General features: G+C 34.7%; 2 protein-coding genes and 1 pseudogene across 3 annotated transcripts; all 3 read right to left on the bottom strand.

The window, feature by feature from the left end:
* Window positions 1–26,534: 26,534 nt before the first annotated feature.
* On the bottom strand, window positions 26,535–36,502 carry LOC143632187 (lysine-specific demethylase JMJ27-like; annotated as a pseudogene). The gene is made up of 14 exons (XR_013153489.1): window positions 36,438–36,502; window positions 35,474–35,573; window positions 35,270–35,402; window positions 35,099–35,162; window positions 32,371–33,105; window positions 31,508–31,837; window positions 31,147–31,441; window positions 29,131–29,346; window positions 28,681–28,853; window positions 28,493–28,565; window positions 28,291–28,376; window positions 27,120–27,239; window positions 26,949–27,019; window positions 26,535–26,859 (listed from the first exon to the last, which is right to left on the bottom strand). The product of XR_013153489.1 is annotated as a lysine-specific demethylase JMJ27-like (transcript).
* Window positions 36,347–37,831, bottom strand: LOC143632186 (uncharacterized). The gene is made up of 2 exons (XM_077100759.1): window positions 36,808–37,831; window positions 36,347–36,557 (listed from the first exon to the last, which is right to left on the bottom strand). Exons 1-2 carry the CDS (start codon window positions 37,829–37,831, stop codon window positions 36,547–36,549), a joined length of 1,035 nt encoding a protein of 344 aa, XP_076956874.1. The 3' UTR covers window positions 36,347–36,546.
* A 10,037-nt stretch (window positions 37,832–47,868) lies between these two features.
* LOC143632185 (protein DEFECTIVE IN MERISTEM SILENCING 3-like) lies at window positions 47,869–52,767 on the bottom strand. Its single transcript, XM_077100758.1, has 8 exons — window positions 52,738–52,767; window positions 51,441–51,575; window positions 51,255–51,369; window positions 50,953–51,178; window positions 49,832–50,023; window positions 49,436–49,756; window positions 48,453–48,678; window positions 47,869–47,959 (listed from the first exon to the last, which is right to left on the bottom strand). The coding sequence occupies exons 1-8, from the start codon at window positions 52,765–52,767 to the stop codon at window positions 47,909–47,911; spliced, it is 1,296 nt and encodes a 431-aa protein (XP_076956873.1). The 3' UTR covers window positions 47,869–47,908.
* Window positions 52,768–72,089: the final 19,322 nt, after the last annotated feature.

Raw genomic sequence — 72,089 nt, 5'->3', positions numbered from 1 at the left:
TTCAAAGCCCCCTTTTTTACCATTAGCAAGAACTTGTTTCAGTTGCGTATCATAAGGAATTCAAACAACTGCTTCAAATACAGTTCGGGAAGTATCGCTTACGGAACCTCAATATCCACTGGTTTATTAACTAAATGGCAATTGGCGCATGCAATATGTTCAGTCGCTTCTCGTGGATAGGTCATTGAGGCCTCCTAAAAAGATCTACTAAATTCGTCAAGTTGTTCCAAAGAATCAAAATGGCCGGTGATTAATGGAATTCCTTGTCGGTTCTCTGTGAAATACACATTTGGCTGAGGGCTTCCAAACACATCGTAAGCTAAACCAGTGCTGACGAATAACCAACCCGCAAAGAATAGGGAAGGTATAGTAATGCTATGAATGACCTAGTAGCGAATACTGGTAATAACATCAGCAAAAGAATGTTCTTCCGTGCTTCCAGACATGCTGAGCTCCACATATTCTTGTATAGTCAAAAGGGGATCGATTCCGTAAAAGATTGGATCAGTAAATGTAAATTCACTGAAAAAAATCTTTGTGAGATCGTCAATATTGTACCGAGGGCAGTATAGCTATCCTTCTTTTGACACAACAATACACTTAGATGATCTATTTGGATTGTGTTTCATTTTTAAATTGAAGTATTTCAATAGGTCACTCGAAATTTTATTAAGTTAATTTATAAAAATCAAGAACAACAAGTATTTGTCTTTTGTCCCTGAACAGACCAAAGATTGTGTTTTATATGCAATAACAATTACGCAACAAAATGACACAATACTTCATTAAACATTATGCGTCAGCTCTTCTAGTAATTTTTGTTGATACCAACGATTGGCTTCTGTTTGTAGGAACCAAGTTGTTGTTTGTGGTCGATGTGTCAATCGGTACCGTACTGAAAACGAGTGTAAGTGTAAACCGTATACCGTATATCGTACCGGTTTTGTCAGTTCGGTATTAGCTGGTATTGTTACTGTAAGATAAATATATATTTTATATATTTATTAATATGACCATCATTATCATTTATATTATAATAGATCAAAATAGTTAATTATACTTATACCTTATTATATATTAGCTTAGTAATTGATGATGGACCATATTGCCATTATTAGCTAATGAAGGGTTTCCCCTTGGGTGTATATATAGAGAAAATAAACTAACAACAAAACCTAATAACGCACATAAGAAATTTATGTGCCTCCTCTCTCTCTCCTAAACCGGTTTCCTCTCAAGAACCCTAACACTATCCTTAATTATACATCCTAAAGGGGAACTCGACCAAGCTGACAATCATGTCGTCTACATCCTTCTCTGATGTGGTTACTAATCTCCATGTTGCAATAGGTACGCATATAATTATAGGTGTATCGTATTATCATGTTTTTTCATTACTAACATGAAGAACTAATCAACTTGTGGTATCAGAACAATGTTGATTAATCAGTTCTTCATGTTTTCTATAAATCCGAACTTAAATCGGATGACATGGATTAAATACTTGATAAACCCTAAATTTTGTTTTCGGTTTTCATCACTAAAATCGGTTTCATCTTGCAAACCGATTATAAAATTGTTTAGAATTGTTAAAAATACACATTCAATAAGCTTAAGATTTTCTACGCATTCATCACAATTTTTGAAAAATCATACGTAATTTGGTTTAGAATTTGGATTTGATATGTTTTTTTTTAATTATTGGTTAAAGTTTATCCCAAATATTTTTTGAAATCTAAATATTTAATAAAAGATACTTTCAAAAATTAAACATATCTTGGATAGCAATAAATCTCTTAACATTCAAATTAATCCCTATCAGGTCCATAGTTTACGAGTTAAAATAGTTTATGGGTTATCCTAAATTTGTTATTTAAACTTACAGATAAAATTACCCAAATTTTGATGAAAAATCTTATTAGTTGTTGAAAATATTTTGATGATTATGTTTTCTAAATTTGTGTAATTTTATCTATAAGTTTGAATAACATTAATTAATTTAACCAACTCTTACACACTTAGAATCCTAAAAATGATAGCAACTTAACCAAGAGCTAGTCCATAAAACCAAGGCTTTTAAAATTACCCAATAATCAACTCAGGAGGCCATCTAGGTTTTAAAACCTACTAACTTTGATGATTATGTAGCCTCCCTAACTAAGGATGAAATGAATGTTGAAAAGTTTAATGATCCTACCCCTTATAATTAAACCATTAGCATCAAACATAATTGACTCCGTAAGTCAGCGTAACGTTTTGAGATTTGGTTGAATCACCTAAGAATGTTTATAACTAAACTAAATTTTCTGAGAACTCTAACGGTTTGCTATTAACTAAATAGTTTTGTAAATTGTTAAATATTATAATTTTTACAAAACTAAAAAGGCTTAACTTGAATGAACTTTTGATGTATCACTTCTGCCCAAAGGTGATTTGTTACATTTACCATATCATTCTAGTCTAACTAAAAAGCTTTTGTTAGTTTCGCCTCGCCTAACATGATAAAAATGTCTCACTTCTGCCAAAAGGTGATGTGTTACATTTTTATCTAGCAAAACTAGCTCATGCATAATTAAAATAATTGTCTTACTTCTGCCAAAAGGTGATATGTTACAATTGTTTTGCACACATAAATAAATTTTAATTCTGCCCAAAGGTGATTTATTTTTTGTTTAAGTAGAACTTTTAATTATAGTCTATTAGTTTGATGTTAATAATAAACATATCACATCTAATCTAACTAATATATTAAAGCAACATAATTTTGTCCACATGTCCTTCACCTAGGTTGTCTACATAAGCTTCCATGTCATCAACCTTTCATAAATCTAATTTTCACATATTCACAATAAAATTTTAATCAATGATATTGACTTTTCTATTTTTGTAACTTATTAATGTAATTATGATATTAATTATTCTAATTATTGTTAGAATTAAAAAAATTATTAAATTTACTAGGTTTAAATTGTTTATCATTTCTTCTTTAAAAGGCACGTGATTCGTTCAAAAATCATAACGCTCCCCATCGATTGTAACCATATTCTTCGCCTCATCTATAACCGGTTCTTCATGATTGTCGGTTTCATAATCCAAACAACATTAAATATGTTCATCGTTTGCAATTATCAGGTATGATTTATATTTTAGTGTTTAATCGATTTTTGTGAAGAATAACATCAAATTGATTCACTGTTATTTGATTTAGGGTTTAACTGCATGATTTTTTATACTAACGGTTAATAGATTTGATATTTAATCTATTTCTATTAATCGATTTATGTTAATCTATTTAGGGTTTAAAGGTATGATATTTTTTAAATAATCGGTTAATTGATTTGATGTTTAATATGTTTGTTACTTAAAATTATGTTTATATATTGTGATTTTTTGTTCATAATACGTCTTTTTTCAAGTTTCACTAATATTAATTTATTTTTATGACCTATCAATTTAAAATTTGAAAATCTTATTATTATGGATAGCAACCTGACTGTTATAATCTAACTAATATAATAAAGCAACTCAATTATATCCACATTTCATTAACTAGGATGTCCACATAGAACTCCATATCATCACATTTCCATATAATTATTTTCCATTCATAATTAATTTTTGGTAACATTAAACCGTTATTTTTAGAAACTAAAATCTTTTTTAATATAGTTGATCAATTAGTTATATATTGACTAGAAATTCACAACCTTACAAAAATTGTTATTTTTAATTAAGAAATCATGCAATAACAATCTTACAAAAAAACAATTAAAACAGTCTTACAAAATGCACACCAGGAATTTTTTTTAAAGTAGATGGATCCCCAGCAAACATTTCAATAAAAATAAAAGAAAATTGGTTAATTAAAACGGTTTATAAATTAGTCAACAAGTCAAATTGGTTTATTATTATAGTTAGATGTCTAATCTATGGTAGTTCCAAAAATCAAGCCCTGGATTTTTATTAGAAATTATATGCTGCATTTATAGTCTTATTTATAGGGTTTTATTTATAGGATGTATATTGCATTATATTGAATTCGATTTATTGTCTTTATTATTTAATTAAAACGGTTTCTGAACTTATGGTGTTTACCAAAAATAAACATCTCCATATGTAGTATATAACATCTGCTCATAGATGCGTTCTCCACATTAAAATAGTATTCTGCCTTTGAAACTTTTACAAAGTAAGTTCTTCAACTGTTAATTATAAATTTTATATTTAAACGAATTATTTCAGTAAAGTCTTTTATCATTTGATTTAAAACAGATTACAATGGAGGTTCAAAGCTTTACAATGTTGGATGAAATTGATGTTCTCAAAACATCTCCGTCCATAGTTAAGGTTAGAGTTTTGAGAGTATGGACCGTCAAAGATAACAAGACTCCAAACGAGGACTTCTTGATGGAGGTGGTCCTCATGGATCAATCTGTAAGTTTTTTATTGTTTTATATTTTTCTTTCTCTATACTACTCTTTTCATTAATTATCTACACATGCTTATTATTATTATTATTTCATGACGGTAGAATCAAATGCAAGCTACGGATTTTAATCCCGACATTTTTTGTTTCAAAAGGTTTTTGAACGAAAACTCTACACGGGTGAAAATATAAGTTTAAACATGGTATGTATTTGTAAGCTTAGTTTTCAAATAGTATTACAACATCTGTTACTATTGTGTTTTTTTTTCTTCAGGTATAATGGTTCATTTATGTTATATTACTCCTTATTTACTGAATTATTTATTTATAAAGTATTTTCTTTTTATGTTATAGACATAGTTTAATATCTTTTGTAATATCTGCTGGTAAAAAACTTATGTCAAATATTTGTGTTGATTGAATATGTTTTTTACATTTTATATTGTTTCTTAATATGTTTTCCACCCGTGTGTAACACGGGTTATTATCCTAGTCTTCAATAAAATATAATGATCCTCACATTAATGATCCTTCATTAATCTAATGATCATAAATATTAATCTTGTTATTTTAATATCCCATAATATTACTCACTATAATTTTCCCATCTCATCTAAAGCATCCACTATAATCTCAAAACAAAATATAAGTTTTGATTCATAAAAGGTTTCAATAAACATTTAGCTGTTCTCAGTTTTGATTATCCCTCAAGACATGATATGACAATCCCCCTGTTCTTTCTAATAACAATAATTCTATTAAAAACTAGAGCACAACAAATGGGATGAGTCAATCATAATGTTTCTATGATAATGATAATCAAGAACTTATTTAAATAAATGCTATCACTAGAGTTATTCTAGATTTAGTTTTTCCTAACATTAATCAAAATAACTCCTAAGATTCATGCACTCCTTAAAAATTTTAACTATGAGGTTAAATGACATTGCTGAATACATCATAATGTATAATATCATGACCCATAAAATTAACGACTCACACATGAAAATAAGTCCAATTTTCTAGTACATTACATACTAAATTTTCAATAGTATAATTTGGTGCTCGAGACTACTTGGATGGTTGAAGGCATATCTAGTCGGGAATTTCAATAATGAACATTGTTTCTTTTCAATTATTACTAGATACATTTAAATTTGGTTTTGGGCATAATTCCTGGGTTTTGGGAACTTGTTTTAGTACTTATGATTTTCCGCTGATTTTATACTCTGAACTAGTTTTTGAAATGAAATGTACTGTCTTGGGTTTAAAAATTTGTTAAGCTTCCTGTATGATTACCAACTGTAGGATTCCCGGGATTCGGGGTCTTACTTATAACAGTCAGAAGTACCAAAGGGACATGAGTGTGTTGATCAGCAACATATGTATAAAAAAAGAAATGTCTGGCACTAGAAATAAGATGTTATTCAACTCACTACCACTAAAATCTAAAAGAGGAAAATTTCTAAAGCTCATAAACAAAATACAAGTATTACTTCCAGATTTAAGTTCTTTAAGGAGAAGTCGCATTGCAAAAATATGCCATTAGTTAGGCATAAGCAACAAGACTATCCATAATTCAAAAGAACAACTGGCTAAAATCGATATTTATATATTAATGATTTTTAAGTCTGTTAATCCTAATATTCCCATTAACACATGATTGGTTGAGTTTGTTCTATATGTTTACCCAAAATCAACAAATAACTAACATCAGTGTTAGTGTCAAATTTAAATGTTAAGGTTATTAGAACCATGATAAACTGTCTTCTAGTTATGCTTTATGATACCTTAAATATTCTGGAGATTAATAAGAATTTAGTATCAATACTTAATCTATATTATGACAGTTATGAGGTTTGCATAGCCAACATAAAGTCACTCTTACCTTAAACTCTCATATTATTTGTTATCAATATTTGGATTGAAACATTTATAAAATAGAACTTGATGATACTTTATACTTTCACAAGTTTTGTTATCATGCAAATAAAAATTTAACAAAAGACAAATGAGACCTATAACATTCATCCATTAAAACCAAATTTCTTGAGAATTCATAACATGGTTGATGAGGGTGATTTTTCATATAATCTCATTCTTAGGATTTTAAATCATGTGTTAGATGCCCTAAACATTACTTGGCTTAAGAAATAAGTATGGGTCCACCACAAGTTATATTTCACTTACATTCGTGGAACTTATTCAAAAGGAATATTCAGACATAATTCTTTTATCAATTAAAAGACGATTTACTCGTATTTAATCTGTCTTCTATGGTCCACGGTCTTAAAGAGATCCATTCATATATACTTAATGTGATTTCTTCTAAATATGTCCCTAAGTTTATTATGACATCTGGACATTAATGAAATCAAATCAAGTCTAACATATATATGACATATTCTCACGTCACGTACATCATTGAAACTTCTCTCGTATTTTTCCTAAAGATATTAAAGATCAGTGGGAGCCTTAAGCGTCTGAATCATAACTTACAAGATTCGCAAGAGGTGGGGGAGTGAAAACTAGATATTATTTCAATTATACCTCTTGTACAAGACACTGCTCCATCACAACACTATTGCATCAAAACTTATCTCTTAAGAATTTAATAATACTCTTACAAAAGTTTCATTGTTGCTTTAATGTGGGCATATTCAAATTTCTTACTAAACTAATCCTCACCAAGATATACTGCAACAAATTATATTGTTTACTTGTTTTTCTATTAGAATCAGTTGGTCTTCAAATATTGATCCTAAGCATGCCAATTTCCTAAAAGGTTTCTAAGGTCAGTGGGAGCAGTAAAAGTCCTTATAATGACTTGTCAGAAGTACAAGAGGCGGGGGGAGAGAATCATTAAATTTTACTCCGACTACACCTCTTGTACACCATACTACACCAACTCTTACACACTTAGAATCCTAAGAATGATAGCAACCTAACCAAGATCTAGTCCATAAAATAGAGGCTTTTAAAATTACCCAATAATCAACTCAGGAGGCCATCTAAGTTTTTAAACCTACCAACTTTGATGATTATGTAGCCTCCCTAACTAAGGTTGAAATGGATGTTGAAAAACTTTAATGATCATGCCCCTTATAATTAAACCATTAGCATCAAACATAACTGACTCTGTAAGTCAGCGTAACGTTTTGAGATTTGGTTGAATCATTTAAGAGTGTTTATAACTAAACTAAATCCCAATACGAAACATTAAAACAATAAGAAGCACGATTAATTATTAAAGGTTATATTCAAGGAGAAACCAATTATCAAATATCTTTTTACTTATATTACAAAAGATTTCTTTAAGGATCATTACTGTTCTACTAGCTTATAATAGTTAAGAGATACATTAGATGAACATTAAAACAAACTTTCCCTAACAAACGGCTTACATATTTATATGTTCATAAAACAACCTAAAAGTATTAAACTGAAGGTCAAAGAACATTCTGTCTGTAAGTTAATAAAATCCATGCATGGATTAATGCAAACATGAAAATATAATGAAATCTTTATACAATTATTTTCATCAGGAACCAAGTGGATTAATGTATATACCTCAAGATGAGTGGGAGCAAGTAAAAACAAATCTGTCCTTATATAGATGACATTCTTCTGAAAGGTATATGCTACATAAGTTAAAAGCATTGTTCACACATACTTTGATATGATAGATCTTAGAGATATTCCTTACACATGTAACAAACAATATTGCTCTACTTTAGAGGATAATAGTATCACATAGTTTATTTCTTTATGCTTCATTAAGTAGAAGCTTTATATAAGTTCAAGTCTATACTCGTTCAAGTATTACTTTAAATTGTAGCACACTAGATGTATATAGGTTAATATGAAGCATCTAAAAGAATATTAAAATATCTTTTAAGGAAACGAGAGACCGTAATTTGAAAGAAGAAGTGAGAGCTCAAATCGGTTTATTACTATAAACTTTGTTATATTCAAGATAACAAAATGTAACTGTCAGGATATATTCTTATTTCAGCAAATAAATCTATCTCATGGATGAGTCATAATGAACTGAAAACAATAACATAAGTAATAACGACATAATATGTTGATTAATCACAAAGCAATTGTCAATAAATGTTGTTCAAAATTTATTAGCTGACTCATAAGTTTATCAACTCCATATAAATTATATATTGAAGACTTACTGTGATAAAGTCAGCTACCATGTTTTCTCAAACAGTAACAGTTTGAGAGGTGCTGCATTAAAATTTTGATATGAAATCAATTATTTGTTTATGAATGAAATGAGGATACTAAATTTTCGTATCAAATACATTCATGATATGTTAAAGGATCCTATAACTAAATGTCTATCACCCATAAGTCTTATGTAAGCGCTTAATAATTGAGACGGGATTACTAATGACTATGAATGACTAATTATTCATTTTCCTCAGTTTTGATTGTGTATGTCTCTTAATATGTTTCGCATGCATAATGACATAAAGACATATTATAATACAAATCAGACGTTCTAAAGGGCTTACTTGAATATTTTAATCATAACTACTTATGTTTTAAATAAGGACCGTAGTATGATTAATGGGGGTTGACATAGGCTGTCGCCGTCTACTCAAACAATCAATTTTAAAGACTTAAATACCTATAATAAGTACGGGTAAGTAAGGTGGTCTCCACAGGAACTCAAGGAAAGTACTTATTTAATATTACTAAAATAATTAATTAACTAAAGTCGGACAGACGATGTCAAGTGGTTTTTAGAAAAAGATTAATTAAAACTAAAACGATTACTTTAGAAGATTTGAAAATAATATTAACAAAAGGTATTCATTCTAGGTTCGGGTAATGTGTTCTTCAACTTAATCACAGATTCAACTGACTTGATTCCGCAGTAATTGCTAGACCTAATAGTTTGATTGTGATGACAAACGATACCCTAACCGAATTGTTGACACAATTGAACTTAGTCTACTAAATTACCAATTTATGTTATGAAATCCAATTAAGTTGCAAAGACCGATGATTACTAGTTCAATGACACAAGAGCTAACCCTAAGTGTTGATGAACACAACCAAACAAGTGATGCAATAAGTAATAATCAATGACATAAATTGTTTAAACAATCAATGCCAAACAAGTAAGATCAAAGCATAAAATCAATCAAACTCTTAATACTTAAGCAATTGAATCTGATAAGAAGTTAAGATACACAAACCCTAGCCTAGAATGAACACAGGAACTTAGCCGAGCATCGACATATCGATTAAAACACTTATCTTGATGAACATACAATCAATGATGGAACCGAAAGCTTCAGGATGGCTGAAAGTCGCCCTAGAACACCTCTTCTTCCTCTGGAAGTCGTGATATGCCGAATGGTGAGGTTAATGGGTTTATATAAGGCAAAACCTAGATTTTTTCAGTGTTAGGTCGGTTCACGTCGCGCGAAGTTGCCACGGGCTTCATCTTCGCGTCTCGCGAAGGACAAAATAGGCAGGCTCAGTTTCCTAAAACTTCGCGTCGCGTGAAGTTGCCCCTCATACATCTTCGCGTCGCGTGAAGATGCAAAACAACAAAAACAATAATTTTCTTCTCTTTACTGCCTCGTGATGCGTGCACTTCCAATCTTTCACTTCTAAATCTTCATTCCAAGCTCATAAATATCCTTGATAAGCTCCATAACTTCCAAGTCCCTGAAAACACATAACAATGCTTGAAGTACCAATGTTCATTCATTTATTCATCTAAAATTAACTAATTAATATATAAAACTAACTAACTTTTACCAAACCATAACATCCCCATACTGATCCTTTTTCGTCCCTAAAAAGATTTTGCAATGGAATCAGAATCAGAGATTATTTTCAAAAATACTTCTTAGATTATCTTAATTAAGCACAAAGAACACAAAAACCGCGATTGTCGATATTGTTGTCCACTTAAGCCCATGCCTCAATACTTACCGGAAAAAATAAGGTGTGACAGTTTTATTAGTTCATATGATTAAAATGGAACCCACACCTCAAAGCCCTGAAGCCGCCTTACCATGCTTCATTATAGTTTTACCGAATCAGACCACCCCAACTTGACTTAAACCTTAAAATTGGACGATCAAAAATTTGCACATTTGTACAATTTTCAAGCCCATATGTAATAGCTAAGACAATCTTGGATGTTTTATAGAACCAAAACCTAAACTTAAGCGTCAAAGTCTACCAGAATGGCCATTAGATTCGATTAAGGTGCAATTAAGTAACTAACTAGCAAATAGCCCCCACTACATGACATACCCACGTTATCAAGCAATACCCCAAAGTCCATCATCATAGGTGAGTAGGCACGAATTCATCTGTAGGGCTTACATATGACATGTCACGTGTGGTCCGTTTCTTAATGGTAATGAGACATGAGCACGGGGACCCCATATGACTAACAGCGTGTATGATCAAGTCATTAGTGAATTTGTACTTTTAAAGCACTTTTTATGATCATGTTTAATGACTTATGAATTGGCAGATAAACTGCGGGTTTGCCCTTTTTAAGCTGATTTAATATACATAATTCCACTTAGGAATTACGCATACCCAGATGATAAACCGCATACAAACCCATGGTCTCCGAACCCCGGAGCATCCCATCAATACAGGATTTAAGGCCATAAAACCATACGCCTATGAAGTGTTAACCACTTAACTAGCAGTATTTTCATTTATGTTTATATCACAAGCCATCTAGCATACTCTAAAGTTAAGCATATCCAACCATTGTACTATAGACTATTCATATTAAAAATTTATTTTTGGTGATCAAATCTAATAAAAGGCTTGAGCATGTCCTAATCTCTCATTCCAGTCCCTACACAAGCTTAGCTAAACAAACAAAACCCTGAAGGCGTTTCCAGTAAAAATCAAGCATTTTAAAGTTCTATTAAATCTACAACTAAATTATCCTTTCATTCTCAAGGCTGAGCCTACCGACACATCCCAAATTAAGTGCGTTCCCATTTTTATTATCTCATATTATATAATAATTTTGAAAAACAACCCCCGATTTTTCTATCATTTTCTATTTTTGATGCAAAAAATATTAATTCAAGAAACATTAAAACTTTTTAAATTTTTCAATTTCTCCCCCATCCCCACACTTGAGGCAAACATTGTCCTCAGTGTTTAAAGTTTTAACAAATAAAAATAGGGACGGGGTTAAAATTCATTTTGACAATTTTAAAACTGGGCCTAATGTGATGGTTGTAACTAATTATACACAAATACAATTACATTTTTAACATAAAAAACTAAAAAAACAAAGAAGGTTATGAAAACGAAATCATCTGATAGAAAATATAACTCTCATGTGCAACTCTCGTGCCCTCGGTGAACTTACCTCTTCAACTCTCAAAACCAAATCTGCAAACTCTCAAACATGTAGAAGCACACTTCTCACAAATGTTAAAAATATAGGTCTTTTAAACTGTTTGCAAAAACCATTAATTTTAATTTACCAACCAAGATTAATTAATTTCATAACCAAATTTGTTAACTAGTAAAAATGTTAAAAGACCTAACTCACTTTCGTAGGAATCACGATTGCATTTAGCGTATGCAACAAGCCCTTTAAAGCCTCTGGTAGCCCGGGTGGACAAGTATGGTCTCGTGAGGGTTTATAGTGAACTACACCCACAAAGTTCAGATACAAAATATACAAGCAACCACCCATATAAATAAGTCTCTTCAAGTAACCCAACCGAACCGCCCATACTACCAATAAGTAAAATAATAATTATATCAATACAACCCAATAAGAAAATAAAAACATAAGAAAAGAAAAATGCAAATAGGACCCAAAATATTGATTGGTAAGGCTGCTTTCATCAACACCTACTGCTTATCCTCGTCGTCATCATCATCGCTGGCTCCACCAGCTCCAGAACCTCCAGCACCTGCATCATAAAAACCACTCATGCCATACTGACTATTACCACTATACCCAGCAGCCGACACATTTCCATAGCTACCAACACCTCCACCATATCCATACCCAGTACCACCCATATCACCAAAGCCACCGGTAGCTGGCGGTGGTTGCTGCAAGGAACCCGGCATCGGGATGTTCCAATGATCGAACATAGTCTTGAAAATATCCCCGTGACTCATCCCTATACTCTCGAAACTCATCCCGATACCCATGCAACTCATCTCTCATCTGTAACTGCTGCTCAAACATGTAATCTAACGTTAGGGGCTGTGGGTGCTGGTGCTGCACCGGTGGTGGACTAGGTTGTCGTCTCTGACGTGGCCGGGCAGGTGGCCTTTCCACACGCTGCCTCCTAGAACTACCCGCTGCTCTCACATCCGCCATCTGTGGTGGATTACCATAAGTAACCATGCCCGCCTTTTGGGCATCATCAAGTGTAACCACCTCAGTATCCGATCCCTCTTCAAAATACTCGACCGGATAACGACCAAACACACCCAAAGAATTAGCAATCCTCGTGATAATGGGCTCCAATAACAACCGAGTTGCTACCGAATCCGCTCTACGTCCACCTCTAGCCAACGAACTCAACAACAAAGTGGCCATATTAACATTCATACCCCTCACTGTGGCCATCAAACACATTAAATCAATGTTATTACACTTATCGTGTCCCGAATGTCGGCCCACGAAAGTGGAAGCTATCACCTTATGAATGTACCTGTGTACCGGGTCCCGAATGGCTGAAGAGACAACATTACTCGAATGATCGCCATCTGCAATAGTACTCCATAACTCAGCCAACTCAGTAGTCGAAATCCAATGTGGCCGAGAGGCAGTAGAACCAGTAGTAAAACCCCGAGTACTCTCCCGAAACTCGGGACCATCAACCTCATGTTCCCCATACAAACCTGCTATCACAGTAAAAAGGGGCACCGTGAATTGAAATAATTGCCTCCCCAAAGAAAAACTTACCGCATGAGGCTCATCGAAATCCCTAGGATTGTGTCGAAAAGTAGAGTAAAACTCATAAACCAACTCCACATACTGTTTGTCATCAAATCTCAAAATATCATCCTAGCGTCCCGGTAGGTAACCATTAACTCTCCCAGCTTGCCCAATCGATTCCAACACACCCCAGTCAAACGTACGGTATCGTAATAACCGCATGTCACGAATCTGCTCAAACATCTCATATTCCGGAGTGCCGGGGACAAATCATAAAATAATGTGATCATCCTCATCTCCCCCTGTGATATCCTCAACGTCTGCCCCGAAAACCTCGATCTCGTCGACCGCATATCTAATCGGTACTCGCATGTACTGCTAAGAAGCAAAATCAAATGTTTGTTGCTTCTTAGATCTCTTCCTCGACATCTGCAAATAAATATACCAAGTAAGTCCATGTCGAAACAACTATGGGCGACAATCGTATAGCATTTCGGTCGCGATTGTCCCCAATAAAGAAAACTTATAACTAACAATATTCTAAATTATATAAGACTATATATATATATTAGCAAACATTAAACATAAAAGACACAAAATTTAAACAAAACCTCAAACCATACATGCAAAACCAAACAATAAGCATAACCTGTCACTTTGAAAAATCATACCCAACTTTCTTAACCAACGACACCCACAAAATACCTTTAAAGTCATAAAATCTCAATAAACCGACACACATACTTGTTAAATGTTCAAAACTTTTCACTAAAACTTTGCCGGAAATATTTCAATTGCCCAAAAACAATAATATCACCAACATGTATCAAAAAACCGGGTCTAAAACACGAACGATTTCAAAAACTTTTGCCAAACTTTTCCAAAAAAACTCCGACCCTACATCTCACCGGAAAATATTCCGGTCTCCCAAAAATCTTTTAAAAAACATGATCATTCTTCAAAAACACATAAAGTTTTACCAAATTCCGGCCAAAACTTTAATGATCCGGTAAACCCAACCCAGAAAAACCATCATCAAATACCCACTAAATCAACAAAACCCGCCAATCCCGACCAAGTACACACCCAATAACATGCATTTTACACCCCCAAAGAATCTGAGATAACCAATTCGTAATATAAATAAATCGATTTCAAACGAAACTACCAACATACCTTGCAATCGGAGTGAATGTAGATGATAGAAATACTCACTAATAGTGACAGTGGTGATGGTGGCGGCCGGCGATGGTGGTGACAAGGGGAAGGGCGGTCGGCTTGTGATGTGCAGATAGGGTTAGAGATAAGAGATACGCGGTGAAAGTGAAAGGAAAAATCGGTTTTTATTATTTTTTTCGTCAGATCTGAGCATCTTCGCGTCACGCGAAGATATCAGCCTTGCAACTTCGCGTCACGCGAAGTTGCTGTTGACTTTGACTGATTTGTATGTTGACTCTCAGGCATCTTCGCGTCGCGCGAAGATGCAAGACAGGCAACTTCGTGCCGTGCGAAGTTGCATTTTCACAGCCAAATTTTACGATTTTCGGTGTTTAAAAATATCTATCTTTTAAGTCTTTTGAGCCGTTTTCCCCCGTCACCAACTTCGGTCGCCAAATACCAGTCACTACGTACCTGGGGAAAACTTCGACGCATGTTCTTATCAATTCTCCACAATAACGATCGACATGTCGCTTCCCCACACTCAATCCTTGCTCTACACTACACGATTTGAGGAAAACTTTAAACTAACTAGACTCAGTATACAAAATTTACAACTTACAAATGCCAGATTGCCTCCCGGTTAACGCTTAATTGAATGTCTACAGCTCGACATCCCTTGGTTCCTTCAATCAACCGAATATGTCGGCTTGTCCGCCAAGAAGCAAACCTCCGACTCATGTATTTCTTTGTTTAAGTCTGCATCCTCCAAATAAGGCTTCAAACGATGACCATTCACCACTTGCCTCAGATGATCATCAAAATCTTCAATTTCAACCTCTTCGAACTTTCCAACTCTCTTAACTTGATAAGGTCCCGTCCACTTACTTTTCAATTTGCCTGGAAAAAGCTTCAATCTCGAATTGTACAACCACACTCGTTATCCCTCCTCGAACATCTTTCTTCTAAACTTAGCATCATGAACTCTCTTCATCTTGTCTTTATATGCGGACGCACATTCATAAGCCTCATCTCTCAACTCTTCTAGCTCACATATGTGAAAATTCTTTTTTTTACCTTCACACTCATAATCTAGGTTAATATTCTTAACCGCCCATAGAGCACGATGGGCTAGCTCAACAGGTAAGTCACACCCTTTCTCGTAAACCAACCGATAAGGGGTGGTTCCAATAGGCGTTTTATAAGCGATATGGTAAGCCCATAAAGCATCATTTAGTTTATTTGACTAATCTTTTCGATCAGGCCTTACCATCTTTTGTAAAATTTCTTTAATTTGCCTATTAAAAACCTCCACTTGCCCACTCGTTTGAGGGTGATATGGAGTGGCAATACGGTGGTTTACACCATACCATTTAAGTAGTTTGCCAAAATTGAAGTTTTTGAAATGTGAACCTCCATCACTAATGATAATATGGGGGACACCAAAACGTGAAAAAATGTTAGACTGGACAAACTTACAAACAACAATATGGTCATTCGTCTTGGTGGCGATTGCTTCTATCCACTTAGACACATAATCGACCGGCACCAAGATATATAGATTACCAAATGAATTAGGGAACGGGCCCATGAAAGCAATCCCCCAAACATCAAAAATGTTGACAACAAGGATTGGTTGCATGGGCATCTCGTCCCTCTTTGAAATACCCCCATCTGTTGGCATCTAACACAGTTCTTAACAAACGCTGCTGCATCCTTAAATATGGTAGGCCAATAAAATCCACACACAAGCACACGATGTCCTGTCTTCTGGCCGCTGAAATGATCTCCACAAGTTGACGAGTGCGCATGATGCAAGACACTCCGAACCTCTTCCTCCGGTATGTAACGCCTCATCACTTGGTCCGCAGCAACTTTGAACAAGTCCCGATCTTCCTACACCTAGTACTTTACCTGCAAGAGGAAATGCTGCTTCTTCTTCCTCTGCGAAAACTCCGGAATCGTATCTACAACAAGAAAATTAATAATGTCAGCATACCATTGCAAAGTTGAAACAGAAAACAACTGCTCATCCAGGAAAGACTCATTGATGGCCCTCTCGTCTTTCTCCTCCTCTTCTTGTCCTACAAGTCTCGACAAATGATCCACGTTCTCGCTTCCTTTCTTGTCACGGATCTCTACATCAAACTCCTGGAGCAGTAAATCCACCTGATCAAGCCCGGCTTCGGATCCTTCTTCTCCATCAAGTACTTGACTGCGCTGTGATATGAAAAAAAAATAACCTTGCTCCCCCAAATGTAAGATCGAAACTTATCAAGTGCATATATTACCGCAAGTAACTCCTTTTCCGTAATGGTGTAATTAATTTGAGCATCAAAAAGGGTTTTGCTCGTGTAGTATATAGCAACGGGCTTCTTGTCCACCCGTTGACCCAACACGGCCCCTACCGCATAATCACTTGCGTCACACATAATCTCAAATGGAAGTGACCAATCAGGTAACAACAAGATTGGGGCTTCAACCAATTTGTTTTTTTAATACATTAAAAGCCTTAAGACACTCTTCGTTCAAAACAAATGGCACATCTTTTAACAAAAAACTACACAACGGTTTAGATATGACACTAAAATTCTTAATGAACCGTCGGTAGAAACCGGCATGACCCAAAAATGCCCTTATCCCTTTTATATTAGTAGGCGGTGGTAAATTATATATTTTTTTTAGAAAAAAATCTCTTTATTTCCACTCATAATTGCCATATTAATTGTTTATTGGATTACATCGAAACAGAAGGCAAGCGGGCAACAAGCTGCGCCGCTACCCCTTTTTGAATCGCAAAACCCAATCTGACTTGAATTTTCGCCCGGTCAACCTCAATCTCCTTACTCGAGATGACATGTCCCAAAACCGTCCCTTCTTAAACCATAAAGTGGCTCTTTTCCCAACTTAAGACCAAATTCGTTTCCACACATCTTTTTAAAACTTTAGTTAATTCATTTAAACAATTTTCAAAAAATTAACCGAAAATCGAAAAATCGTCCATAAAATTCTCAAGTGAATCCCGACCATATCTAAAAAGATACTCATCATACACCTTTGAAAGGTGGTCGGGGCATTACACAAACCAAAAGGCATTCGCCTAAATGAGAAAGTGCCGTATGGACACGTGAAAGTGGTCTTATGTTGGTCATCGGGGTGGATAGCAATATGATTCTACCCTGAATAGCCATCTAGAAAACAATAATGCTTCTTACCTGCATGTTTCTCGATGATTTGGTTAATGAACAGCGAGGGAAAATGGTCTTTAGATGTTGCCACATTCAACTTTCTGTAATCAACACAAATCCGCCACCCGGTTACCGGTCGGGTGGCGATTTCCTCACCTTTCTCGTTACGGGTTATCTGAATACCCGCCTTCTTCAGAACTGTTTGTGTTGGACTTACCCACGTGCTATCCGAGATCGGGAAAATGATGTCCGCGTCCAACCACATCAAGACCTCCTTATTCACTACCTCCCGCATGTTTGGATTTAACCTTCTTTGTGCATCAAGAGCGGGTTTTACCTCGGGAGCGTGATGATCTTATGCATGACAATGGATGGGCTGATCCCTCTCGAATTTGCTATCGTCCAACCAATTTCCGCCTTATGCTCTCTCAAAAATTTCACCAACGCCTTTTCTTGCTCTTCTTCCAAATTCGTGACGATGATGGCTAGTAAAGTCTCTCCTTCCCCTAAGAACACATATTTAAGGTGTTCGGGAGCTCTTCAATTCAACAGCCGGCGGACTCTCTAATGATGGTCTCAACTTTGAATCAATCGTGTCTGGCAGCCTCTCTATTGCTGAGACCATGGTGGTTTCCCAATACTTGCAACATATACTTCTACCACCTTTTCTTCTTCTTGCAACTGCAATGCGTGCTCAACTATTTTCCTGCAACAAATAGCACACTCCTCTGTGGCATCTTCCTCACTTTCGTGAGGGTTCAACCCGTCAATGACTTCAGCCGAGAAGCATTAGTCACTCACCAGAGGGTTAGACACGTATAAAAACACATTAAACCTAAGATTTTTATTACCAAAAGCCATGTCCACTACCCCGGTTCTACAGTTTATTAAAGCATTCACGGTGGCCAAAAAGGGCCGACCGAGAATCACGTTCGGTTGCCGTTTCGGGTCAACCGTCACGTAGTCTAGAATCAGGAAGTCAACCGGGTAATAGAAATATTCTATCATCACAATCACATCGGTTACGATTCCCCTAGGAAGCTTGATGTCAAATTGACCAACACCACGGTGGTGTTGGCTTTTCTAAGTGGACCAAAGTCGTATTGGTCATACAAGCTTCCCGGGAGAATACTCACCCCAGCTCCAAGATCTAACAACGCTCTAGTCATTTTAAAATCGCCCATTTGAATAAGTACAATTGGCGTTCCCGGATCTTGTAGCTTGGGTGGGAGGATACCCGTCAAAACCGAACTCACATTTGCAGTTAAATCAACTTGTTTGGGCAACTTGTGAGTTCGTTTTTTAGTGCACAAGTCTTTTAAATATTTAGCATATGCAGGGACTTGTTTAATTGCATCTATGAGGGGTAGATTGATTTTTACTTGTTTGAATATTTCCCACATTTCCTCCTTATGTGGGCCCCTCTTTCTAAGTGCCGATAAGGTCTCGGGTTTCACCAATGCCCGAGGAAACAGAATGGTTTTACTCGTAGGGCCCGTCTCCTTGGTGGTTGGTGTTCCTGTTTTAATTTCAGTTTCAATTTTATTTTTATTTATCTATTTCGGTTTATTTTTCGGTTCAATTTCAACCTCATCGTCACTTTTCCCATCCCCCCCCCCCAAGTCTTCCACCACACCTTCAATAAAAGGTGGTGAAGCTACCCCATTATTATATACCTTTCCACTCCTAAGGGTACTTACCTGGTTGATATGGGCATTCTTACCGTTTGAAGAGCTGCTACTCTGATGGCTTTGGTTTTTCAAGGTATCACTCGGCAACTTGGATGGATTTCTCTTCAAACAAGCCACTTCTTCTGCCAGCTGGCTCACCTATTTATCCCTTACAGCATTAGCTTTCTCTTGGAGCTCTAATCTCTGATTCACGCTTTTATTCTGAGCCTCCTGATCTGTCTTCATCTGCTTCAAAAAGTCCATCACATCCTTAATTGACTCTTCCTTGTTACCCGAAGAGCTTCCTTGACCTTGAGCTGCCCCTTGACTTTGCTGACCCTGCTGATAACTCTTCTGATAACCCTTGTTGTAACCCCCCAACTCCTTTTGATTGTACCCACTTTGACCATTAGCCCTCTCATTCTCATACTGCCTCTGATTTGACTGATAACCTGCTTTTTTGGAATTACCTTGAAAATTCGGGTTTTGTTGTGTGTTCGGGTTTCCATAGCTGAAATTGGGTGGTTTCGGAGCCCCAGGTGATAGGTGTTTGAATTCATATTCCCGTTATTGTACCTCTTCTCACCCTGAACGAAATTCACCTCCTCTTCTTCCTCTTCTTTTTCTTCCATCACCACTCCACAAGTTTCCACTACGTGGCTTCCTCCACAACCCTCACAAATTGGATACGCTTTTCCCGACTTGCCTTTCTCCTTCGTACCCACACGGCCACACCCATCAACTGATCCAACTTTCTCTCCAACCTAGCCATACGATCATCCAACTCACCACTATCCACGGCTTTCACCACCGTTCTTTTAACCATGCGATTCGACTGAGCTTGTCCCTTCGAGTTCATTGCATGCCGCTCTAAGTGTTGCCAATCTTCATTTTCATCATTCGTCAAAAACAACCCATTTGTGGTCGACTGAAGATCACGCACATTGTCACTCGACAACCCGTCATGAAATGCTTTAATTAACTCCTATAATGCTATCCCATGATGAGGACAAGTCCTCAGCAACCTCTTGAATCTCATAAACGCTTCGTGAAAAATCTTACCCGACCTTTGCTGAAAATTTCTGATAGAGGTTTGGGCCTAGGAGGTTCTTTGCGGTGTGTAATACTCATCCAAGAATTGTTGAGCCAGATCTTGCCACATCTACATACTTGCTGACGGTAGAGATAAGAACCACTGCTTCACTAGATCTTTGAGACTGAACTGAAAAACCACTAGCTTTACTTCATCGGCAGTGAACCCTTGACTTGAGATGGTGGCACAAATAGCATTAAACTCGCTCAAGTGCAAATATGGCTCTTCAGATGCTTTCCCATGAAAAGTAGGCATCCCGGTCAGGTTTGTAAGGTCCCGTTCCCGGAAGCCCTACTTTGGTGTTGGATTTACTCATAAACACAGTTCTAAATATCATAGTTAATTAAAACTTCGCTGAATAATTTAAAACTTCAAACATCACATTACAAAACATTCGTTTTTGTCTTAACATACAAATTGTCTTTTCATAAACATTAATGAAAACAGTCATGACACTTCCTCGTGGATGCTAGTCTCTTCAGTTCAGAGCCATGTGTCCCTCCTCAAGCCAGCTGCCTCAATCTATTTGTCTGCGTGCATACTAAAAGTCAGCTATGCTGAGTGAGTTCTAGTAAATCAATTAACATGCATTACATTCATATTCTCACCCATACACATCCGAAGATACGTATTCATATCTTACTTGCTATTACTTCCTTCATACATACTTTACATACATGCATACGTACCTACATACTTTCTTTCATAAAACCCTATGGTATACCATAAGCTATTCTACATTAAACATCACAGATATTGTAAGGGTCTGGTCCCTAACATCACGGATATTATAAGGGTCTAGTCCCTAACATCACAGATATTATAAGGGTCTGGTCCCTTCTGCCTCGAATAACCATATAACCATACATGTCTCGTCAATCATCCCTACATTTATCATACGTGCATACTTTACATGTCTTATGTATATAATAAATATATATACATGCTCATTCATACAATCATCATATAGTAATAACATTCAATACATAGTCATACGCGTATCATACACTTATCAATTACGTAAATGTATTAACTATCACATAGGAGTATGCACACAGCCCCGAAAGCATAACAGATAAAGGGGTTAGAACTCACTTGGATCCCGTTTCGTTCACCGTTAATAGTAAACCCCTTCTTGAGTTGTGCACGGCAAACTGTGTAACACATCATGAGTGTCAATTATCTATTACTACTACTTCATACACCCACATTAATGAAACCCTCAACTAACGGGGGTCCGGGGGCAGCGCCCCTGGTAGCGGGGTCTAAGGGCGACAGCCCCTAGCATGGTCCAAGGGGCAAAGCCCCTGGCTGGGAATTGAATTTTATTTTCATTAACAGTCATTTAACAAAAATGCATCAAAAAATGAATTTCATGAAATTTCGCATGGAATTTCGCTGGGAATTTCGCATGGAATTTCGCTTCACATGGGAAGATTTCGCTTTGCATGGGAAGTTTCGCTTCGCATGGAAAGGTTTCACTTCGCATGGGAGGTTTCGCTTCGCATGGCCATTTCGCTTCGCATGCTTATTTCGCTTTGCATAGCGTGTGATGATCATGTATAAATCGTGTATTTATTTGTGTCATTTTATACTTTTTATTTAGTTTTTAGTGTGAACTGTGGTACTTCATGTGTGCTTATATGTTACAGGTCAGTGGCCGTTAAAGATACTAATTAGAGTCATTTACGAGCATGCTTTGAAGTCACAGGAAAATTTGAATTGATGCACGCTTGATAATGGACTAAATAATAATAATAATAATAATAATAATAATAAATAATAATAATAATAATAATAATCAACGTGGCAGAGTGCATGAATCCAGAAAATTATGTATTATGAAATTTTATATTAGTTTACTAATATTTACCTATGATATATTGATTTGGTGAATGAAACTAGTGGACATGGACTCACGTGAATACCAAGAGAGAAGTCAATTAATTTGGCTGGACGTTAACGAGGAAAATTCAAGTCACATCGTTGGGCTTAACAAATTACTTGGAGATGGATCTTGGGCTAACCAAACCACACATTTGAACCGGGCCAGAAATAATAAAACAGATAAGGCATCCCTACGTGAAGGAGGAGTGACGGACGGCAAGGGTTTTGGGGGAGGCGGAAGTAAGCAGCCCTTGGCTATTTTGGCTCGAAAATCAAGACCTCATAATCAATGAGGTAAGGCTAATCTCGTTTTAACTTCCTCTCGGTGAAATTCTCGGATTTCGCATGGCATGCGATGCGAAGCCCTTTTTCATGCGAAAACCCCGTTTTACTTCGTTTTTACCATTTTAAGGCCATATTCCTCCGAGATTATTCCTTAGGACCCGATTCTACTCTTTTTATGGGTTTCGAGTCGTACCAACTTTGTATACCCGTGTTTTTCATGGTCCAAACATCATCCTTTGTCCTATAACACCCCCGTGAGGTTAAAACTCACCAAGTTTATGTTTTTCTTACATTTCACAACCCGATCTATCATTATATCGGCTTACATGTCGAATCTAACCATAAAACTTAACCCTTTGGCCGAAGCTTACCTTTTGCTCCGGGTCCGGTTCAGATCTGGTCAAACCCGAAGATCTGGACGTGTTTCTTGGTGTTTGATGACGTTTACACACGAGGTTCTTCCTTCTTTTGGCTCGGGATTGGATTCGGGTGATAGAGAGAAAATGTGTGTGTGTTCTTGAGTGTGTGTGATGGTGGAAAGAAATGGAATGGAGAAGAGGTTGGGGTATATATATATAGGGGTCCAAGGGCCCCACCACCCACTCTCTTTTCCAACCAAACCTTATCCAAACATAAACACGCACACAATTAAACTAACGACATACGGTTAATAATAAACTTCTCTTTTATTTATTTATCTCAAAATACGAATGTTACAAGGTTACTTTGTCTCACCGAAAACCTTCCTCCTTCTCTAACCAGGATGACAATCGGAAGCGGATTTGTGGCCACTTGAGGAATAAAGTGACTTTGAACTCCCCGAACGAGCAGTGGAAAAAATGCCCTCGGGACCCCATCATCAAACTTGTACTCGGGAAATTGTTGCTTGGGAATCTCTTATCTTCTTTGGGCTCGACGGTTTCTGGGTTGTTGAACGGGTTCGGGTGTTCGGTTTCGGGGGGTGTTGTTGTCTTCTATAATATTGACCCCCTTGCGCATCCTCCATTTTTTCTTCATCTTCAAACTCGTCGAATTCGTCAAACAACCTCCGCCGATTAGTTACTATTTCGAACTCAAAATCGACCCGATTATTTGGCGGTTCACACCTTATGGACCGATCATCTCTCATTTGATATCTTCTTTGAGCTTTTGTGTTTCATTTTTGGTGAATGTGTTGGTGGAGTGGTGGTAGGTCATTTAGTGGTGGGTTTTGTGGAATGGGTTGTTCTTGATGAGGTGGTGGGTTAAGATTGTCGGGTTGAAACACCGGTGGCATTGGGTATGGGTTATGTTCTTGATGATTCATGTCTTCTATATTCGGCCTCGAGGTTTCACCTTTTCTTTGATTTGCTCAGTTTCTTCTCGCAGCTTTCTCGATCTCTGGGTCAAACTCCAACACCCCTTTATTTCGGGAAAATCTCGTATGCATCAACCTGAAAGATTAACTGCACACACCAAACAAGCACACCCCACGTAAAATCAACAAAGAAAAGAAATTAAATTAAATTATGCTAATTTAAACTAAACTAAACTAAACTAGACTAGCATTAAGCGCTTTGAGTCCCCGGCAACGGCGCCATTTTGGCGTAGGCTGTCGCGGTCTACTCAACAATCAATTTTAAAGACTTAAATACCTATAATAAGTACGGGTAAGTAAGGTCGTCTCCACAGGAACTCAAGGAAAGTGCTAATTTAATATTACTAAAATAATTAATTAACTAAAGTCGGACAGACGATGTCAAGCGGTTTTTAGAAAAAGATTAATTAAAACTAAAACGATTACTTTTGAAGATTTGAAAATAATATTAATAAAAGGTATTTATTCTAGATTCGGGTAATGTATTCTTCAACTTAATCACAGATTCAACTGACTTGATTGGCAGTAATTGCTAGACATAATGGTTTGATTGTGATGACAAACGATACCCTAACCGAATTGTTGACACAATTGAACTTAGTCTACTCAATTACCAATTTATGTTATGAAAACCAATTAAGTTGCAAAGACCGATGATTACTAGTTCAATGACACAAGAGCTAACCCTAAGTGTTGATGAACACAACCAAACAAGTGATGCAATAAGTAATAATCAATGATATAAATTGTTTAAACAATCAAAGCCAAACAAGCAAGATCAAAGCATAAACTCAATCAAACTCTTAATCCTTAAGCAATTGAATCTGATAAGAAGTTAAGATACACAAACCCTAGCCTAGAATGAACACAGGAACTTAGCCGAGCATCGACATATCGATTAAAACACTTATCTTGATGAACATGCGATCAATGATGGAACCGAAAGCTTTGGGATGGCTGAAAGTCGCCCTAGAACACCTCTTCTGCCTCTGGAAGTCGTGATATGCCGAATGGTGAGATTAATAGGTTTATATAAGGCAAAACCTAGATTTTTTCGGTTTTAGGTAGGTTCGCGTCGCGTGAAGTTGCCATGGGCTTCATCTTCGCGTCGCGCGAGGACAAAATAGCCGGGCTCAGTTTCCTGCAACTTCGCGTCACGCAAAGTTGTCCCTCATTCATCTTCGCGTCACACGAAGATGCAAAACAACAAAAACAATAATTTTCTTCTCTTTACTGCCTCGTGATGCGTGCACTTCCAATCTTTCACTTCTAAATCTTCATTCCAAGCTTAAATATCCTCGATAAGCTCCAAAATTTCCACGTTCCTGAAAACACATAACAATGCATGAAGTACTAATGTTTATTCATTTATTCATCTAAAATTAACTAATTAATATATAAAACTAACTAACTTTTACCCAACCATCAGGGGTCTTGAGCTGATGTTCAATTCAATGACTGTATTTCTCTGCTCCAATATGAGTTTAAAGCTAAATTAAGTGTTAACTCTGATTAGGCTTATCTAATACTTATAATAGATGATTACTCGACAAAGTAGGAAAATGTAAGATAAATACATATTTTATATATTTATTAATATGGTAATCATTATTATTTATATTATAATTTATCAAAATAGTTAATTATACCTTATTGTATATTAGCTTGGTATTGTTGATAGGTCATATTACTATTAGTAGCTAATAAAGGGTTTTTCCTTAGGTGTATATATAGAAAGAATAAATTAACAGCAAAACCTAATAACACACATAAGAAATTTATGTGCCTCCTCTCTCTTCTAAGCCGGGTTCCTCTCAAAAACCCCAACACCATCCTTAATTATACATCTTAAAGGGGAACTTGAACAAGCTGACAATCATGTCATCTACATCCTTCTCTGATGCGGTTACTAATCTCAATGATGCAATAGGTACGCACATAATTATATGTTTATCATATTATCATGTTTTTCCATTACTACTAAAAATACCAAAACCTAATGGTGCCGATTAAAAGAAAAACATGAAAATTAGATGCCAGTACCAATCATTTTCGATTGATACCAATTCGGTACCAAATCCCTCATCCCAGAGGATGTAACCTTTCTCTCACCTCCCAACAGCCCCCTCATCTCATCAACCACCAGAAAACCATAACCTTTACAAATTTATTCATCATTTCACCGATGCATTTAACAAATTTGGAGGACCGTATTAATTGCAAAATATCTGCTTCTTGAAAGTTTCAAAACAACCGGGACCGCATTAATTACATGGATGACCGTTGACCAACACGGTGGCTAAATAAAATTTTCTTTCGAATCCCTCACCATTTTGATAACGCAAATCCTTAATCGACACCTTAACACCACTAGGCAAAAGCCCTTTGATACCGTGTGTAATAAATACTCAGCATGTGAAACTAACGCGTTTAATCACATATTTTGACCCACCCGAACCTGGATTGACCAACACAGACTGTTATGTACTTCATACATTTACCAACGAAAAAGATATCAAACAAGGATTCAAATTCAAAAGCAGATGCATTTTATGGTCCTAAATCATGTCTTGATGTGTATGATCTCTATTTCAGTCCAAAACACTAATCAAACTGGAAACAATTATACACTTACTTCCTCATTAATCAGAATTACAACATCGATACACACCTTAACTAATCAACCACCTCATTGTTTCCTAATTCTAAGTATCCCGACACAACAGCTTTTGTCAGTTCCACAACAACCTCCAGCTTTTCATCCGCTTCTTCAGTTGGAGGAACGTCAACAGCTTCAGTCGGTTCCACAACAATTTCTAACTTTTCATCCACTTGTTCGATTGGAGGAACATCAGACCGTGATTCAGACCTGCGCGCAACAAGAACAAAATTAATTCATCATGGATTTTTGTATAAAAAAAATTATACATGTTAAAAAAAAGAAAGAAAGACATTTACTTTTGTTTGTGAATAAGTTTACTAACTTCATCGATAGAAACACTTGCAGCATATAATCCCATCTTCTTCACCTGCAAAATTATTATTATTATTATTATCAAGACCAGTATATATGATGGCTAACAATTACAAGAGTGTAATAAATTTAATAATAATAATAATAATAATCACCTCCAGTTTATCTTCTTTGGATCTATGAGTTTTTGGAAGTAACCTGAACTCTTCAGTTAAACGGATGCACTCTTCAACATTATCCGGTGACACAAAGTCAAGAGCTACTTTAATGAATGACTGTACAAAAGAATTTAATAGTTATTTACAAAATTACAACTGCCAATAACATCAACATCTGAACAAAAGGTGACAAAATGGACGGATTGGATAATAATCGGTTAAAGTGAGTAACTTTGAAACGAGTCAAGCAGGGCCGGGTTAGTTGGGTTCAGATAGGGGTGTAAACGAGTCAAGCCGCTAGTGAGATACTCGAGATTGAGTCGCTAAATGCTCGAATCGAACCGTGATTAAACGAGCTTGAGTTCAAGCCAAAGATAAGCCTGTCTAGTAAACGAGCCCTCGAACTCAAGCTACACTTATCGAGATACTCGAGATTGAGTCGCTAAATGCTCGAATCGAAACGTGATTAAACGAGCTTGAGTTCGAGCCAAAGATAAGCCTGTCTAGTAAACGAGCCCTCGAACTCAAGCTACACTTATCGAGCTTAAGCTGGCTCGCGAGGCTTAACAAGCCTATTATTTATAATAGATATTTTTTTATTAGATGACGATAAAAATAATAACATGCTATGTATAAAAGTTTTAAGATAAAATAAATAAATATATAAAAATGTATATAAATTAATTGATTAATAAATAATAAACGAGCTGAGCCCGAGCCTAGCTTGAGCTTGAATTCTCGAAAAACTACTAACGAGTCCAACTAGAGCCCTAGAAATAAAGCTTGAAACATGTCGAGCTCGTGCTCTTGTAAGTTAAACTATCCGAGCTCGGGCCCGACTCAGCTTGTTTAAACCCCTAGGTTCAACCAACACCCTTTTTCTCCAAAATTTCAAACTTCTTACAAACAAATAGTGCATTAAATTTAAATATGATCACAAATACTATATTACTACAGTCTTAATCTAACTTTTTGCATAAATCAGTAAAGAAGGTTGTAACTTGTAAGCATAGAGGGCCACTTACGACCCGTTCCACACAATTTTCCTTCTTTTACTTTGATTATGACCCGTTAGATTAAACATAACTGAAATTCACCCATTCTAGGTAAATCAGTAAATGTTAATAAATTATGCAAATAAATAAATAGATAACACTAGAAATCAAACCTGTCTATTTCTAACTTGATGTGGGCAACCCGCAGGGATAAAAACAGCTTCACCAAGGTATTGCTCAAATGTCCATGGTTCCACACCTGAAAGTATTGAGCAATGTTATTCTATTTTATACTAGAAAATGGCATTGTTATTTGAAAAATGCAGAAACAAATAAATAATAAAAAAATAAAAATAAAAAATTAAGCAATCTTACCAAACTCCTCCTTGAGTTGTTTCTTGTGCTTTTCATCAAAATAAAAGGTTTGGTCATGGATAGGATGAACAACCTAAACAATGAACAATATTTATAATGCGTCACCAAAGAGATTATTATTATTATTATTATTATTATTATTATTATTATTATTATTATTATTATTATATTTTAAAGATGATACTCACAGATCTCACAGGAGCGTTGTTGATGCCACGAAATTCTTTCTGGTGTTTTTTGATGTATTCGGTCAGTTTGGGGACATCCTGCCTACGGAAAATATCCCATAGCGCACCGCCGTATTCAATATCAGAATCATGATTATCACTTTGAGAAGTATCTTTATCTTCATCTTCATTTTCTACCAATGATTACAAAAACAATATTATTCGAGCAATTATTCAAATAGTTGAGCTGTTAATCATGATTACAAAAGCAATGTTAGTACTACAATAATCTGAATTTTTGGATAAGACAATTTAGGAGGTTGTATGCTTTAAAAACAAATATTGGACAACTTTCAACTAAACATCAGCCTTTGACCCACTTGACGTGTTTGACCCATTTGAGATAGAACACAACCCAAACTGACTCATGCATAAGTAAATGTATTGACATAATTTCAATATTAATTGTACCTTTGGGGCAAGAAAGATTAGAATCCAATTCATTTTTGTTTGACTCGATTGTTTCCAAAGTCAATGGATTCAAGGAATCAATCGTCTTATCTTGGCCGCCATTAACATTCTTACCAAAGCTTTGATTATCAGCCATTAAAGCTTCATTATCACCAACATCTCCTTTTTGTATGCACAAAGAATCCACCACATCGACATTTAAATCTTTTGGTGGTTCTGCTGTGAGTTACTTTCTTCAGCTTTGTTTTCTACCAATGATTACAAAAAGAATATTATTACAGCAATAATCCAAATAATTGACTTTCAACCAACTTGACCTTGTAACTAGACATAGTATCAGGCCCGTTTGAGATAAACCAGAACTTCAAAAAACTCGCGGCTCGAAGCTCAGGCTCGTTCAATAAAAGATCGAATAAAAATAGCCAAAAAAGCTTGATTTGAAACAACCGAGCTGAGTTAGCTCATTTTGTAACCAAGCCAAAATCGACCCAAGCTCGGCTCGTTGGCATGATCTTAGGCTCATTTAACTTCAAAATCGAGCTCGATCCTAGCTGAGCTGTCTCGTTTAATTTCGAGCTCGAAACCGCCCTGGCTCAACTCGTAAACAGCCTAAAATTGGCCTATGCATAAGTAAATGGATAAAATAACTTCAATATTATTTAAGTGTAAACCAGTTTGAACTGTTAAGTATTTTAATAGACGGTTATACTTGTATTGTTGAATTAATAATACACCACAATTTGAACTGGCATTTAGTTATTTTGTGCACCTTCACATTATCTCCATGACTGGTTTCTACAGTAGTAAAAACTTCAATAGTGTTTTTTTTTCTTTCTAGGTACTTTTAGTGCAATTAGTCAGTAACGCTTTCCTAAAAAAAACATATAACTAAGAAAAATTATCCAAATGAAGCCACGTAATAGTTCTATTCTATTGTATGCATTAACATATTCAAGGGGTGGCCAATATATCAGATCAGATAAGAGAAGGCAGACTGAGATGGTTTGGACATGTAAAAAGGAGACAGACAACGGCTCCCGTTAGATCAGTGGAAACTCTTATTATAGAGGAGAGGAGAGGTAGAGGTAGACCTAAATTGAATTGGGATGAGAGAATTAGGCGGGATTTGCTAGACTTGCACCTCTTTGAGGAAATGGTTGATGATAGGAGTTCCTGGAGACGTAGAATTAAACAACTTTTAGGAGGACAGGCTATTTCTTGTTATAACATTTATTATTGTTATTATTATTATATTTATTATTGCTGTTGTATATATTATTATTATTGTTAGTACTATAATTATTACTATTAATAATAATAATAATAATAATAATATTATTATTATTATTATTGTTACTACTACTACTATTAGAATTATTATTTTTTTACGTATTATTATTTGCTAAATTTTACCCTAGTTCTGCTTTAGTTTAGCTATAATGAAATGTTGCTTGAAACTTACTACTATCATATTGTTCTAGTTTAGTATTGTATATCTACCCACTTTTGAGTTGTGGTCTTGCCGGAAGCAACCTCTCTATCCTTAGGGATAGAGGTAAGGTTTGTCTACATCCCACCCTTCTCAGACCCTACTTACGGATAGCCTATGCTATTTGTGGGAAATACTAGGTATGATTGATTGATTGATTGATTGATTGATATAGCATACTCAACCCGAACTATATAAAATTATATAGTTTGGGTTGAATATGTATATGCAGACGTTAGAATGGAAATATTACATTTCTACCTGAAAAATATTTTACTGACTAAATGCACTAGAAGTACCTAGAATGAAAAAAAAAAGTAGAAACCAGTCATGGAGGAAAGTGCCCATAACGAATAACTAAATGCAAGTTCAGATAGTGTTGGGCTATTGATGCAACTATACAAGTATACTTGTTTATTAAAACATTTAGGATTTAGCAATAGCCTATATGTTTGTTTGTTTTGTTTATTTAAGTGTAAGCCAAAAGTATTCAAAGAAAGAGACATCAACATTACAAGATATTTTACCTTCTAGGCAAGAAAATTTAGAATCCAATTCACTTTTGTTTGACTCGGTTGTTCCCAAAGTCAATAGATTCATGGAATCAACCGTCTTTTCTTGGCTGCCATAATTACTCAGGTCAAAGCTTAGATTTTCAGCCATTAAAGCTTCATTATCACCAGCATCACCTTTTTGTGCGTCTTTTAGTGGTTCTATTGTGAGGCTACTATCTTCAGCTTTGTATTGCTTCTGCAACTCATCAATATTTTTAAGTTCCGTAGAAGAAACTTTTACTTTTGTTGTGTGTATCAAAATGTTTACCTGTACCAATATCACAAATTTAATTGAAAAAGAATAAAGATTTAAGACTGACTCGTTGATATTTACCGCATCAGATATGTCACAATGTAGTTTTGTGACTGAATCGCCCCTACCAAGCTCCTCAGGAAACCCATAAGCAATATAAGATTTAGGACCCAAATCCGGCCTTTTAGAACCATCTGGAAGCTTTGTAGCAAGATTTAGAAGACCAGATCTTGGATGAGTATAATCACTAAAGGGAAGCATTGCAATAAATTCTGCACAATGCCTTGGTAAACACTCATCAAATGAGTTTGTTGGTGGCCAATCTTTGAGCTTTAACATCTCGGGCCATCCGTCTAGATGTCTACGACCCTCCACATACCCTCTAAAAAACTGGTTAAGATGAATCTCAACCTAAAATCAGATAATTTATGTGTTACAAGTATTCATTTACAAAATAGAGAAAATTGCACAAATGGTTCATTTGGTTTGACCATATTGCAAGTTAGTTTAACGGAAAACTAACGGTCATGCACAATTCATGTGAGGGTAATTGTGTCTTTTCAAATCTGGAACCCCAATAAAATAATACTCTCCAATCTCCAGAACTCCTAACGTCAATTTCATCACCTTCGAGCAGTGCAAAATCGAAGGTGATCACGTCGACATTAGAACTTCTGGAGTTTGAAAGAGTATTTTATTAGGGTTCCAAACTTAAAAAGACACATTTACCCTCACAAAAATGGCACATGACATCACTTTCCGTTGAAAACCAACTGGATTAACAGTGGACACTAAACATGCAACCCTCTCACAAATGTTTGGACTAAGTTTGCAAATTTCAAAATCTGGTGACCAAACTTACAATATGGTCGGTCAAACCACAGGGACCATTTGTGCAATTTTATCAAAAATAAAACCATTTATAAAGTTAAAACTATTCATACCTCACACAAATCCAAGCAATCAATAGCCTTGACACATCTATTTTCCTCCTTTAACTTAATTTGAGCAGTTCTAAACGCCCGCATCATGACACGTGGCTCCCAACTAAGCCCACATGTCTTTTTATCAGCATTTCTAACCACAGCTGGCTCGCCTCGTCTCCAATGCATTTGAAAATGCTCAAAATCATCATCTTCCAAATCAACAGAATTAGGACAATAAAGAAAATTGTCATTACTACCCTTTCTAGAAGCCGATTTCCTCACACCACCATGATCTTCCAAATTAACACAAAGAGGGCATCTTTCTCCAAAGTCAGCATTGACCATTTGAAAGTTAGAGGTCAAAGCCTCTGACTTTTCAACAAGTTCATCAACCCAATTAGCTTCATATAATCTTTTCAATTCTAGCAACCAATACCGCAACCGCCACGAGCTTTTGGAGGGCATGGTATGCTTCCATTGGCGTTTGCTTTCCAAATAGGAAAATCGGGTGAATTGCCAGTTATAAAGGTTTCTGGTTTGAAGTCAGCTTTCCAACCGAAAAACTGTGTATTTGGTTCTGTACCCTGAAGTCGAGAATGTTCTAGAAACTGTTGGAAGGAAGATTCGGCTTCGGTGCCGCCAGGCTGGATGCCATCTCTGAGTTCACGACAGCAGTTGAGGCAAATATCATAAGAGCAATCGGGACTCGGGCAGCTTCTGTGGAAGTTGACGATTGATGTATTGCAGTTGTCACTGTGTAACAAGAACGATTGTTAGGATCAGTTATTATAAAGCAGGTGCTATAAAAAGGGTTTGGATGTGTTTCTGCTGTTTGAAGCTGTAATAATCAGATAACTGTATTTTAAGTGAATGGAAAATTCTGATTCTTTAATGAGTTAACAGATAATATAACCAAAGAGAACTTTCTTGTGAAAGAAAGGTATGTTTAAAAAACGAGAGTGAAGTGTTCTAAATTAGGTCAAAATCAAGGGCAAAAAGGTAAATTTATTTAAACTTTGAATTTCGACCTTTGTGTTTGTCAGGTATGTAAATGAGGCAAACCGCTCGTGAGTTACTCGAGATCAGCTAACTAAAAGCTCAAATCGAGCCAAGCTTAAACAAGCTCGAGCTTCACTTATTGCGCTCAAGCTGGCTCACGAGCCTAAACGATCCTATAATTCATATAAATTTTATATTACATATAAATTTTATAAAAATTATTATTATATAATATATATTACACTATGGTAATTAACTAAATAATATATATTATGTTACTAAGCAAGTGCCCGCACGATGTGGAGGGTATTTGAACACATGCCTTTGTAATCACGACCCATTCATGGTTCGGTTTAAAATCTTGAAACCGTTTAAACCGGTCGTCATTTTGGTTTCACGGTTATTTTTTTTAGTGAACGGTTTGGTTTGCGGTTTATACTGGAAACCTTCCATATGAAACCTAACCAGATTGTAAATGTTTAATGCATTTTAATCTTTTTAATTGTTTAGTATTAGATATGTTTTGTTATATATATTAGATATAGCTGAAATATACTTGAACAAAAACCTTTTTAATACAAGTAAACTTGACCATTACAACTTTAAGTTAACCCAATTCCAGTATGATTTTTTGTAATATGTGTTCTTGTTACGTCTTCCATTAAAGTTTACCATTTATGTGGTTAAAATTTTCAATATTCCTATTATGATCCTATTAAGTATCATATTTTGTTGGTGCTTAGTTATAGTTGATGGTGCAATTAGATTATAAACTAAATATATTATTGAAGCTTAAACTGTGAAACCAAACCAGAATCAAACCGTTGAATCAAACTGTTAGTAACAGTTCAGTTTTGGTTTTTGAGAATAAAAAAATTTGTTACTAATGGTTGTCACATGTTTAACTTGAAAACATCAAAACCAGCCTTGAACACCCCTATGTAACATATTATTTTTTTTAATTGAAAGAACTACAATAATATCACACTCAAATTAAAGAGAATAAAAATCTCATTTTTATGGTGCAATTTTTGTACAAAAATATTAACCATATGAAAAAGTTATCGTCATTTAAAAGTCGTGGGGCATTGTTGATTTAAAATTGAAATTACAAATATATAATATGGTTAAAGTTGAAGGGCAAACAAGTAAGTTGGTTGAATTGTGTTTAAAAGACAAGTTTACCCCTATTTATACATGTACCTTATGTTCTGATGCATTAAAATGTGTAAAACTCTTAAAATCAAGTGTCTTAATTTGCCCGTCTCATGTATTATATATAGTACAGATAAAGATATACAAAAATTATGCTAAAATATGTATAAAAATTATAAATGCATATAACTTAACTAATAAATAATAAATGAGCCGAGCTGAAGATTGAAAAACTACTCACGAGCCAAGCTCGAGCTCGAGTAAGTTAACGAGCTGTGCTCAAACCTAGTTGAGCTTGGGCTCCAGAATTCTAGATCGGCTTGGCTCGTTTACACCCCTAGTGTTCATCTAACTGAAGGATAACAAGACATCAAAAATCCTTCATATCATTCAAACTCATCATTTGTTTCACTCTGAGAATCTTTTATTAGCCATATATTATTTAACATATGCATAAGCACGCATAATAACATATTTAGTTGGATCATATGCTTATCCACGATGGAAATTCAACTTCTTTAAATACCTATGAGTAATGAAGTTTAAAACAATTAGTAGCATTATGTTAATAGAATAGAAGCATGAAACTTACCAGTAAACTCTGTCATCTTCATCAACTGTAGTTTTTGGTACATGTTCTTCTGTCAATTCAACACCTAAAAGAAGATAACCACCAGTCCAACAACAACCTTAAACTTCAAGTTCTTTCCTTAAAACAAGCATGCGACTCAGATATAATGAATGTTTATAAAGAAAGTTGTACCAAGTATGCCAGCTTCCACCAAAAGCTCAGATCTTTGCTCCTCTTTTATATGCTTCAAAAGAGGCAGAGTCTTTTTAAGCAAATAAAGAGACCTTTGCAGTCTAATATCCCCATCGGCTTCTTTATGAGTAGCCTATAAAAATCAACAGTTTTCTGTCAGTGTTGAGCAGGATTATGAAAGTCAAAGTTATAAAAAGCATCTACCTTTACGATTACGTTTGCTTGAAGACAAGCTCCACAATTGCAATTGCCACGGCAATATGGACACGCAGCTTTAACTTCTCTTTTTGTTCTCTCTGGATACCTATTATTAAATCAAAATTTGACTATTTAAGAAATTGAAGGATAAAAAAACAAAAAATGGCATTTTTTAGAAAAAAAAAAGTATAGACATCTTGTGAAAAAGAAATAGGTACTTTGGTTTTAAACAATCCAAGCTATCACCCTTTTGATCATTGTCGGTCCCAACTAACGAAATGGCTGATAACAGTCCCACCTTTTAACATGTTTGCTTCCAACGGTCCACGACTAACGAAAGCGTAACTTCGTTAGTCTCCGGTCGCCGGAGAAACGTTTTTCGCCGAAAACTCGACCTTTTCGTCCCAAACCTCTTGAAACCATATATCGAACCTTTAGGAACCTTTTTCAGTAAAAACCTCATTTATTGAGGTCGCCGAAACCCTAGGTGGTGGTCAACGGAAAACTCAAATTTTTCGTCCCAAACCTCTTTGTAACTTAAGACCGGACCTTTAGAAACATATTTTAGTAAAAGCCCCAATTATTAAGGTCCCCGGAATCCTAGAACTACCGTTGCTGGTGGTGTTCAGATAGTGGTGGTCAGCGGTGGTGGTGGTTTTTTGGTTGAGTTTTCCGGCGAAAAAGGAGCTTTCCGGCGAAAAACGTTTTTCCGGCAACCAGAGACTAACGGAGTTACGCTTTCGTTGGAAGCAAACATATTAAAAGGTATACCAGCCATTTCGTTAGTTACCAATATACCAAAGAAATATGTCTCTTATATTGGGTTAAAAAGAATGAACAAGTAATATCATTTAACCTTTAATAATCAGTTTTGTTGCAGAAGCACAAAACTAAAACTAATTATCAGAAACGGATTCTTTGGCCCCTAAATAATCAGAATCATAATCATTTATACTGGCTTTAAAGTCACTTAACAATTCGCAAGGCATCCATAGCAATAGCGCTTTCGTTTGCAGTTTGAACAAGAGACAACATTTTTATAAGCGTTCAAGCGGCATTGGTGACACATCAAACTTGGCTTATTTCCATTCTGCATTAAAAATATTGGTCAGAGAAAAAACATTAAAAAATATCATCAACCTTGCACAAAAAGTAGACAATTAACAACACTCGTTTAATAGGGATCTTTTTATTAATAGATATGCCACATATATGTTTGACCATCACTCATAATATACAAAAAGTCTGATTTCAGTATTTCACGTCTAAGCATATAACAATCTTCATAGTTCATAAACCAGTAAACAACTAAAAAGGAAAGAAAGAACTCACTGAAACACCTGCATTCAACTCATGGTGTATTGCGCGCTCCCCTATGAGTGTTCGGGTACCAGGAATATACTTCTTGGGCCTGCCTCTGGGCCTTCTAGGGGTGTCCGGGTCCCCTCTAGGCTTTCTTTTTTTCACCTCAGAATAAGCCAAGATTTCTCCAGCTACAATTAACCTAGGTTTCTTCTTAACTCCCTTGGTTGACATCAACTTACGGGTCTTAACTCCCTTGGTTTTGGTTGACCTCAACTTACGGGTTCCACTCCTGTTACCACTTTCACCTGCAACATCCTCAACAATGATATCTTCAGCACCTCCTCCAGTTTGATGGGTCCCATTTCCGTTACCACTTTCACCTGCATTATTTTCATCAATTATCTGCTCAGCACCTCCCGTTTGATCATTCTCATTTTGGCCACTAACATGTTCATCAAACATAGTTTGACTTTGACCCGCTGCCAACTTTCTCCTCATCCTCCTCTTCCTCGGCCTTTTGTCTTTAGCACCGTGCGGTCGACCCCTACGTCCAACCTTAAGTTCACCATTGCCATCAAGAACGAGTCTTTTCCTCTTTTTCATCTCTAAACCTCGATCATCATCAACTGTAGTTTGAGTTTGACCCATTTCCTGAATGTCTTTGATCCTCTTATTTTTATTCTTCGAACCTTTCACTCGACCCTTGCGCGATACCTTCACCTTCTCATGGGAAAGTTGTTGATTGGAAGCTTCACCTGCATGACTGTAATCATTTTCAGCAGGAGAAAGTTTCCTCCTTTTGAAACGCTTCCTCGCACTAGTACTTATATCAAAACCCTTAGAAAGAAGACCAACTACTATCTCCCTATCTTGTGGCCCTAATCCATCAGTACCACCTCTCTTATTATTATCATCAACAACACCATTTGCCTCATTCCCTTTATAAGTATTATTATTTTCTGCAACATTTTGATGATCATTCAAATTAACCTGATATTTTTCTTCAGCGGCAGCATCAGAAGTTATGCCATTATTAGTTTGTTCATGATCCTCCTCCATAAAGCTTGAAGCTTTAGAAGAAATTGAGGTTGGAAACAAAAACCCCCAATTTCAAAACCCTAACCCTAGAATTTGGCATTCTGAGAAAAAGGGTATATTGGAAAAAGATTAAGATTGTAACAACAACAACTAAAAAAAAGTAACAGAAAGTGCAGTGATTGTAATTCAAAATTCAAAATTCAAAAACACAAAATGACTGTCAGTGAGGAAACTGAAAAAAAAAAAGAAAACTAATTGTGTTTGAGTTTAGATGAGATGAGATGTAAATTAACAAACTTTAATGCGACTTGAATTGCATTGCAGACAGAGAGTGAGGGTATTACCGGACATTGGGTAAAGTCTGCTCGACGCCGGCAGGTGTGAGTGTGAGTGACAGACACTTGGTCTAACAGAACCTCTACGTGTAGTATGTATGTATGTATGTATGTATGTATGTATGGTATCCTTAAATTTAAGAAATTTAAGAAATGAAACCATGTCCTGTAATATTTATTTTTCAGAATATACATATCAGCAATATATGTCTGTCTGGAAATGTGAGACCTCAAGAAAATTAATTAAATACTACACGTGTATAGGACATATGGATTTTTTTTATTTTTGTTTTTTAAAAACATCATTTTTCTAAATGTTATACGGGAGTAATGCATCTCCTCTCCTGCTTTCTCTTTGTTCAGACATTGTAATAAATTATTCGACGCCTTTCAATTAGAATCAATTATGGAGTCCACCCAATTGAATGCACCGGCGACAAACCCTTCCAACAAATTGAAACCTATGCTATCATCAATTGAATTGAAATACATTAATCATTCAATTGGGATTATTTCTTATGACCCATCATTGAAGACTATATAAGTTCCTCATCGCATCCAACCCTAAACAAATACATCAACCACAATCGGAAATCATCTATAAAGTCTTGCTTCTTTTACCCCGGTAAGTTACAAGCCTGTGCAATTGGATTTCATTGTTCAACCCACATTAACACTCTCAATTATAAGGTAAGCTTTCGTTCTGAATTCTAGATTAATCAATGGTGTTTGAAACTTATTTAACTTGATAAATTTTTTGGGGGTTTTCAAATTATTTATTTTGTTATGTTGTGTAATGCTAATTGATTACAGATCAAATGTATATAAGGGTCATGCATATCAAATGTATGTAGGGTCATGCATACAAACTGTAGAAGGTATAGAAATTTGAGGGCATCAACTCCAGTAGTTGAATCAAGTGCTATTATGCTGGTCTTGGTCTATGGATGGTGTCAATGCGTTTTCGGTGAAGGTAGAAGTTTACATATTTGCTTGGTGACTTTTGCTTAACTAAATTCCAACAATGTTGAATTTAAATGACAGGGGGGTTATTGTTCCAAGTCCCTTAGATCCTTTGGGTTCCAAAGAAGCGGACATGTGATTCATATTAATGTATTCTATGATATTACTAAGAATATTTGGAATTTGATTGAAAGGCGGCTGAAAATTTCCTTTAGTTCTTCAAAAGTGCCAAACGACTGAAGGAGCTAACGGGTTTGGTAAGCCCGATTTCTGGCGCAAAGGTTATAAGGTCTCTCTTATGTTTTTACTATTTGATGGGTCATTTGGCGATTCCAAAATAGAACTTTATTTGAAATAGCAGGCAACTCTATAGTATTATTTTATCATGTGATTTGTGATTATTTTATCTGAAATAGCAGACTTATCTGCTTATCACCTTTAAAGGGTGTTTAGGATTTGCTTATCTAAAAGGCTTATCTGCCTATCACACTTTTCCAAAAGCGCATAAGAAAATATGGAAAACTTTTATAATCATAACTCATACTTGCATCAATTTTTTTTTTCATAATCGATATTCCTTGCATAATGCGCTCTCGCCTGGCCTCACTATCAAGGTATTTTGAAGTTTTCGTTTGGAATCTAGATTCTAGCTCGATTATTCTATATCAATATTGCATGAACACTTAAAGCAAATTTGAATATTTGGTTGTATTTGAAATAACAGGCTACAATACTTGTTAAAATCACTCTATTATTTTATCATGTTAAATTTGGTGGATTTTTACACCAAGGAGTTGCTGCTGTACTAAATTTTCAAGGTGGAAATGAAGCAGAGGATTGGAAAATTGATTCAAAATTTCAGTTAACGAGTTATTCCACCAGAATAATATCCTTACTCACACGCGCACTTGTTTATTTACAATTGTTAATATTGCTTCTAACATTATGAAAGAAGTTAAAATGTCTAAAATTTTCTTAACATATACAAGATGATTTTTTTATTGTTTTTTTTTTTTTGGAAAGTTGCAGATACATGAAGGTTAGTTAAAAAGGAAACGAGTCAAAATGGGCTGAAGGTTGGCCAAAATGTATGTTTGCATAAAACCCTCCTGATCTATCTTTAGTACCAGAAATGTACCATGTAAAGCTTCGCTTATACAGTTCAGGTAAAAAACGAGCCTTTTTAAAAGAACATCAGTTTGCTCCGACTCTGAGAAAGTTCGGGTAAATGAGTTCTGATCAAAATGAGTTTTGAGTTAAAACAGATTATTTTTAAAAGGAAAATGGAAAGTCAAGTTTTGAACGGTCTAAACTCTCATCTTTCGGTACCAACAGTACAAACATTTCTCAGGCATATATGTATAAAATAAAAAATAAATATACTTTCCGGATTAAACGGGTTGTGTTTATGTCGACCAGCGAAACATCATGTTGTGCTTATGTGTCAGGCATTTTTGTGTTTGACCGGCGAACACCGCCCGTTTAATATGGCACCTAGAAGTTATTGTTCTAATAAATAGCTCGCCGTTAGAGATTGAGCTTGCAGGAGTACTTATAGTGAATAATGGTAATTTTGTAATTCTAATCAAACATGATAATATTCTATGTTTTTGTAGTTACTTCCTTAAACAACACAATGAAGAAGCAATATTTAAAAGCCTAAGAGACATCAGTGATTTGATCAAAGACACATGGAAGATCAAGGGTAAATATGTAAATGTGGAAACCGAGTTGAGTGAAATGCATACACACTACATGCAATTAAGCATGTAACTTGCAGATTTTGAAGGGAAGAGGCAGAAACTTATGATGACGGTCAGGAGTCTGAAATAATAATCTTGATGATAGAGGCACAATAGTCAACCGTATCGTAAGAAAGCCAACATAATCTGTGAATAGGTTTGGTGTTCAATGCAGGGTTATCGAGTAGAAGATGCGTGTTGTCGGGTGTTGTAAATGGCTTTAGTTATAAAAGGGTCAAATTATTTATTAGAATGATCTAACCATGTTTTTGGTCTTTGTTATTTTCATATATATATATATATATATATATATTGAGTTTGGCAAACTTAATGTGGTGTGTATTTCAAATAGGTAATTCTCCACATGATTTTTAGAATTTGGATCCAAATTGTTATGTCGGTGATAATCATAGCTATCGAATCAAAATTGTATTTTCGCATGTGATACGATGCCATTGGTTTTTTTAGGTGATTCGCACGTGTCAGAATAAAGTATATAGAGTTATCAAGGCATCGACCAAATTGACTTTGCGTCCCCACTGCAACGCGCATTCATTGTTTTTAGCCCGCAATCTTGTTTATTAACAACATTTTTCTATAACCAACAGTGAGGTCGTCATATTTCAACCCCGCCGCGAAGCGCGGGCTCTTTACTAGTAATATAACTATAATTAATACAAGATTGGTGTTATAACTTAACTAAAACTTAGAAAGAATATGGAGAGAAAAAGTATGAGGCTTTATCTCTTGAAAGTGAGTACAAAAGGTGTGTTTTCTCTTGAACATAAATGTGGTATTTATACTACAACATCTACTAGGATGCAGTGTAGATGTATGCACATGTTTGAAAAAGAGTTAATTCACATAACTTATGGTGCGGTGATTCGTGAAAGCTATGGTGGTGATTCATGGAAGCTATGTGGTGGTGATTTATGGAAGCTATGATAAAGGTTTGTAACACTTCCCCTTTGATGACACTTTTTCAAAAACTTCGGGGTCTTGAAATATTGCTTCATTAAAAACTTTGCAAAAGAAAACCCATGGGAAAAAAAACTTTAGAAGAGAGTAGGGAAAGATATTGTTATATCTGAAGCATTGCTACGCAGTTGCTTGGAATTTAGGGACTCCGAGTCAGATTCGGTTGCATTGGACGAGAAATGGTTAAGGGGTGCATGATGAGGATGGGGTATCAAGAAGAAGTGAATACGATTTCTTAGAGGAAGAGAGGATTATCATGACCCTACAAATTCTTGGTGCATGTTATTGTACATTGCTTGGGTCATCAGAATGGAGGTTATGATGAGATATTAGACTATCAGATGAGTACATTGGCGGCTTCGTGCTTGAACTTAAAGTACAACTTCTCGGGGATGATTTTGAACAACATGAAGAATAACTTCAGGAATGATAGGTAGTTGCCGTATCCGAGATTCATTCACGTGTTTGTTGAAGATCAATTTCTAGATGTTAATATACAAATTGTTAACAACAAATAGTTAAAAGAGTTAAGTGCCATTTTAGTATCTGTGGTTTATCCAATTACGCAACTTTAGTACCGTCTTTGAATTTATTGCAAATGGCTACCTCACTTTTCTAAAACTTGCAATTTTAGTACCTTTTTTTTCTAACCCCGTTTATTTTGTCCGTTAAGTCAGGTGCTGGTAGTGGTGGAGGTGAGGTGGTGATGAGAGTGCGAATAATCAGCCACCTCATCAAATAACAAATGTTTGTGCCATCATGTCATGTCATGTCAGCGTCCATACCATCAAAAAAGTAATCGGGTTAAACCCAGTTAGAAAAGGCTCAGTGAAATAAAATAGTTTGCAAGTTGGGGCTGTCAGAGGAAATTTCTTAAGTTGAGATTAATATCAGCCAACGAGTCAAAGTTAAAAATATTAATCATTTTAGTAAACCCTAATTCCATAAATATTGAATAATAATATGTAAATACAAAATAGCAAACCAACGTATTGTAATTATAATGGTGGTACTAATAACACAACTTATGATTGTTTGTTTTAACTACATGTCTTATAATTAATTAATACATGGTTTTGTCTATTTAGTGCTTGCCCACATGCATGATAAACAACCATCAAAACAAGGATCCTTGATCCATCATGTCGTGAATAATGTCCCTTTTGCGGCATTCACAAGGACACCAGGTAATCTTCATTTGTTAAAAAATATTGAATGATGTGATAATTTTAAGTTTTTACTAAATCTATTGGTTAATTTTGGTTGCAAAAATGGATCAATATGGCTTGCTTATGTAAAACAATAATTTATAATGCATGCAAATAAGTTACCATCGAAACCTTTTACAAGCTATCACTGGTTTGTTCTTTTTTTTTTTTTTAAACTAATGCATGTCATTTTTGTATGTTAAAAATATGACTTTACCGTATTTGCTTTTAGGGGTTTGAATGAAACCAATAAAACCAAACCGAAATAAAAACCGACGGTTTGATTTTATATATTTATAAAAACCGAACTTAAGGGTGGGTTTGCTTTTGGTTTTGCATATAATAAAAACCAAACCAAAAAAAGAGTCAGAAAGCCGTTTACTTAAAGTACACAAACCAGTTAATTTTTTCTTTGAATAGCTCCCAATTTGATTACTTGAGATGCTGGCTCGACTAAATATATGATTTTCAAATCTCCATAAATTTTCTTATGATATTTTAGATTTTTAGCTAATCACATCATTATAATTAAACAGGTACAATATTATTGAGGGTCCAAGTCTCATGGTTAACATTAACATTATTGTAGATTTAGAGAGTGTCAGAGGTAGCTCAAGAAGACCGAAATAAACTAGGGCTTCATGTTCCTAAAGTCAAAATCTAAATAGAAAAACATCAAGACAGGTATTTTAGGCTTTGAAATTGTTGGCACTTTGCAGTCTATAATTATGTATACACACAAATGATAATGGTAGACGAATTACCAGATCTAATACCAAAATAGAAAGTTTGGTGAAAAGGACCCTGATTTTATTAGAGAGGAAGGGGCACTCATGGGTATTACCCACGTACCGGTCAATCATACACCGTTATTTCATTTATACCCTTAAGTACCCACAAACCCAAAAATAACTGGAAACACCTATCCATGAGTACACTAAAACTTTTTTTGTTTTTTGTTAAAATTTAAAAATAAATAAAACAATTAAATTTAAATAAAATTAAAATTATTACATAATTATAATTGAAAACCAGAAAAATAATATATGACGATCAAAACCAAAAAAAAATTAAAACACAAACATCTAAACAAGATGATTCTTCGGTCAATTATATTTTTCCGTAATTTCTCGTTTGCAATTAATAGCAAATTTTCTTCACCTCGTCCTCTAGATGATCATGTGGTCGAGTATATGTCTTAAAGTCTATGTCATACATCCCTTTGGCTACACTCTCGCGTTGTTCCGCAATCAACGCTCTAGAATCCTCCACTTGTTGCTTTTTAGCACCCACCAAATCTTGAAGCGTTGCTTCCTTTCTTAGCGTGTACGCATCTTGTTTGTCACCCGAGATCATCGTTTGAGAATTTTGCCATTGGGGTTTGAGTAAATAGAAATGGTGAAGGTTTAGTGAATAAAAATGATGAAATGAGTGAATAAAAATGGTGAAGAGTTAGTGGTATTTATATGTAATAAATTGAGTATTAATGGGTGTTTTAATTTCTTCAAAAATCTCCAACGGTCATATGTTTCATGGTAAACCTTTGCCACAAATTGTAATTTGGCAAACTACCCACATAGTTAGGGGTGGGTTTGCCATATGGTAAACAACCCATAAACCTTACCCACACTAGTGCCCCTTCCCCTCTTATAGCCCCAAGAAAGTTGAAACCGTCTTGGGAAGAGAGAGCGTGTTTGCCTTGCCTTTCTAAAATAAAAAGATTTGTCACATATCATATGGATTTCTGGATCACTTAGGTCATGGGGTATACTCTAACCCTTCTTAACTCAGCATAAACATCACATCATTCATTTTTCTTTCTTTCACTCCAATCTCACCCAAAGGAAATGGATTAATCCATAAGTAATAACAAATCAATTAGTAATCAATACATGTTGTTCCTTTTAACCCCTGAAAAGCATAATCTATGGGCCTTTTTAACAAAGTTAACACTAGTGGGAAGTGGTTTAATGCATACTAGAATATAGCCCGTGTAATACGCGGGTAGTTAAAAAAATACAATAAAATAGTTAAATTTAATTATATACGTAATAACATACATTAGTAGATTCATTAAATATAAATAATATTAAATAAAATTTTATAATTCATATATATCTAAAAAACTCATTTAACACAACATTTAAAATTACTTTGTTAATAATTCTATAAATAGTAATAGTATTAGTTGGCATCTTAGTTGGACGCTCCAGTTGAATGACATCTGAAAGAATGGTTTTGCTTTAATAGTATAGCTTATGTTAGATGTTAAAGTATACCTTATGGCCTTACTTAATAATACAACTTCTTCCTTCTATATGACCTGAACTTAATAATAGAAGTGTTTTGACACAACAAATGTAGTTATAACTGTATTGTTTTGACACAACAAATGCAGTTAAAACTATATGATACACACCCTATTTGATAGAACTCATTTAAGACAATTTTAACTTCAAATGAATAAGATATTTTGAGCAAGTAGCCAAGTAAAAAAAAACAAAAGAAAAGAAAAGATACTTAAGATGGTCCCCATATATGTGAATCAGCTTAAATTTTTGAACAATGAGATTTTCTCTTTAATGGCATCTAGCAATTTAGTAAATTTACCACCGGACAAAACATTTATACATCAACATGTGACATTAACCATTTATCTGGTTTGACACGTTTATAAGGGTGCTGCTAAACGTGCTTCCATTCGTATTTATTAAACATATCCCCTCCCTCAAATATTGCATTAATACGATTAAGACATTTTTGCTGCTTCTTTTGTTATTTTGTTATCCTTTATTATTATTATTATTTTTAAAAAACACTTGTTTTTCTATTTTTATTAAAAGTTTTTTTTTCTATTTATCTTTTCATGCATATTAAAAAAGACAAAAACAATTTTTTTTCCTTAAATAGAAAAACGTTTCTTTGATAGAATTACAATTTTTATCCTTTTAAACAGTACAAATTATGGAATGGGCCATTTTTAGAAATGAGCTTCACTCTTTATTCTTTATTTGGGTTTTTACCTCGGTTTTAGTCCTTTACACTAACCTCCATCCAAAATCTCAGTTAAGTATTAGCATGTGTCAGACACATGAGGGTATTTTAGTCATTTTACCTCTTAAAGGGCTATTTGTATAATTATCTTAACGATTTGGTGATCTAATAAAAATATAATAATATAAAAATAATGCAAATAAATTGACCCACTCTTCTCTCTCTCTAAAGTCTAAAGAAAGCACCACCTCCCTAACATCACTAACTCCGACGACCTTATTTTTCTGGTGATATTCAACCACCATCGAGGTTGAATATAATATTCCAACTCATGCCCCATCCTCTTTTTTTAACCTCTGTTACTCTCTCCACCACCGTCAATCGTCGTCGCCAGAAACTCCCACGTCTATCACCACCATTATAACAGGTGGCTAGAGACTGACACAAAAGATAATAGAGAGAAGGTGACTCTCGCTAGTTTTGAGAGAGAGAGAGAGAGGACACTTCGATTTCATATCTGAAACCTCCCTTTATATTCTGTTGTGGTGGCTTCGATTGTAGATCTGAACACTTCATTTTCCTTAATATGACTACGGGAGGGTTTGTGTTGGTGGTGGATTGACGTGTTGAAGTGGTTGCTGCCAGAATCATTCGGCTCTAACGAGAAGGTCATGGTGGTGGTGGTGGTTGTAACGAGCAAGTCATTACGTGAGGGATGAAGTTGAGATTGTTTCACAAGACTAGATGAATGAAATTAGGGCTTTCTTATGATACAAGTGAACTTGTGATGAAGGAGACCCACCCACCAGATTAATTTATTTTCTTTAACATTATTTTTTTTATTTAAAATCATAAATGAGTTATAGATCCAATCTTTAAGTTAGTTACATAAATAGTCCTTAACGATTAAAAAGACAAAAATGCCCCCATGTGCAGTGCACATGAGGTAACTTAACTAGAAAACTTAACACCCATTAGTGTAAAGGACTAAAATCGAAGCAAAAACCAAATAAAGGATACAAAATGAAACTCATTTTTTAAAGAGACCCATTCCATAATTTATGATATTTAAAAGAACAAAAAATGTAATTTTCTCTTTTTCTTATTTAAAAAACATTGTTTTTCTTGTTTTAAAAATATTTTTATTTTTCTATACCTGTTTTAATCTTTTTGAAGAGCGTTATTTTTTTTTAATTAAAAGATAGTTTACATTCTTTTCTCAGATAACATTAATCTAATATACCCAAACCTAGTAAAAAAATTCAAATTATTTTGAATACATTTTACAAAAAGAAATAAAAAACTAGCTAAAGAAAGTATACAAAACTTTTTAATACATGTAAAAAATAAACAAACTTTTAATAAGATCTTAAAGAAATAAAAATATATAAAATAACTGTAAAATAAAAATAAAAATAAAAACTTAATAGTTTTTTACTTGATATTTTGAGAAAATTATAAAATAAAATACAAGGGAGTAACATGTCAATTACAAATGTTAAGGGAAATGAAAGTTCGGGGAGGGGGAATGGTTAGCAAGGGAGGGCGTATGTTTAGCCTAACCCGTCTTATAATCATGCATAGCAAACTAAATTTCATGTATATCATTAGTCCTAACTAAGACTTAACTAATGATCTGAAGAGAAATGTATATCAACACATTAACTAGTAGAAACTAGAAAGCACCATCATACTAATATTCCAAAAAATTTGGGAACAAGATCCTTAATTTTTGAAGCCCAAAATCAAACATGCTACAAACGTCAAGATTTTGTCTAGGCATTACTTGACCCATTAAGGTGCTCCATATTCTAATTCAAATCATCAATTCCTGCCAATCCTACCAAACCTGAAACTTACCATCGTCGTCGAAACACTTTATCTTGGAGTTGATTTTCCTTTCGGAGTAACTTGCACTGGGACCGGGTACTGTAAAAAAAAAAAACAGTTAAAACATTTTTTTTACCTAAAATATTACATCAAAAATGTTATTTTTCACCATTTACTTAAGAAAGCTTCTGTACAAGTGGCAACTGTGACCCATTTACTTAGAAACATGCCAATTTGGGTTATGTCTTTTTTTCTCGAACAGAGTAACGGGTCAACCAGAAAAAATAAAAATAAGGATCTAAGAAAGGTTACATTTTTTTTTATCCAAAGTGTATTTTCTTTATGCAAAAATCTCCTGAATTGTAATATATTTGAAGACTGGATCCTCTAAAATAATGTAATTTTCATAATTATAGTTGAAACAATACCTTTCAAAAATCTAAAACATTTTGACAAAAAGTGTTTCAGTTCACGTTCAATGCGACCATAACCCATGTTGACAGGTTGGCTTGCCCGTTTTCCACCCTTACTATGTTTCTTTTTAAGCATCAAAGGAAACCGACTAAAACAAAAATAAACGAGCAGATGTTACCGGCATTGTATATGGAGAACTTTGTGCCATAAAACCTAGAAACTCTTGTTTTTTGACTTCAAAACTGTACTTCACGTGTGATAACAAGGCTTCTTCCCTTTGTATGTCTTCCATCATTCTCTCTCTTTTCCATTTAAGTTCCTTCATTTCTTTTTCAACTTCAATGCATGCCTCAGGAAGATAGGATACCCCTGACGTTATTGGGAATTTCACATCAATCTCTTCCCTAAACAAGATAATTTGGGAGATATTAACCTCAAATTTGCCAAACACTTGAAAAACTAATTATCTATTTTGGTGTATATCATATATATCCAAATCAAATTCTGAATACCATATATTCTTGTAAAGTTATCAAAATACCATATATAACCATTTTAACACGTTTCATAAAAGCAATTATAATATGACTACTAAACCCTTATTTTCTTAAAAACTCATTTTTAACCATTTTTAAACTCATCTTTATACTGCTTTTTATAGCAACTTTTCTATTGATCTACCAATTGACTCAGTTTTTTTTATTAAGAACCAGACCGAAATCGGGAATATGAAAAAAATCAACTCAACTGGAAAAACAATAAAAAAAAAGTTAGTAAATTTCATTGTAAAAGATCGAGTAAATTCCAAAGCAGTAATAAGAAAAAAAAACCTTTGTACAAATGAAAAAGAAAAGGTAAAAAAAACAATTAAAAAACAGTAAAAAAGATAAGTTTATAAAGATTTAAATCTTATTTAAATCTTTATAAAAAGTAAGGGTAAAATGCTCATATTCTGAATTGTTTATTATTAAACATGTTAAAATGGATATATATGATATCTTGAATCTGGTTTGGACATATAAGAAATGTTAAATTTTGTAGGGACATATATGAGATTATTCCTTAAAACTTTGGCAAAACTACCTTCTTCTGATGATTCAAAATCACATAACCACTTTGGTAACTCAAATTGCAAGATATTAATAACAACAGTAATCTTACCGAGTGCCAAGAGAATATACACCATTACCCTTAATAATTCCACCATCCAATGAAACAGCTCCATCATATATGCATGGAAGAGCTTGAACCATTTCTGCCCTCGTTTTATAAACTTGCAGCCTCGAAAAGAGTGTGTAAAAAAGAGTCTCTCTTAAACCATTTCCATCATTTGTGAGATAAAACAGATTTACATCATCAATGTGAATCATATTTACAGCAAACCCTAAAAACCCTGATGGCGTTTCACCGTTTGGTAATCTTGGTTTGGAAAGATCAAGCCTTTTTTGCGGGTCATTAGGCATAAGGTCACCGACATAAGGCCTACATTCATACAATGTAAACTTATATGACTTACAGCAGTTGCAGATCAAACATATCGTGATCTGTAAAACATACCTCAAATTTTCAAGGCAGAAGACATTAAATCTTCCCTCTAAAGGTTGACCTATGGCAGTGCCAAGACCATAAAGACCAGAACTTTTATTTATAGAACCACTTTTATCATATGTAACCAAAGCTTTGATACCATCATATGTTATGCAAACCAATGAGAGCATATTATCTAGCCCGAGGTACTCTGAAAGAAGCCTGCACTTGATAATATTAAGAAAAACCGAAACGCATTGTGAAGATCTCAAGAAACAAGAATCATGCTCCTAATCAATAGCAACATTTCCTTGAAAGTAATTAACTAGCATGGTTTATCTCTATTTCAGCTTTATTTATTGCATAACCTAATTTAAACAAACAATTGCATATAACTATTTAAAAAAAATTAAAAGATTGTTGGTTTTTGTGTATAACGGTACAAGTTTTACACCGTGCAGTGCTTAACATGTTAATGAAATCTTACTCTTTTAACCAAAAATATGAGCAATATTTAACAGCCGAAGTATCAAACAATATGAACTAAATAGGTGAAATTATAAATTATCGAATTGTAGTCGCTTTTCGTTGATTAACAATAACAATATGGTTGTTTGATGATAACATGTGAAGGTAAAACTGATATGTGATATATGATCGTGTAGCATCTGGCTTTTTTTTTTTTTTCATTTTAACTTAAAATATGAATAAAAATGAATCAAGAATAACTATAGAAAGCAGCCAGAATGCCAGAAGTTACGAGATCATATATCATGTCAGTTTTACGTTCACATGGTATAATCAAACGAACATACTATTATAATTAATGAGTCATTACTACAATGTGATAATATTTATTACTTCAACTATTTAGTTCATTCTGTTTGATACTTTCTTTGTTAAATACTGTTCATATTTTTAGTTAAAACCTCTCATTAGCATGTTAAGAACAATGTAAAACTTAATCGTTATACACTATAACCACCAATTTTTATATTTCTTTAAAATAAAGTATGTTATGTAATATATAATTAAAGCTGAAATCGAGTTAAAAGTTAGTTTAAACAAGTTAGCAACAACTCCAAGAAAACACTGTATGCATCTACAACATGAGAAAAAGGTGAAACAAAATACTTAAAAATGGAACTAACCAGCTAAGATTATCATCATTAACTTTCCCGAGAGTAGCAACAACTCCAAGAACATCTTTTATATGAGCAGCCTGATTTCTATGACGTTTGAGCTGACAAAAAAGAGCCGCAGCTGTTTTTTCATGTTTCATAATGTTTCCAATCGTTGCCTCTTCACTCTGCATACGCGAAAGATCCCCTTCTTCAATCTTAGGTGCAGTCGAAGAATGATACTTTCCCAAAGTAACTATAACCAAAGCAAACATGTCATTTATCAAATAGCATTTATTCAACTACGAAAAGGAAATGATAAACAATTATACCTTGTTTATCTGTGATCTCATCATCTAACACGTTCTTATGAGTCCTTAAAAACTTAATGTTTTCGTCATGCTGTTTAATCTTCTTTCCCAGCAGCTTCATATCGTTTTCAATTTTCTACAACAATTAACAAGCAGATGTAAATATAAATCATCAACAATTCAAAGTGGCGTTGACTTATTGACCACCTTGGAAGGATTAACAACTGATTCTGGTTGAGAGAATGTGCCATTCTCTGCTCCGTGATTGGCAGCATTAGACGAGTCAGCATAATTCATAGCCGATGGAACACAAACGCTTAACACGGCCGGGCGTATCGGCGTCTGCGTAAATTTAACCGATAATTAGCAATCAAGCAAGGAAAATTGTAAAATCTAAAGAGGCTATAAGTTACATTTAGAAATGAGTGCAGCAATGCAGTAACCTAAATAAATAGATGAGTTCAATTATTAGTTGATTAATGAGAAATGTGAAACCCTAATTGGTACCTGTTGACTGGATGGATACATGCTGATGATTGGAGCTCCGATCCAACTAGCGCGCTTGTGTGTTTGCGTTTAGCTTTATTTGGGGGTTTCAGTGCGTGTAGATGAGGGTTGATGCTCGCTTTTTGATTTAACACGCTATTTTATCAACATATGTTTTTTTTTACAAGATGATGTTTGAAGTTTGAGTAAATCACACGTTTTTTTACAAGATGAGGGTTGATGCTCGCTTTTTGTAGAAAACATTACTATAGAGGGGAGGAGGGGTAGAGGACGACCGAAATTGACTTGGGATGAGAGGATTAGGCATGATTTGATAGACCTAAACCTCTCCGAGGACATGGTTGAGGATAGGAATTCGTGGAGAAGTAAAATTAAAGTTAAGGATTTTTAGAGAGAATTGAATACCTTAGGGCTTAGACTTAACTTATTTAGTCCACATACCATAATGGTATTTCCCTTGCATATATTATTATTATTATTATTATTATTATTATTAGCTTTTATATAGCTGTTAAACTGTGATCTTATTATTAATATTATATAATAATATTAATATTAATATTAATATTATTATAATTAGTAGTAGTTTTTATATAACTGTTAAAATTTGATTTCCTTTATTTTGCTTTATTTTCCTTTATTTTGCTTCATACGCATGTTCTTAGAGCCGAGGGTCTCTCTGGAAGCCACCTCTTTATTCCTTTGGATAGAGGTACGGTGTGCCTACATCCCACCCTCCCCAGACCCTACTTATAGCTTTGCTGTCGGTGGGATTTTACTGGGCATGATTGATTGATTGACACATTATTATTATTATTATTATTATTATTATTATTATTATTATTATTATTATTATTATTATGTTTTTAAAATAACAAGTTTGAGTTATAAACTTTAATTTTATAATGGGTTTGGTTATTAACATGTTAACTTTTTTATATTAAAATTAAGGGTATTTCAATCTTTTCAAATATGAAGGACTACTCATGTAACTTACCGGGTAATTTAAGTGGCAATGCCCCTCCATCGTTATCTTGTCATTTCTTCTTTGTTGATTTATATACTCATCATCATCTCGCGGATTACAACATTGCTTTCGTACTTATCTTAGGAGCATGGTTCTAAATAATCAGTCATTTTGAATTGAATAAGCGACGCTTTCCCGATAGATAGATTTGGATGTGAAAGAGATCTCAATTCTGTGTTTCCGGTTAAGCAAGCCCCGCCGCCAGCTTCCACCCAGACAAAAAAAGTGAGCGTCTAGCGCGAAAGGTTGCTTTACTAAGCAATATAACATTAACGCTTTAGTTTGATTGCTAGTTAGCTTCGTTTTCAATAAGGGGCAAAGCTTGAAGAAGCAAGCCTAGAGTAGCAGCACACCCTATTACAGTTTTAAGGCCCATTTTCTTTTATATTCTATTAATAAAGCGCTAGCGCCCTTATAGAGTCAGGATATTTTGCTATCAATGAAACCAAAAGAACGAAAAAAAACAATGCTTTTCGTATGGATCGAAACTTGTAGATTAATCCTTTACTCATTCCATACCGGGAAGAATTGCAAGCTATGACACCTCTTCCTTTTTATTTTTAACGATGATATCCGACGATCAAGACAATTCCTATGAAAGTCTTTCATAGAAGTGAATTCTTATTCTTACAAAGCAAACAACATTTCCTTTTGATTTGTCTCATGGACCTATTCTGATTTTGAATTATCCGTTGCTACATTGTTCCTAATGACTAACATAATCGAAATAGCAAGATTCTTGGTTCATCTCAATGGGTTCAGAAACCACACCTTTCTCCTGGATCAACATGGCCGTGCCCAGGCTCAACACGAGTTGTGTCCAGACGAAACTCTCCTTCTGTACTTTTTGACAACGAGCATTTAAGAATATCAAACAAAATAATCAACACGACCGTGCCCATATCAACACGGGTCATGCTGAGAGCTCAGCTTAGCCTGTAAATTGAATGCTAATATACCACATTCAATGGACTTGAAAGATCACTTAATACACTTCACCCACTTACTTTCACCCCCATTAATAAGGGAATTATCTCATCCATCCACCCCTTTAAATATCAAGGAGATTAAGCTCTTGGAAGAAGTCATTGGCATCAAGATTAGTCCAAATTGGTTAAATTATTCTAATTTGATCATGTTTGTATCTATTACTTTTATGTATAACATTATGCTTAGTATTGGCTAAACTTTTATAGTATCATCTTAGTTATAATGAATCTTAATTAAGTTTAATAATATTGGTTAAACATGTGATCCGTTTATAAAAAGTAAAGGTTGTGTTGTAATAATCACTTGATAAGGAATGTTAAAATTCTCTTTAAAGATGCATCAAGTACCGAGCTTGACCATAAGCCAGGGAACTTCCACTCTTGTGAGGCCTTGGGTAATAAACTTTTAAAGAGACACCAAGTACCAAGCTTGATGATAAGCCGGGAAACTGTCATTTTTGTAAGGGCTTGGTTGAGAAAAAAATATAAATCCTAATATAAACATGGACCAAATGAAGTATTAGTGGTAATTGATCATCTTTAAAATGAGAATGTTGGCAATATTGTGAAAACGACTTGTTGATGCTAATCCACTAAAATTGGTTGATTACTTGTCAAGTGAGTGTGCACTATAACCTATTTAAAATAACTCTTAGATGGTTATTACATAAGTTCTATAGCTGTCCAAGAGTTGTGTGGGTTAACACTTGTTAATTCAAGGTTGATCCTTTACAACTTCACTAATCTTAATTGGTATTTTAAGTATAATACAAAGGTTATTTTACTAAAACATCAAGGACAATCGCATAGTAATTTAAGCGATTATCTCAGCTTTAAAGTAAGTTATCTCATAAATACTTAATATAATCCACTTGCTTACATAAAATGATGTTTTAGTGGAGATCATGAACTTATGCATATCTCTTCCTTTACTCGTCATGGAATAACATGACTTACGAATAAGGTGTTATTCCCATATTTAATTACCAAAGCAATTTTATATCACATGTTTACCAATTAATTGTTAAACCAAGTTAAGAGAAGTTTTAACCAAGATAATACACTTATATCCTTGATCATCTCTATACAATATAAAATAAACAAAAATATTTCTTTTAATTTATGCTTTTAACTTCTCTTAAATTTACTTGTCAAATGAAAACTACTATGATGTTTACTTTCGGTTAAAATAAATACAACGATTTAGTAGTAAAAATCAAATAAGTGTGTATGTGAACGATACTTGGTTCTTACCTATACTATTCTACATATACGATATGTACATTTGCATATTTATGTGTGGTTTAGTTAAGATAAAAATCATTTTTATAAATTTAAAACTCGACATTGTCTGAAACAAACCTTTTGAAAAACTAGTAACTTTTTCAAACCACCATGCATCACATCAGCACACTTGCAAGAAAACGACCTCTCCCCTTATTAAAAAGTCAAGAATATTGAGTGATTGATATGAGAAAGAAGCACTCAAGCTTTCGAAGAAAGCCAACTTTACTCAACAAGCACCTTTCTTAGCTTAGTAAGGTTACTTGTTTCCACTTATTGAATATTCTCTCTACAACAAAAGGTCAACCAGGGGGGGAGGTGCTAAAATGGCTCTCAATGACACCATCTACGAGAAGTTGAGGTTGTCTTTATTTCAAGCCGCCAAACGGTTCGCCTTAAAGCCTTAAAGATGGAAAAGGGGATGAGCAATTAACTAGGTAATTGTGGCCTGCCTTTGTTGGCTGGGGTGAGCACTCTCTTTTCTTTTGTTGGTGCATTTTGGTGAGCCAGTAGTTCAGTAGGTTTAATATTTGACTTGTTTGTAATGAACAATATGTTAGTTAGTGTTTAAACTGGTTAGTTATAAGCGAAGTTGTGGGTTAAGCGAAGTTGTGATAACTTCGCCTATTATGTAACAGGCAAACATATGTGGTATATAAACACATCTCAGCCTAGGGTTTAAGGTTGTTCGTTTCCAGCCGTGATAACTCGTGAAGTTGCTTTACCGTGTACTGAAAGATACCAGGATATTATTCAATACTAGTAAACGTCTGGTTTAACCTTTGTTTCTATTGTTCTTGTTGGTGTTAATACTCGTAATCAAATACTAAAGGGATTCCGCACCCTTAGAGTTTGTGATATCTCCTGTAGCGATTCATTCCAGGGACCTACAATTGGTATCCGTGTGTTAAGCTCTTAATTGTGTGGTTTGGGAGTATCACACGAGTATTAAACTTGAACAACGGACTTTTCATAAAGTTTCACATTTCAGTATACCTAAAAATCCAACCTTAGCCTACCTTCACCCTCCAAAATGTCACACCCCAAAATCGTTAACTTAGCAATGGAAGACTTAATTATGCTAATTTGGGTGATGGCAGACGCTGTTCAGCCAATCATATTCAAATATAGTGAATAATAAGTTGGACTTTATTAAATATCAGAGTTTTACACGTGTCAAACATGCACGGTTTTATTTTAAGTTACAAGTCCAACTATCATTCGTTCAAACGCACAACACCATTTTTCCGAATCCTTCACGAAGCATCCATTTTCTTCATTTACCGGAAAAGCATGTTAAAATAATTTTGTCAACATGAATGTTGGTGAGTTTCATGTTTAAGAATATTTTTATATAAAAACCATGGTATAATAGTCTTCAACTATTACACCTCAAATCCTCACCGTTAAACGACGATGGTATTTAATTCTCACCGTTCAACGACGGTAGTATTTAATTCCTTATGATGATGGTTTTTAATTCCTCACTGTTCTACAAAGATGGTATAAAATCATTTAGAACACAACATTTTATAAAACTTTTAATCATTCACCATTATTTTCAATGTGAATATAATTTCTAACTTTTCCAAACATAGCAATATATTTCTTAAACAAAACGTGTTAGTTGTAAACGAGCAAAGAGTACAAAACATGTATGACTATCATTATGATAAACCTGATGCATACCAAAATCAAAATATTCACACCTTTTCAACCAGAGAGACTAGAAGAGTGGGGGGTGTTGCCCCGATAGATCTAACAATACTTTAGGCTCTTTTGCTCTAGGTTAACGGTGTTTCCTTTCATAATGATTCATCTCATTTAACACAATTTGTAAAATATAGCCATTAGTTTACATGCTTTTCCCCCAAAAACACTTATAAATCATAAAAACAAGGGGATTTACGAGAAAACTCACCTTTGTCTCAGCTCAAATAACATTCAAGTTTGATAATATGCCAACCGACGTCAAGATCTTATTAACAGTCATCCAAATAATAATCGGATTCCTATGTTTAATACCAAGTATATTAACACATAAACAAATATACAAATAGAATCTTATCCTAACTTAATTTATTTACCCTCATGTCACAATGCAGAAGCGTAAAACGGGAATGTAACAGACACCTCTGGTATCAACAACATTGTTTATAAAGAAACATTACAACTAATTTACATTATATTACATTGATCTATCTTTGACTACAAACTAGGTGTTACAACAAAATATACTCATAAGCTACTCTACTCATACTGGTAACCTTGCCTCTATTCACACCGCATCGATCACGTTTAGTAACAGATAGCACACAATCACGGATTTTCCAACTTCGGTAACCCTGAAAAGCAGTTTAAAATGGGTCAACTACTGGAGTTGGTGAGCACGAGTTTCAAGAAAACAGTTATGAATATTCACAAGTTAACACTTATAATAATGATATAAGTATGTATGTATGTAAATGATGTAATTATACTAAGCTACAGTGAAGCCTTGACTGTATGTGCTGCGTGCATCCATTTCCCACGCTCAATCAACCACTGTGGCTCCCCTTCCGCCTACAACATGCCCCGGTAGCTATGTCTAACACTACATAGCCTGTTTGTATAAATATGGTCATGTGCAAACGGCGCTATGTGACACGGCAACCAGGCCGATTCTGTTTGGGTTTGTCAAACCAATAGTACTATTCACAAGCCACCGGCTCGAAGTTAATCACTATGATCGTGGGAACTTTCGTGTGTTAGCACTTAGATAATTCACATCAATACATGTTTCAGGTATGTATATGTATTAAACATGCTTTTCACCCCAAAAGTTCGTAAAACAGTTTAGAAGTGGGGTCATGAAACTCACTGTTTAGTGGATAATCAGTAGCACGTCGGTTCGAGGTTTGTATAACTTGTAATCACAGTTTCCTATAATCAATATTATAATAATATTGATATTTTAATATTATTATAATCTCAATACTAAGCTGGGCTGTATAACTAATCTAGGTATAGCTGGAACGCCCAGAAAGTGGCAATAGGCTTAGGTTGTGATGTTGTTCAACGTCTAATACTTAAAACCGAACTTGGCTCAGATTCCCCTTTTCCCAGCTAGGCCAAGTTGTTCGTTTACGCGTTCAGAAAACAGTTATGGGAAAATAAGCTTGGGTAAATGTATTGGTTAATAAAATGATTAAGTTATAAAGAAGGATCACATACTAGGGTCCCGGATTAGCCACGGGGCTCGTTTCCGTTTATTCAGTTTGATTTAAGAAGAAACGTGCACAATCTAACCGGGTTGTCCAGGTTTCTCATAGAAAAGTTTGTTTTTACTTAATTAATCAAAAAATATGATTTTTGATCACTCTTGGTGTTCTGATATTCCCGCAGGTTCGTTAGTCGCGAACTTGCCGGTTTTTATAAAAACTGAATTTGTTTAATCTTCAGATTAGCATAATTAATTAACCGTTAATCATTAAATTATGAAAATTTAGCCACTTATCAATTAAAATATGTAGATTTTTATAAAAATATTTCTGGAATTATTTACTGATTTATTAATTTATAAAAAATAATTTTATCAGCTATATTTCGCCTGAAAATCGTCCGTTTATCCCAAACAATTTCCAAAAATTCCTGAATACTAAAATTATATCCCAAAACAACCTGTATCAATTACAGAATGTAAAAAGCTCGTGCAATATTCTTTTCGGCCCAAATTCGGCTATAAAGGTTCACACGAACGCATATACACAAAACACCTTTAGACTTCTCCAAATGATCCCAAAATTCATATGTGATAAAAACACATCAAATCTGAGTTCCCAGAAAAATTTCATAATTTTTGAAGTATTTTAGCTATTTTTCCCAAATAAACGTCCCAATTCGGTAATAAATTTGCCAAATATTCTCGGATGGTCAAAAATTACCAAATTTAAACAGGGACTCAATGACATGGTCCCTGATGTCTCTAAAAAATTTCAAGGCCTAATAATATGCACATCACAACCTTGACCTAAACAGCCCGTAAGCGAGTGTTTCGGCATTACCTTAGCGGTTTTGGTTCATTTCCGCCTTTCTAATCAACTTTTCAAGCTCTTGAGCTCCTATGTAGGCTATATACAAGTCCTATATCACAAACCAAGCAAGTTTAATCAACCAAACAGCCCCTTAACTTAGGGTTTCGGTTAGGGTATAAAACCGAACTTTTGAACCGTAAAAACGTCATTTAAACCCTCTAATTCGTGTTTATGGCCAAAAAAAACTATCAAAACAGGTTTCTAACCATGTGTAGGATCAAAACATATTTTTGGACCATTTTTAGGGTTTTTGCATGGTTAGAAGTAATTCTTAGTAATTAAAGTTTCATTTTTATAAACAAACCATGTTTAAACAAGTTAATTTTGATCAAAACTAGCTACTTACCTCTAGGGTTCTTGAGTGTGTGAAGAAGGCTGGATTTAAGTGTCCAGAATTTTTTAGAAGAATGTTGTTAAAATATCAAAAATCTAGTTTAAATGTGAAAAGGATTTAGGGTGGTTTAGTCCACTATGGCGGGCTAGACTTTTTGGGCCCAATTTTGGCCCATTAGTCTCGTTTTGCATGCCCGAACGCGAAATACCGAGTCCAAATTTATTTTGGGTTTGGTTTTTGGGTCGAAAAACATATTGGGTACGAAAAACAGCGCGAAAATGAGTGTTTTTCGGCTATTTTTGTGTATATTCATAAAAACATACTATTTGTTTGTAAAAATCGAAAATATTTTCCCGGGTAGCTTAAAACATTTCAAATAAGTGTTTGGTAAGTCTTTTTTGGCTTAACGGATGATACAATGCTTGGTTTGTAACTATCTTTCGCGTTTAAATCTATAGCGGGTCGTTAAACGAGCATGTTTTCGTTTAACTGTTTTGATATCGAACTAAGGCCATAATATTGATATATTGGCTTACATTAAATGTATATCACTTATAGATGCCCCCCTCCCCCGGGAATATCTGGGTCATAACCAGACCCGTTCGGTTATCCGTTCGTTTGTTACGCAATAGCGGTTAAACGCTTATTCGATTTGTAAATCTTGAGGTGTAACCGGTTTTGTCACGAATATCACACCTCACATGTCTTATTAATGATAATTATAATAACTAAATTACAAACTTTTATTGTTGAAGAAAAATCATAATTGAATCGAACGATTTGAAATATCCTATAAATATATTGGAACAACATAGTTTCAAATAATCGTTGTAAAACTAATATATGTTTTTGAAACTAAACTTGAACGTTATTTAATAAAAAGTATATATTTATTTTAAAATATAATATTCTTTTATTAATATGTTATTTGACATATAGACGCGTGTTTGAATTCTGACACTTATATCATATATCATTTTTTAACAAAGCATAATATAACCGCTATTATTATTTATACCGAAACGCGTTATATTAATATACTTAAATATAAAAATATTATTTTCATATTTTATATAAAAGTTTACATTTTCTAAAAGTATATTTAATTTTAATATTAATGGTGGTCACTATCCGGATAAACTATTTCAGTCCAAATATCGTGTATATAGATATAAACACATGAAATCGTCCAAGTCTCGATTGCACTATTTTTAACACGCGTGGTCGTGAATTTATATTGGTTATTCACTTATATACTCTTGCTTTTAACGCTCACTTATAATCAAACTATAGTTAAAATAATCATCTACCACATTTTAATATTCCAAACTATATTTAATAACACTATTTAGATCAATCTATCAAAATCTAACTTTATCAAAATTTAAGAGATAAAAGTTATACCCTCTCGCGTACAGTTCACATTTATAAATCTACTCATATCCCACATGCAATGTGATCCGGATATAACAGCACGTTTTTTTTGTGTCACAAACATTTCTCCGGTCTCGGATCGACCATGCAACAACTCGAAACCTACACGCAACCCGCTTTAAGAAATGGTTTTCGTTCAACAATCTGATTACAAACTGTTTGAACTAAAACCCAACCTTACAGACATCTGATGGACATTTCCTTTGGTGGAAATGATTATCTGTGTGTTAAGAAGGTTCACTGAAAATTTCAGCTTGATTCGACTCTCAGAACTTCAGGAATCTGTGTTTCTTTAGAGCTGTGTTTTGCAAATCCGCCCAGAAATTCAGTCACGAAAACGAGCCTAAACACCATATTTAGACAGCTCAAAACCTCATCTCCACCGTTCAAGTTGACTATCTATAAGGTGTAAACCTTCTGTGAAAAATCAAGATGATCAGACTGTTAGATTTCCCTCTACAAATCAATCTTTGTAAACATGAAAAATAATTACAATCTGTCCATATTTTAAAACTCACTTTTAACGAGCTTAAGCTTAGATTTAGGACAAACGGAGCTTACTATTTCGCTCAGGACATCTAAAAATGGTTCTAGGTAGAACACAGACATCGGCCGCCACCGGACCACCACTGGGCGCTGTCGAGCCGCCACCGGCCACAACCGGTCACCACCAGAATTCTCCTCCTTCTCTCTAACTTTCTCTCTCTAAAATGCAGAAAATGTGTTGTTAAATAAAAGAAAAGTGAGGTGACCCACCTTATACAGGTGCGGTTTTAAACGAGTTTTATGATAGCGTTTTGGTCTATCGCCTCAACGATCCCGCTACTTCGAGTGATGTATTTTCCAAATGCATTTTTTCAAAATATTTATTTCGTTCTCGACTTAAATTTGTCTCGTTAACTTATTATTTCCTCTAATAAGTTGTTATTGATCGTTTCCCGGTATCGGTTCCATGTTGCTCTAAGCTTAACGAAACTAGTATTTTTTTTTTCCTAAAACAACTTATCCAAAGTATGATGTTCGTTTGATTAATTTTATCCAAGCAATAAATCTCAAATACGGTGATAGTATCAAGTTTTACAAGGTCATCGGTACAAGTGTTTTAAGGATCGTGTTCAAAAATAGTAATTTGCATCTTCCTGCTTCGTTATAACTCGGAATTGAGTTACATTTCTGCCGGAGCTCTCACTTTACAATCCTCTACAGTATTCAAATGTATTCAACCATGGACATTTTCTCGAATGTCGGGTTGAGTATTCACACGTTGAACCAAAAACGTTCGTGTCTTCTTAACTTATCACCAAAATTTATTTATTCCATCTGACTTCTCGCGCGTTATAGAATATGTATATATATATGTATATATATATATATTCCCTTCATTCTTAGCATAAAATAATATTAATCTCGTTTATGGAATATAATAATACCTTTTATTTTGCCGGATATCACACAAAAACCCTTTCATAACCCTACACTAAAAAACACAGCTGAAAAACAAGAAACCAAATTTTCTAGCTGTCACAGTGAAGTTATCACTAGGGTTTCATCAGTTATGGCGAAGTTATAACAGCCGAAGCTATAACAGACGAAGTTATAACAAGCAAAGTTCTAGACATTGAACATTAAACATCGGGAATATTATATTAAAAGTAAATGATGAACAAAAATACATTGAACGATATACCAAGTCGGAAACATTGACGAACGTCAAACGAATCTTGGGAATTTAATAATACATCTTTATATATATACACACACACACACACACTTGGATTCAAAGATACGAAAATTCGAAACGGGTCGGGTTTTCGGGTTTGAAAAGTAACGAATGTTACGATTTTCAAATCTGAAAGTTCATAAAGATCATCCAATTAAGAACATTATTGGAAACCCAAGTGATAGGGTGAAGATAAAAAAGAATATTGCAGAAAATGTGTGTGTGTGTGTGTGTATGTAGAATTACAAGAGATTGGTATCATTGACGAGTGTCTCCACTCATTTTTCATCAGTCAAGTTGAACCCAAAAACTACAAGATGATACTGAAAGAAAGCTGCTGGGTTGAAGCAATGCAAGAGGAGCTGGCATAGTTTAAGAAGATGGATGTGTGGGCACTTGTGGAAAAACCAAGTGATGTTCATGCTATAGGAGCCAAGTGGCTATTCAAGAGAAAAAAGACGATAACGGGATAATTATCAGGAATAAGCACGACCGTTTATAGCATTTACAGCATGTGATGAGTTTAAGGTATTCCAACTGGATGTCAAGAATGCATTTCTTAATGGCACAGTTGACGAATTAGTGTATCGTGCATATCGCTTAGTTTATGGGAAGGGTTGCCATTTGCCCATGGAACTCGCGCATCGTGCATATTAGGCCGTTAAGAAAGTTAATCTTGAATATGATAATGCAGGAAAAGAAAGAAAGCTAAATCTAAACGAGCTAGAAGAAATAAGAAATAAGGCGTACGAAACTTATGTAGGTTACAAGGCAAAGATGAAAGAAGTTCATGATGCGAAGATTCAGAAGAAAACCTTTGAAGCTGGTCAAAAGGTGTGGCTTTACAATTCTCGAGCCAAATTGTTTCCCGAGAAGTAGAAAAGCAAGTGGATGGGACTGTATGTTATCTTACGAGTCAGGAGCTATGGCGAGGTGGAAATTTAAAGCCTCAAAGATAAGACGAGTCAAGTGGCAAACGGTTATCGATTAAAACCGTTTCTTGAAGTTGGAGACATTAACACGAAGCAAATGGAGGTGGTGAGTTTTTTGGTAAACTCAACAACATATGAGGTCGTTGTCGGATAGGTCAAAGATAGAGAAAATGTGTGTCCTAGATACCTTAAACTAGTTAGGGTAAGAAGAGTGTCGAACCATGAAGAGTTTATGATTGGTGGCCTAAATTTAGTTTATTAATTATTATGAAGTTTTGTGTAAAGTCGTATAGACCAAATATGATTTAGATTGCAAATAATGAACCAACAAGTTGATTCAATTGATTTATAAAAACAAACTGATATGATTGTATGTGAAAACAAGTGTTATATATTAACCAAGTAACTTTATTTGATTGATGTAAACAAGAATTGGGAAAAATGACCACCCCGGGCTTTGAGCTATGTAGCAAATTATACTTTCATTCGGTTTGTTAATTGGAAATTCCTTAGGCATAATTTGGTAAATAAGTATAACAAAGGATAATTGCAAAACAAGGAATTCCGGCTGTATTGACCTTTCGATGTATAACCATGCAAGGAACACGCGCTAGGAATTTGTATTAGTAAAAATCAAGTTATATAATATGAAATCCATAAACCAATTGCTAGTATATGATTATGTAAACACCAAAAATGGAAAATTGATTATAGATTCAACAACAATAACCTTGTTCTTGAAACACAGAAATACCACATAAACCCTAATTGTTCAATAAAAATGATGAAACACAAGAATTTTAAATCCAACAAACATAAATCAAAAGTATAAGATGCAAAAATAAGCCCTATACCCGGGTTGACCAAAAATAAATTAGCTAAACATGTTTAACATGGTTCTTACAAATGATAAATATGAAATCTTCAATTGATGGTGAACCTTGATTATGAAAAGACTTTCCAATGCTCTCCTCTTGTTTCTTTATGGAAAAGATAATGAAAATATGATTTTAAAAGTGATCAAGATCGGCCTAATAATCCTCCAATAATACGGTCAAAGATCCCATTGATTATGACACTAATCTTCACTAAAACTTGGTCAAAAAACTTATTTTCACGGTTTTGAAATTGCAGAGACCGTACTCTACACCAACAAGGCCGTAGGATACGGTCTAGGTGTCCAACTGCCAAGGGTACGACCAGGTAGCCGTAGGGTACGGTGAAGCTAGGCTGTTGCTATCTAGTCAAAAACTATTAAATAAGTGTCCTAATCACCTAAACAAGCTAGGGTAAGTAGGGTGTCGAACCACGAGGAGTATGCGGTCAATGTGAAGTGAAACTGATTCCTAACATTATGAAGTAATTCATTTAAAAGTGCTGATCACACTAGCAATTGATTGGTTTTAATAATAAGCAAGTAATTAAGCAAAGAGCTGATCAATAAACAAACAAATCACACCAGGTAATTCAAGTAAGCAAACTAGCAGTAATCTCATGCAACCTAACAGATTAACTATCTCGTGACAAATACAGACTGACTAACAAGTCAAACGTTAGGCATCCACGATCGCTAACACACAGCACTGGTTATCAAATGGTCCCTGCTAGTGTAACTCAACTAAGGGCAATCGTATGCTTCCTTATAAATAACTAGTCAATACAATCCTACGAGCAAATATTATAGCAACCGACAAATTAATCGTTCTGATCGACAAAAACCTAAATTGACTGAATGCATGGACATACTAAACATCAATACTCATAAATTAACATCAAGACAATTACAATTAGTTGTTCTAGTACATGAGAAATAAATTGAAAGATCACAAACTATACATCCCGGGTATGAGTCAAAGGGTCTAGCCGCATCTCGGCATCTCTCGGGCTTCGATATGGATGATATGGAGCATATATATGACCTTGAGATGAATGGAGATGATGGTTTTCTTCCTTGATGCCCTTAATCTTCTCTGGAAACTGCTTAATGTCGTTTAGGGTCGTCCAACACATAATATAACAAAAACCCTAACTTTCCCGACTGTGGGGTTCATCGCGTAGCGTGATGGTCTCCTTTCCTGGTCCATCGCATAGCGCAATCAATCGAAAGACAATGCAGTTAAAAAATGTTAAAGGGCATCGCGTAGCGCAATGTCTTATCTTCAACACCCATCGCGTAGCACGATGGGTGGCTTCACTCATCTTCTTCAGTTTTCCATCTCAATTCGCAAGCTGGACATCTCGGGTCTTCATCCCGTGCTCGTACAGGTCCAAATTAATCGCGTTAAGTACCTGTGACCTTAAACATAATAAACACGTATGAAGTACCAAAGTTCCTAATCTAAACAAGTAAAACAACTAAGTTAACGAACTAAACTATATACAATCAAACCGAGCATCACATCCCCACACTTATCTTTTGCTTGCCCTCGAGCAAAAACTCTAAAGCAACATTAACCACCATCATAGGTCAATCAATTATCACCATTAATACTAGCAAGGTTTAAGGTCATACCTAGTTTCCTAGACTGACACTTTCTAGATTGACAACCCACAAATATAGTTAATGCTACAATAAAACTATAGAACCGCCCAGACAAGTGTACTTTGTTCCGGTTAAGGCATGCATGTTCATACCCCTCACACTATCAAAACTCCACTCGGTTTAATATCTGGACTAGCAAATGATGTGCTAGTATATGTCTCTGCCCTCAAAATACCTAATATGAGTTACAACTTAATATGTTTGCAAGTCAGTCTTATCTCCACCCATTACCCACCGGTTGCATAAAGACTGGGACTAAGGGTTTTGCTGAGTCTTAGGTTTGGGTGCGGATTAGGCATATTTAGTGACTAAGGTGAATGAAACCCAATTAAGAAACCCATCCGATAGTACGGTACAACGCAGCTAAAAAAACAGAATAGGCTAACGCGACTCGCTTTGCTTTTATTGCAGAGCTAATTACTTTTAGAGTAGGGCTTTCAGATTGTTGCTTTCTGTTTAAGCAGAGCTCACTGTCTACTCCATGAATCGACATAGCTTCGCCTACGCTACTTGTATATAGACAACAATAGCGACCTTCCCTTTGCGTAGCTCGTATATGATGTATTGCGTGGTGGCAGAAAAGTTGTTAGTTTTTAAAAAAGTTTGCTTCACACAAAGTCGAGTTTTAAATTTATAAAAATGATTTTTATCTAAACTAGACCACACACAAATAGACAAGTGTACCTATCGTATATGTAGTATAGTGTGGGTAAGAACTAAGTATTGATCCACGGACACACTTGTTTGATTTTCACTACTAAATCGTCGTATTTACTTTAACCGAAAGTGAACATCATAATGGTTTTGGTTTAACAAGTAAATTTTAAAAGAAATTTAAAGACATAAATAAAATACAACATTTTTGGGTTTTTAATATTTTTATAGAAGTGATCAAGGATAAAAGTGTATCAACTTTGTTAAAATTCCTCTTATCTTGGTTTAACGGTTATTTAGTAAGCATGTGCTACAAACTTGCTTTGGTAATTAAATGTGGGAATAATACCTTATTCCTAAGTAATGTTATTCCATAATAATTAAAGAAAGTGATATGCATAACTTCATGATCTCCACTAAAATATCATTTTATGTAAGCAAGTTGGTTTATATCAAGTATCTATAAGATAATCACTTTAAAAGTGAGACAATCCCTTAATTTACTAAGTGAGCTACCCTTGATATTTTTGTAAAAATAACCTTTGTATTATACTAAAAATACCAATTAAAATTAGTTAAGTTGTAAAGGATCAACCTTAAATTAACAAGTATTAACCCACACGACTCTTGGGTAATTATAGAAATTTAAGAGTTGTTTAAAATAGATTATGTTGCACGCTCACTTGACAAATAATCAACCAATTTTAGTGGATTAACATCAACAATCCGTTTACACATCATTGCCAACATTCCCGTTTTAAGATGATTAATTACTACTAATACTTCATTTGATTCATGCTTATATTAGGATTTATATTTTTTTCTCAACCAAACCCTTACAAGAATGGCAATTCCCTGACTTATCATCAGGCTCGGTACTTGGTGTCTCTTTTAAAGTTCATTATCCAAGGCCTCACAATATTGGCAATTCCCCAGCTTATCATCAAGCTCGTCACTTGGTGTATCTTTTAAGAGTATTTTAACATTCCTCATCAAGTGATAATTACAACATAACCTATACTTGTTTTAAACCGATCACATGTTTAACCAATATTATTAAAATTTAGTTAATATTCATTATAAACCAAGATGATACTATGAAAGTTTAGCCAATACTACACATAATGTTATACATAAAAGTAATAGATACAAACCATATCAGATTAGAACAATCTAACCAATTTGGATGAATAATCTTTTTGCTAATGCAAAGGCTTAATCTCCTTGATATTCAAAAGATGGATGGATGGGATAAATCCCTTAAAATTGGGGGTGAAAGGAGGAGGTTTATGGTGTATTTATGATGTTTGATGGTAATTCAATGAAGAATGACGATGTATTTTTAAGCTGATCTGGAGTCTCAACACAGCCTGTGTTGATGTAGACATGTAACACCCAGAAATTTTTGATAATTGGTTTATGTGTCTCTATAAGCCTTGCTATGTTAATCGGGATGAAATTTCTCCAAGTCTAGGGGCTTCCTAGTACTTATTAAAAACCCATTTAATTATCTTTCGATTTAAGTTATCGTATTTCACAAGTTTGAGGGCCAAAGTGTAACAACATTATAACTTAACCCCTAACTCTCTCATCCCTCTCCCTTGTCCGATCAGCGCACAAGGCAGCCTCTCCACCACTGATTTTTCTTTTTTTCTAGTCATTCGAAAGTGTCAAACCCTAATTCAAGGTTAGTATTATATCAATGAACGTCTTTTTCACCTTAATGCGTCTTAATTGCTCGCTTATTGGTCGAAAAACGTTCGTTTTAAGCTTAATCGGTGGCTGTCCAACTGAGGTTCTTTCAGGGCTGAATCATTTGAATTTTTTGCTCCGTCACCTTCCTAGGCATGTCATATATGTCATACTTTAATATCATGTGCAATGAAGTTCGTTTGATTGGTTAATTGTCGATAGATTGAAAACTAGGATTTCGGTTGTCAAGATTGTTGATTGTTGCGTTTTGCACGTTGTTTTAGGGGATTAAAAACCAATTCAGATTTTGTAGCCTCGGTATGGTATACGGGCTATGAAAAACTTAATTTTTATGTAAATGGGGCTGAATTGGTTGTCGGTTGCTCAAACGGCCCGGTACAACGCAAATTCTCGTTTAATTGGTAGTCTGTGCGTTGTACAAGTGAATTGCCGACCCATCAACTCGTGAAGTGTCGTGGGGACTTTTTGGCTGTAATTATACTAAATTTATCCACACGGGGCTGAGTTGGTTGATAATTACTTAAACAACTAGTTAACGCGCGTATTCGACACAATTAACGATTTTCGGGTGTAGTTTGGAAATCCTTTGTCCCCGGCTTTAACTAAGGGTGGTTTTGGTAAATATAAGGAATCGGGGGCTGATGTAACTAGAGTTTGTATGGATGAGGCTTTAGGTTAATAAAATCGTGTTAGAACGCCTCGTAGGATAAGCGAGTCGGTACGGTTCAGTTAGTAATCGTTGTGTGCAATCCGACAGGATTTTGAATTATGGATTTACTTAGAGGTTCTCTAGATCGTTACTACTTTTGTGACTCGTGTAAGGTGAGTTCATGATTCCCCGCTTTAATCTTTTTACATTTTGGGCTAGCATACACACCTTATTACAATTTTACCCAATTTTACTCGGTTAAACTATTTGGATGGTATTACATAGCCTTATTCGTACTTGTGCATTTAAAAAACTATGTGTGAATTGTATTCTATGCCTTAGGATATTTTAGACTCGTTTATGGTCATATATTTCTTAAGGTTATATATATTATTTATGGTCTAGGCTCGAGGATACTATTAGGCCTAGTATTAATTTCTAGATTATCCATTATTTATGGATAACATGTGATGATATTTCTTGTTGATTAATTGATTAAGATGTTTGTAAGTGTGTATATGGATGTGTATGTGTTGGTAAATTGTGACCGGGTCAAATATATTACTTGGGGAAGACCCGGGGTGAGGAGTCCTGTGTTGGTTGTTTATGTCCCGACGGGTCAAATATATTACTTGAGTCCTTGACTTCGTGTCTCGTGACTTGGGGTGAGGAGGCCGGCCGTCCTGCTAAACCGTGATCGGGTTAAATATATTACTTGGGGAAGACCCGGGGTGAGGAGGCTCGTATCACGTGTTTGGGTTTGTCAAACCGTGACCGAGTCAAATATACTACTTGGGGAGGACCCGGGCTGAGGAGGCTCGTGTTGCATGATTTTTGTGTTATTAAACCGTGACCGAGTCAAATACATTACTTGGGGAAGACCCGGGGTGAGGAGGCTCGAGTTACGTGATTTTGGCTTTGGTAAACCACGACCGGGTCAAATATATTACTCGAGGAAGACTCGGGGTGAGGAGGCCCGTGTTACGTGTTTGTCCAAGGAAAAAGTATTTATTTAATTACTAATGATTTTCTCCAAAATTTTTATATTCACTCAGCTCAAGCTGACTTTGTGTGTAGGTTAGTTTGACTTTCAGGTTAAGAAGTGGAGGTTACCGCTTGGACGTGCTGGTGACTATTCGGAAGGTTGAAGGCATCTCTTGTAACATTCGTTAAATTTCGAACTCTAAAACCCGACCCATTTAAAATTTTATGCGCGGTCTATTGTTATTAAATCAAATTAATTTATTTCATGACACCCGACTTAGTTTCGTTTTTCATTCTCTAATAATTGTAATCGTACCGGACCCATTTTTGTAGCCGAGTATTCCATCAATAAAAGAAATCCCGCAACTTTCTTAATTTCAATTGTTCTTTTATTTAATTACTTATTTTATTTAACTATCGAAAATATACAAAATATACCCTTAATTAACTTTTAACCCAAAAGTGTGTCCACCTTCATTGATCAGGACTAAAGTTGCAAATAATAATCAAAGCATTCTTCTTCTTCCCTTCCCTTTACCCGCTGGCCGAGCACCCCCCTATCCCATCTATGGCAACTCGCCTTTTTAGCCATGAATCACGAAATTGGGGTAACCAAATGATTTCTTCACTAAAATACGAACCCACCAACGCTCTAAATTGGGAAAACGATCAATAATGACCGCTAATTTGCTAGAACTAAATCCGCGGCTAACCTAGGACTTATACACTATAAATACTCGATTAAAACTCAATTAAACCATATCACGTAATCTTCTCATCATCTAGACAATAAACCCTAACCTAATTTCAGTTTACAAAGCTTCCAGACCTATATCAATCTCGAGTTGAAGCCGTGAAGTGTAATCGGGCGTTCTCCTTTAATCCATTATCATAATCGGTAATTGTTATATGCTTTCAAATCGTTTTTGATCATTAAACAATAACCCCAAATCAATTGGTACCAACAATAAACAACTAAACCGATTTAATGATCTAGGGTTCATTGTGGGATTAGGGATGATTGACTATATCTATATAACTATTTGAATCTGGTATCTCAACTGAGTCAGACACCTGCCTGGATGGCAGGTGCAAATATCTTAAGACACAGAACCGGCCTGGAGGCGCGGGTTCGAGTCCCTCCAGGCCTGGTTTTCCTTTTTATTTTTCTTTTTACCTTTAAAATCATATTTTGTCAATATTATGCTTTTATAACAATAAGTAAATATTTTTTTCTACAAACTGAACCCCAAGTTATTAGATTACGGACTTTTTCCAACACCGTTATAAATACAAATACATATATTCATATGTATACATAGATATATTTATATTGTTACATAATTGGAATTCGAATAAACTTGTATATATATTCGTCATATGAATCGAACTTTGTTCATTGATCAAAACTCATTTTTTTCGTTTAACTTTCCCGTTAATAGATTTATATAATACCTATCTTATTTATTTAAATATATAGTAGTAGTAGTAGTAGTAGTAGTAGTAGTAGTAGTAGTAGTAGTAGTAGTAGTAGTAGTAGTAAACATTTGAATAATAAAGTTTATATATTTTTTTCCGTTATCATAAATCATGAGTAACATTTATGGTTTTATTTATCAATGCAAAATAATAATACTAATACAAATAATAAATGTAATAATAATAATAATAGCGTAAATCCATAAAGCCTCCAAATTCCTTTTAAACCGGTAGTAACTGTTATATTGCGTTACATTATTTTTATTTTTTATACTCTCTAGTTATATTATTTACAAATAGTAAATGTAAATAATTAATAAATAAAATAATCTAAACCCTAAAACGACTTAAAATCTTTCCAACCGATTATCAACGGCAATAATGATGATTAAACTAATAATATCACATCAAATCTCAAATCGTTATTAATTCTTTTCCTCATTTATTAATACTATCGTTAACAAATAGGGTATTTTTGTTGACATATCTTGAAGGCTTGAACGTTTTAATCGGCACTTTTATTATTATCTCATCC

The sequence above is a fragment of the Bidens hawaiensis genome, unplaced genomic scaffold (genome assembly GCF_021521415.1).
Source record: "Bidens hawaiensis isolate Kalapana, Puna unplaced genomic scaffold, B.hawaiensis_p1.1 tig00006368_1, whole genome shotgun sequence".
NCBI classification, from domain to species: Eukaryota; Viridiplantae; Streptophyta; class Magnoliopsida; order Asterales; family Asteraceae; genus Bidens; species Bidens hawaiensis.
Note: the sequence above shows the minus strand (reverse complement) of the source record. Positions and strands in the feature narration are given on the sequence as shown.

What these genes read in the sequence shown, in the direction of transcription:
- LOC143632186 (XM_077100759.1), bottom strand. Translation starts at nt 37,831, where the DNA reads ATGGAGGAGGATCATGAACAAACTAATAATGGCATAACTTCTGATGCT.
- LOC143632185 (XM_077100758.1), bottom strand. Translation starts at nt 52,767, where the DNA reads ATGGAGGGGCATTGCCACTTAAATTACCCG. An exon ending in ATTGCCACTTAAATTACCCG is followed by an intron (nt 51,576 to 52,737) that starts GTAAGTTACATG and finishes AAATTTACGCAG; the next exon opens with ACGCCGATACGCCCGGCCGT. An exon ending in GTATATTCTCTTGGCACTCG is followed by an intron (nt 48,679 to 49,435) that starts GTAAGATTACTG and finishes TATCTTGTTTAG; the next exon opens with GGAAGAGATTGATGTGAAAT.